At 68.3% G+C, this 67696-nt stretch overlaps 4 protein-coding genes across 5 annotated transcripts in view; 2 read left to right on the top strand and 2 right to left on the bottom strand.

Annotated features, from left to right (window-relative positions):
* MEGF6 (multiple EGF like domains 6) overlaps window positions 1-29696 on the bottom strand; it is a gene marked incomplete at its 3' end in the record, with an annotated part of 54964 nt that extends 25268 nt beyond the window's left edge. The window contains 4 exon segments of the mRNA XM_036441590.2: window positions 14102-14206; window positions 21868-21977; window positions 28225-28359; window positions 29555-29696. Coding sequence (XP_036297483.1) covers window positions 14102-14206; window positions 21868-21977; window positions 28225-28359; window positions 29555-29664 — 460 coding nt within the window.
* A 5504-nt stretch (window positions 29697-35200) lies between these two features.
* TPRG1L (tumor protein p63 regulated 1 like) lies at window positions 35201-37655 on the top strand. Its single transcript, XM_036441595.1, is given in 7 exon segments — window positions 35201-35252; window positions 35255-35356; window positions 35359-35396; window positions 35480-35571; window positions 35676-35852; window positions 36416-36569; window positions 37186-37655. Coding segments are annotated over 7 exon segments (795 nt in total). The 5' UTR covers window positions 35201-35215; the 3' UTR covers window positions 37381-37655.
* WRAP73 (WD repeat containing, antisense to TP73) lies at window positions 37306-49383 on the bottom strand. Of its 2 annotated transcripts, XM_036441591.2 has the most exons (12): window positions 49242-49383; window positions 45558-45710; window positions 44925-45041; window positions 44222-44294; window positions 42844-42947; window positions 42159-42245; window positions 41849-41983; window positions 41688-41765; window positions 40775-40859; window positions 39799-39924; window positions 39146-39337; window positions 37306-38973 (listed from the first exon to the last, which is right to left on the bottom strand). In XM_036441591.2, the coding sequence occupies exons 1-12, from the start codon at window positions 49308-49310 to the stop codon at window positions 38831-38833; spliced, it is 1362 nt and encodes a 453-aa protein (XP_036297484.1). In that variant the 5' UTR covers window positions 49311-49383; the 3' UTR covers window positions 37306-38830. The 2 variants fall into 2 exon arrangements, with proteins under 2 accessions (XP_036297484.1, XP_036297487.1); XM_036441594.2 differs by lacking the exons at window positions 44925-45041; window positions 45558-45710.
* A 15764-nt stretch (window positions 49384-65147) lies between these two features.
* Window positions 65148-66440, top strand: LOC123652518 (tumor protein p73-like; the record flags this gene model as incomplete). Its single annotated transcript, XM_045582916.1, has 2 exons — window positions 65148-65209; window positions 66220-66440. Coding segments are annotated over exons 1-2 (283 nt in total), but the record flags the coding sequence as incomplete, so codon positions are not given.
* Between the last annotated feature and the right edge of the window lie 1256 nt (window positions 66441-67696).

Genomic DNA, 67696 nt, shown 5'->3' with positions numbered 1-67696 from the left:
ACCCAGCCCTGGCTCCTGCCCCCCTTCACCCAGCCCTGCTCCTGCGCCCCCTCACCCAGCCCTGCTCCTGCACCCTCCCCTCACCCAGCTCTGGCTCCTGCACCCTCCCCTCACCCAGCCCTGCTCCTGCGCCCCCTCCCCTCACCCAGCCCTGCTCCTGTCCCCCCTCCCCTCACCCAGCCCTGCTCCTGTCCCCCTTCCCCTCACCCAGCCCCGCTCCTGCACCCCCAGAAGCACAGGCTCCCAGGTCCTGGGTGAACAAGGGGTCAGAGGCCTCCCTGTGCAGCCCCACACCCGCCTAGACCCGCCCAGCAGGCCGTCCCCTGCCCCGACCTCCGGCAGACTGGACAGACGGCGCCCAGCTGGCCCCCGGCTGGCCAGTGCTCATGGCGGGAAGGGAGCGCTGGGAGGGGCGGCAGCCACTGTCTGACCCTGAGCGGAAGCAGATGCCCGATCCGCCGCCCGAGCCCACGGCCAGGCAGGGCCAGGCAGGCGAAGGGGTGAGCAGATATCCCACCTCAGCCCCCCACTCTCTCCTCCTTTCTCCCCTCTCCCCTCAAGAACTTCCTGTCTGTTCTCGGTTGTGCTGACAGCCTACCAGCCATGGCACGGCTGGGCACGGAGCTGGATACGGGGCTGGGCATCACCCAGGACCCCTCGGAGGAGCCTAAGGGTAAGCTGTGGCCGTGGGGCAGGGCGTGGCCGGGCGGGCCCGCCTCAGCCGCCCCAGAGGAGGGCGCCGGCCCTCGTGGCCCCCGTGGCCGACGGCACATTCATCCACGTCTGCGGAGGAGCCGTGAGCGCGCGGGATCTCCCAGCCACGGCCACGCCAGGGCCTCGGACCCCTCGCCATTGACCCCCCTGGCCCAGAGGAGGCAGGCAAGCCCCACCCTCCAGGCAGGCCCCCGAGGGGGACACCCACCTGTAAACTGGCACCTGCCAGTCCCTCCGGCACCCGGACGAGCGGCCACTCCACCGCACGCACGTGCCATGTGACGGGCACAGGAGGGGCCGTGCTGACCAGGCACCGCCACGGGCGCAGCCACGGGAGGGCACTGTCCTGGCCACTCCGGAGCAGCCCTGCCTGGCGCCCCGGGCCCACGCCCAGGCCCTGAGGCTTCGCGGTGGCCGGACAGGCTGTCCTCCGCAGGAGGGACCCCGGGAGACCCAGGCAGTCAGGGGGCAGGGGCGGCCGGGGCCCACGGGAACGGCTGAGGCGGAATCCCCTCGGGACCGCTGGAATGCTAACTTCAGCCCGGCAGCCACGGCCAACAGCGGGGTTTTCTGGGAATTCCTAGCGAGTCACAAGGCCAGCGGAGGCAGCCCGTCCAGGGTCAGCGCCCAGGGCTTCCTGCGCGGCCAGACTGGGGGCAGCACAGAGGCCAGGCCCGGGGCGAGGCACCCAGAAGCTGTCTGCCGTTCCAGCCGCTCAGGGAGCAGCCAGGGGGGCAGGCCGCCAGGGGGCGGGCCCCGGCCCACGGGACCTCCCAGCTGCCTGGCGTGGAGGCTGCCACACGGCTCAGCGCCTCCCCCTGGGCCCCGGGCCCCGGGCACCAGGCAGAGATGGTCACACGCCGGCTGGGCTGGGCCCGGGGTCCGTCTGCCACTGTTGGTCCGTGCCATCCTCCCTGGGCACCAGCCCACCCGTCTGAGCAAACACCCACTGCAGCCTCCGGAGAGGGGCGGGTGGTGGGAGCACCAGCCCTGAGCCCCCTCCCCAGGCCGCCTGTCCTGCGCCCCCCGCGGGGCGATGTAAGTAGAGGCGGGGGAGGGGCACACCGGGCTCGGCCGGGTCCCACCTGCCCGTGGGGGCGGGGAAGGCTCACTGGGGAACGGGGGCTGGACACGCAGGAAGGTCGCCAAGGTCACCTGTGGGCAGGGGGTGCCAGGCCTTGCTCACCCGGCCGTGGGGAGGGTGACCCCCTCCCGCATGCCCCCCAGGCTGTGGGCCACCTGCCAGGAGCCCGGGTGTCAAGGCCCTGCCTGTGCCGGGCCGACGTGGCTCCCTGGGTGAGCATCAACCTATGAACCGTTCAGTTCCGGACGGGGCACATGGCCGGTTGCGGGCTGGATCCCAGTGTGGGGCGTGCAAGAGGCAGCCGATCGACGATTCTCGCTCATCACTGATGTTTCTCTCTCCCTTCCTCTCTGAAGTCGATAAAAAGAAATAACAACAACAACAACAATAATAATAATAAGTAAGCAAAGGCCCTGCCTGTGAGGAGCCGAGGCCACTGCAGCCGGGGTCGCTCAGGCAGGCGGGCGCCCACATGGCACCCACGGGTGACAGAGGGCTCCCTGGGGCTGTGCGGGCTCCGCAGGCAGTCGAGGTCCTGAGCGGCCGGGACAGGGCGTCTGTCCGCGTTGGGGCTGCATGCGGCTCCGAGCTGCCAGGGGCTCCCCCAGGGGTCTCCCCGGAGAGGCGCCTTCCGGAACCCCCTCCCCGCTGTGCTGGGCTGCAGGCCAGCAGGCCCAGTCCGGGAAGAGGGTTCCGGAAGGCGGCGCCGAGGTGGGGAGCCCCTTCCCAGGACAGAAGGGGGGGCTGTCTATCTCCCCAAGAACGTTCCACCCCCAGGCCAGCCACTCCCCTCCCTCGGGGGGCGGGACCCCGGCCGGGGCGAGCTGGCTCTGCAGGCTCCGTGCCCCCGCCTCCCGCCCGGACGGGTCAGGGCCTGCACTGCCACCGCCGCCCGCCTGCCTCACCCCTTCCCACAGGCCCTGCATCGTAGGCAGGGGTTCCAGCCCTGACAGGCACGACGGGCCCTGGTGGGGGCCCTGAGCCAGCCTGGGGGCGGGCACCCAGGGGTCAGACAGGAAACGAGAGACACCAGCGGCGCAGGAGGGTGCCTGGGGACCAGCTGCACGGGTGGGACATGCGGGGGGCAGGGGGGCCCCGGGCTCCTGGCCGGGTCAGGCCGAGGGGCAGAAGGGCCTGGGCTCCTGCCAGGGGCCAGAAATGCCCTGGAGCCGGGCGAGGGCGGGTCCTGGCACAGCCGGAGGGGCTGGGGGGGGAGTAGGGAGGGATGGGGGCCCCGTTTAGACAGCACCACAGGCCCTGCACCGACAGCAGACACCTGTCCCCTCGGCTCTGAGTGCGAACTCAGCGTCCGGTGTCCCTGGGCCAAACGCGGGCTGCTCCATCCTGAGCTCCCGGGCCTCCCGCCTCCTCCCTGCAGGGCCCCGGGCTGCGGACATCGCCAGCCCCGCCCTCACTCTGCTCCCTCAGGCAAGGCAGCGCCCGAAAAGCAGTGGGGGGGCTCCCACAGGCTGGGGTCCCAGCTGCTGGGCAAGCATGGCCTTTGTCAACGCCTCTGGCCTCAGTTTCCCATCTGAGGCAGTGAGGCAGGCAGCCCCGAGGACGGAGGGCCATTTGGGGCAGAATGACAGCCGGAAGCAGCCCAGCCCAGGGCCCAGCCCCCGCCCACTCTCCCTCCGGGCTGTGGGGCCGTCAGGGACACGCTGGGCCCCTCGGGGCGCACAGAGCACCCCCCCCCACCCAGCTCTCCTTCACGGCACTGCCAGGCGGCACCGGCCCCGGCTTGTCCCGGAACCTCAGGCTCCCGGGGCCCCGCCACCGGGGGAGGCAGGAGGCAGCCAGCCCAGCCGGCCCGGGGAGCAGCCTTCAGGAGGGGCCTGCACCGCCCCGACCCCAAGCTGCCCCTCCCGCCCCCAGGAACCCACCGCGACCACCTGCTCTGCCCCCGCTCTGGCCCCAGGCGACAGGGACCCGGGTCCCCGAGCGGCCGGAGCAGGTGAGCTCGCCCACCCCACCCGGCGCTGCAGGGTTCCCGCGGGCCGAGGGGACATCCCCTGGGTCCCTGCTCGGCCCCATGCCCAGCGGTTCCCGGACAGGCCGTGGGGCGGGCGTGGGGCCGGGAGCCCTCGGGAACCGGAGCTGGTGTGAAGCCAGCGGCCGGGCCCAGACGGAGCTCCTCGGCCTCGGTCCGAAGAGGCCATCCTGAGCTCCTGAGGCAGGAAACGGCACACGCCTGTGAGGAGGTTGCCATGGCAACTGGCAGGCCCGGGACCGCGCCATGGACGGCGTTAGATGTGCAGTTGCCTCCTCCAGCGCCAGAGCCGGCAGGGGCGGCGGGAGCCGTGAGGAAGGGCACTGCGGCCTCCACAGGTTCACCCACCGGCTCCCGGCAGCTCCTGACGGCGGGCAGGAGGGGAGCCGAGTGAGGGTGGGGGGCCTCCGAGCACAGCGGGGTCCCCCTCCTGCCCGAAGTCAGGCGCGATGTGGCCAGATGTGGCCACAGCTCGGAACCCTGCAGGGAGCGGCGGGAGGCCCTGGAGCTCAGGATGGAGCGCCCCCTTGGTTTGGCCGGGGGACACTGCAGTCCCGCTGGGCGGGGGGTGAGGCTGCACCCCTCTCCCCGTCCCCCACATTCAGTTGCTGTGGCCGCAGCGTGCCGGCCCCGGGCACTCACATCCTGACCCCGGCCGGGCGCTGTCCCTCCAGGGCCTGTGGGTCCAGGGTGCAGAGCGGCGGAGCCGGAGGGAGAGGGTCCCGGGGGCGTGGGCGGGCCAGGGGTCCCCACAGGCCTCCCGAGGGGGCGGGAGAGGAGAAGTCCGAGAGAAACGAAGAGACTTGGGGCCGGGCCAAGGTCAGCGGGGCCGCCGAGCCGGCTCTGGGCATGAGGACGGGGCCACGAGCAGAGGCCTGTGTGGCCTCCAGACCCCGAAGGACCGGAGCTCCCAGGTCCTGCCGGGGGAGGGGGCGGGGGGCGGGGGCTCAGCCTCGTGAGACCTGAGGGGACCCGGACCGCCAGCACCCGGGGCCACCACGCTCACGGTGCTGTCAGGGCAGCAGGAGACAGAGAAGGCAGCTCGGGGTAAGTATGGCCTCTGAGACGGGAAAGAACACGCCTCTTCAGGGAGTTCATCCCTGGCCTCGTGCCCCTGGCCTCCGGGCCGGAGGGGCCGTGGCTGGGAGGGCAGCCACTGAGGGGCGGGGCTGGCAGGCCAGGGCACCGGTGGTTCTCCGTCCTGCAGCTCAGAGCCCGCCCCGCAGCCAGCACACTCCGGCTGCCCTGGGACCCACCCCTCACCCCGCAGAGGGAGCTGGAGGGCCCCTCCTCTCTCACCCCCCAGCAGGCACTGCAGCGTGCCCACAGGTGCCAGCCCCCATGCCAGGGCCCAGGGGTCAGGCAGGGAGGGGAAGCCAATGGGGTGAGGGAGCCCAGGAGAGGTGGGCGGCCCGGGAGGAAGCCAGCAGGGGCATCAGGGAGGCCTCCCGGGTGTCCAGCAGCCGAGTCCGCTCAGACGGGCCCAGAGGCCGCTCCGCTCCACGTGATTGGGGGAGGCGGGGGAGGGGCGGACAGCCCAGGGGGTTGTGCAGGTTGTAGGCTGTGCTCTCCGCCCCTCTGAAGGCCAGGCCTGGGCCGGGTACCGCGGACAGCTGGCCATCAGAAGGAGCCCGTGGCCCTAACCGGTGTGGCTCAGTGGGAGAGCGTTGGCCTGCAGACTGAAAGGTCCCAGGTTCGATTCCAGTCAAGGGCATGTACCTAGGCTGTAGGCACATCCGGTGGGAGGAGTGCAAGAGGCAGCTGATTGTTTCTCTCCCATTGTTGTTTCTGACTATCTCTCTCCCTTCCTCTCTGTAAAAAAATCAATAAGACATATTAAAAAAAAAAAAAAAAAAGGAAGAAGAAGAAGGAGGAGGAGGAGGAGGGGGAGGAGGAGGAGGAGGAGTGGGGGGAGGAGGAGGGGGAGGGAGGAGGAGGAGGAGGAGGAGGAGGAGGAGAGGGAGGGGGAGGAGGAGGAGGAGGAGGAGGAGGAGGAGGGGGAGGGGGAGGAGGAGGAGGAGGAGGAGGAGGAGGAGAAGGAGCCCGTGGACCCTCCGCTCACAAAGGAGGCTTTGCAGCGACACCCGGCGGGTACGGCTCAGAACGCTCAGGGTTTCCCTTGGGGCTGGGTGAGCGAGCTTTCCCCATTGGACCTCTGTCCACCCTGCCCCACGGCCACCGCCCACTCTCAGGCTGTCTGAAGGGCACATCTTTCTGGTCCGTCCAACATCCAACCGGAGCGCACCCAGCTGTGCTGGTGCAATATCGCCCCCTGGTGGCTGCTCCAGACACTGACCCAGCAGAGAAGGGAGCCAGGGAGCACGTGCACTAAGGAGGCTGGAAGGTCCCCCATCGGTGGTTTCCGGGGCAACCATGGAAACCAGAGTGGGTGGCCTAGAAACCCTTGGGCAGGCATCACTCGCACTGGATTCCCCAGGTCCCCGGTGCACCCACGGGTCCACAGGGCAGGGGTCAGTTCTGGGTCCCCTGAGCCCCAGGCACAGGCACAGACGTGGCCCAGGGTCGAGTGAATGTCACGTTTTCAGGAAGCACCTGCCGAACGGCCCTTGGCTGTGGCAGGCGGTGGGGGGAAGGGGTCCGGGAAGGAGCAGCCCCCAGCAGGGCACGGCCTTCAGGCGGGAGGTGGTCCGGCCCCGGGCCAGAGGCTGGCAGGGCTGTGCCCGGGGCCAGGGCAGAAGGAGCCAGGCCTTGAGCAGAGGGTGCCGCCCGCACTGCCAAAGCCCAGGCAGGAGGCCAGGCACCACCGAGGTCAGGCCGTCGAGGTGAGGGCCCCAAGGGGCCCGAGCAGAACCCAGCGGCAGGGGCATGCAAGTGTTCCTGAAGGCGGAGCACCCAGGGCCAGGCCAGGGGAGCCCCTCACGTCCGCCCAGGCCCACGCCCAGCGCCGCGCGGTGGTGACAGACCGTCAGGGCTGAAGCCGAGGAGGCTGAGGGCTCGCGGGCCGTCACAGACACCTGCCCGCCGCCGGTGACTGAGGCCCCGGAGAGATGGAGACGCTGGGGACCTGCCCAGGCCACCGCCGTGGGGCCGGCCCCATGACTGCCAGCGGCCCGGAGAGTGGACGGCCCGAGGACAGCGGGGAGGGACACACGGGCCAGGGCGCCTCTCGCAGCCGCCGCGCCCCCCTGCCCGCGCCCGGAGTTCTGTTTACGCTGAACCTTATCAGGTCTGTTTATACAAATCAGCTCCAAAAATGTGGAAGTGGGGCTTTTCCATGTGTTTCCCAGAAAAGAGACAAAACGTAAAAGGGCCAGAAGGAGCCAAGAACATTCCTCGGTTCCCCAACGTCCAGGTCTCCGCTCCCCCTCCGAGGCCTCGCTCCGGGACGGCTCGGCTCTGGCTCAGCAGCCGGCTGCAGCGGGGGCCGGCGCCCCACGCCGGGGGGAAGCTTGGGAAAGGCTCCTACCCTCAGCCCACGTCTTCTGTGTGCGCGCGTGGGCATGCATGCTTACGTGTGCACATGTGGATCGGCATCTGTACACTAAGTATGTGTGTATATGTGTGTACTCGTATGTGTCGTGTGTGCACGTGTGTTGTGTGCATATATTGTGTGTGTGTGCAAATGTGTGTGCATTGTGTGCATGAGCATGAGTTGCAAGAGCACCCTGTGCACGTGTGCACCAGTGCATGTGCCTGTGTGTGTTGTGCATGCGTGAGCATGTGTGCCTGCGCACACAGATGTGTCCGTGTGTGCGTGCATGCGTGCGTGCACATCTCTGTGTCCTAGATGACAGCTCTTGGCTGAGCTCCAGCGCCTGGATCGAGGCCCTGCTGCCCCCAGCCCCCGGGGTAGAGCGGGCTGGACACGCCTGCCCTCCGGCCAGCTGAGCCCCCGCACACCGGCCCCATCCCGCACACCGGCCCGGCCCGCACACCGGCCCCATCCCGCACACCGGCCCCATCCCGCACACCGGCCCCATCCCGCACACCGGCCCGGCCCGCACACCGGCCCCATCCCGCACACCGGCCCCATCCCGCACACCGGCCCCATCCCACACACCGGCCCCATCCCGCACACCGGCCCGGCCCGGACAGCAGCCAGGGCAGCAGCCCCGGGGCTGGCTCCTGAGCGGGCAAGGCCGCAGGCGGGCGAGCAGCTTGCCCCGCCCAAGACTCGCCCTGGGTCATCGGCTCATCTTCCTGCGAGCCCCCAGGCCTACCCCCCGGCCCACAGGGCGCTTTCTGAGGCCTCCCGGGCCCGCACAGCAGAGGGCATGTGTGGGCACGCACGCACCCCGCCCCTCCCCGGGGCCTGTGCCGCCCGCCGAACCTCCATCACTCAGAGCCACTGGGGGCAGGTCCGCGCAGGCCCGGAGCTGTGGCCTGGGGACAGGTTAGGAGGCTGTCCAGGCGCAGAGCCCCCCACAGAGCGGCTGCCCGGCCCGGCCCGGCCCGGCCCGGCCCGCAGCGCGGGCAGTGATGGACGTGAGTGAGTGAGGAGGGAGTGAGTGAACCAGTACCGTGCACTGGTTCCACAACCCCCCCTCCCCATTGCCCTGGGACCCCGTCAGGTTCTCGTCCTCTGCTTCCCACTGTGTCCCTCAGGCCTCAGCCGGGACACCAGGTGCTGCCGGCGGGACTGGCGTCAGGAGCCGGTCAGGACGTGCAGGAGCCGGCCACTCTGTTCCGGGCGGTCACCAGTGACACGAAATCCCAGGCAGCCCCCTACGCCTGCTCTGGCCTCTCCCTGCCACCAGGGGGAGCCAGTGGGCCGTCCTGACCTTGCAGGCAGGGGAGGAGGCGGGGCCGTGCTGGGGCAGGAGCCCGCCCAGGAGGGTCTGCGAGGCCTAGCCTGCCTGTGCTGCGCTCCCAGAGTGCGGGGCTGGGGAAAGTTCTGGAAGGGCGGGCAGGGCGTGGGGGCGGGAGCACCGCCAGCTGGCTCTGCACTGAGAGGCGGAGGGAGGCAGGTGAACTGGGGGCCAGCAGGTGTGTGAGTGAGCCGCCACGTCATTCATTTGTTCATTCATTCGTTCGTCCACTCACTCATTCCAACAGCAGAACCCGGGGTCCCGCAGCACAGGGGGAGGGGCCTGGGCACAGCGCCCTCTCTCCTGAGCCCTGTGACCCGGGCTGCCTGGGGAGCCTCCCCACCCTCCCATGGAACCCCCGTCGGAAGCTCCCTGCGTCCTGCCCCAAACCGAGGAGTGACGTCCCCCCACTCCCCCGCTGCTCCGGCCCCACAGTCACAGCCTGGCCGCCCCCGCCCCGCCCCGCCCGCCCTGTTATCAGCGGGCCTGGCTCCGTGATGCTGCCCAGGCCCCCTGGCCGCCTGGCCTGGGCAGGGCGGCTGCTCTGGAATGCAGCCTGGAGGCCGGGACCAGGCTCCCCCTCAGGACCCTCATTAATCTCCCTGGGAGGGAGGCGGGCGGGGAGGGAGACGGGCGGAGAGGGAGACGGGCGGAGAGGGAGATGGGTGTGGCCGGGACCCTGAGAGCGGCCAGCATCACGTCCCCCGGACTCTGCCCGCCAGCCAGGCTCCGGGCGGCCAGCGCCCACCTCCCCCAGGCTGTGGGCACAGCAGCGGGGGAGGCGGGAGGGCCGCCCTGCAGGGTCACCCCAGGGCGCCCCACAGCCTGCCCTGGTGCTGCACTAAGGGCCGGGTGGGTGTGTGCCAGGCACAGGGGTCCGGGCTGGGGGCAGGTTCTGGAGGGGGGGCGGGTCTGACAGGCAGCGCCCACTCTGGCGGGAGCAGGGAGGCTTGCTCTTCACACACGCTTTCTCGGGGGCCGGGAGGGTCTCCCCAGCACAGGGATACCCCGTCCACGCTGCCCGCCAGCCCCCCGCTGCCCTCCCTCTCATGGAAGGCCGGGGGCCGGCCGCCTGGTGAGGATGTCCCGGCCGGGCTCACCACCAGCGCCATAAGCATGGGGCCTCCGGGGTGACTTTGCCCTCTGCCCCCGGCGGGGAAGGCCGGGAGGGAGGCGAGGACAGCGCAGCGCCCCCTCCCCTCGCTGGGCCCGGTCTTTCCGCTGAGAGCAGAGCCGCTGCCTGGCTCCACTCCGCCCGGCTGCCCGGGAAGGTCTGGCCGAGGCCGACAGACCCTCAGTGACCATCCCCCCGGCCGGAGGCGGCCTGGGACCCCCACAGGGACCCTGGGCAGCACGGGCCCCCAGGCACCACCAAGCTCCCCAACCCCACGCAGCGTCCCCGGCACCCAGCCTGCCCGGCCGCGCTGCCCGCCAACTGCGCCATCACTGACCCCGGCACCCAGCCTGGGGGCGGGGAGAGGAGGCCCCCAGCCAGCGGGGCCTTTTCACCCAGGCTGGGAAGGGGCGTGGAGCAGGCGGGCAGGACAGGTGGCCCAGGGGCAGGGTCACAGGTCACAGGATCCTTTCACACACAGAGGGCGGGGCCTCTAGCCAGGGGAGCCCTGGAGAGGATGAGGCCGTGACCTCTGACCCTGAGCCTCTATCCTGCCTGGACAGCAGGCCCCAGAGGGCGGGGGCCATGGGAGACGCCCAGCCGGGGCCGTGGGGGGAGGCAGGGGAGCCTCAGCCCTGCACGCCTGGCGGCCTGGCGTCTGCCGCCTCCCGCCCAGATCGTCCCCGAATCCAGGCGGGAAGGCCCACGCCCCCTCTGCGCACAGCAGCCGGGGCACAGCCCCCGGAGGACAGAGCGCCTTTGTGGGGGCGGGGGGGGGGGGGGGACCTGGCAATTAACGTTCACCGGCCACACCAGGCCCCGCCAGCCGCGCTCCGAGCCGGGAGAGCAGCTGGGCTCTGGTGTGGGCTGTCCCCCCACTTCGCCGCCCCAGTGGGGAGCAGACCGTCTGCAGCCCGCCCCGCCCCGGGACCCAGGCCCAGCGGCCTCCTGCCCTCCCTCCCGCCCCAGCGCCTGGCCCTCCCTCCCGCCCCAGCGCCTGGCGGGCGGGGCGGCCAGGCTGAGGGGCAGAGGGGCACCTGCCCATAGGGGTGCCTGTCACAGCCGCCCTCTCCCCCTCTCACCCCGGCGGTCTGCACCCGGGAGACGGGGTCTGTCCTCAAAGGCGGGTGCGGGCAGCCGATGGGGCGTGTGCAAAGCCCCCCGCTGCTCTGCCCTCTCGGGCGGGGAGCGAGCAGAAGGGGGCGAGGGGCCTGGTGAGTGCCCCCCCGGGAGCGGACAGCCAGGCCCGGGCGGGTGTGCCCAGGGCGGGCGCCCAGACCAGCAGCAGCGCCCAAGGGCAGCCTCAGGGCCGGTCAGAAACGGGCGCCCTGAGCCCAAGCCGGGGCTCCGCCCGCCTGGCACCTCCTGCTCGTGGCTCCACGCCCAGTGTCTCCCCATCATCCGCCCACACCCCACCTCCACCCTGCACCCTGCACCCCACCTCCATCCGCACCCACCTCCACCCTTCACCCTGCACCCCCACTTCCATCACACCCCCACCTCCACCCGCACCCCACCTCCACCCTTCACCCCCACCTCCACCCGCACCCCACCTCCATCCGCACCCACCTCCACCCTTCACCCTGCACCCCACCTCCATCTGCACCCACCTCCACCCTTCACCCTGCACCCCCACTTCCATCACACCCCCACCTCCACCCGCACCCCACCTCCACCCGCATCCCACCTCCATCCGCACCCACCTCCATCCTTCACCCTGCACCCCACCTCCATCCGCACCCCCACCTCCACCCGCACCCCCACCTCCACCCACACCCCCACCTCCACCCGCACCCCCACCTCCACCCGCACCCCCACCTCCACCCGCACCCCCACCTCCATCCACACCCACCTCCACCCTCACCCTGCACCCCACCTCCATCCGCACCCCCACCTCCACCCTTCACCCCCACCCCCACCTCCACCCGCACCCACCTCCACCCTTCACCCCACCTCCACCCTTCACCCCACCTCCACCTCCAAGCCGCCCACACAGGCCTCTGGTGCTCTCAGGCAGAAAGCCCTGGGCTGGGAGGTGGGAAGTGGGAGGGGGAGGGGGGAGGGGGATGGGGGGAGGGGGAGGGGGGAGGGGAGAGGAGGGAGAGGGAAGGGTTAGGGCGGGAGGGAGGGGGGAAGTGGGAGTGGAGCAGAGCGGGAGGCAGCCCTCTGGAGGGGAGCCTGGGGGGGGCCAGGGCTCTTTGGGGCTCCCTCCCCCTCTGCTCACCATCCACTAGCAGATCCCCCCCCCCCCCCCCGCTTTTGTTCAAGTGAGAGAATTTGGGGAACCAGGGAAAAACGTGGTTTTTATTTTCAAAACTGGAACCAATTATCGCCGGGGTTAGTTAACATGCCCGGCGCGCGGAGACCGGCCCGGACAGAGGGGCCAGGGGGCTGGACGGAGACCGGCCTGGACAGAGGGGCCAAGGGGCTGGACGGAGACCGGCCTGGACAGAGGGGCCAGGCCGCCAGGGGGCTGGACGGAGACCGGCCTGGACAGAGGGGCCAGGGGGCTGGACGGAGACCGGCCTGGACAGAGGGGCCAGGGGGCTGGACGGAGACCGGCCGGGACAGAGGGGCCAGGGGGCTGGACGGAGACCGGCCTGGACAGAGGGGCCAGGGGGCTGGACGGAGACCGGCCCGGACAGAGGGGCCAGGGGGCTGGACGGAGACCGGCCCGGACAGAGGGGCCAGGGGGCTGGACGGAGACCGGCCCGGACGGAGGGGCCAGGGGGCTGGACGGAGACCGGCCCGGACGGAGGGGCCAGGGGGCTGGACGGAGACCGGCCTGGACAGAGGGGCCAGGCCGCCAGGGGGCTGGACAGAGACCGGCCCGGACAGAGGGGCCAGGCCGCCAGGGGCTGGACGGAGACCGGCCCGGACGGAGGGGCCAGGCCGCCAGGGGGCTGGACGGAGACCGGCCCGGACGGAGGGGCCAGGCCGCCAGGGGGCTGAGGGGAGGAAGGGGTGGCTGACCCCACACGGTGCCCACACTCCCCCGCCCCTCACACCACAGCTAGGCCCGTGGCTCAGAGCGGCTCCGGGCCAGGCCGGCGGGAGGGGACGGTGGGGCCGGGCCCTCGGGTGTCGCTGCCACTTCCTCAGAGGACGTGACCGAGGACAGGCCGCTCCAGAGCCACCCCTCTGCGCCCGTGCACCCCCCCACACACACACACACAGGCACACACGCGCGCACACACGCGCACACACGCGCGCACACACGCACACACACAGGCACACACACGCGCGCACACACGCAGGCACACACACACACGCACACACGCACACACGCAGGCACACACACGCGCGCACACACGCACACACGCGCGCACACACACAGGCACACACACGCAGGCACACACACACACACACGCACACACACACAGGCACACACACGTGCACACACGCGCGCGCACACACACACACACACACGCACAGACCCACAGCCCAGCTGCAGCCCGGTCCGGCCCCAGGGCTGTGCTTCCGACGGAACCCCCTCTGGCAGCCGGAAAGAGCCGGAAGGTCCTCGGAGCACCGCTGGCCCCCGCCCCCTAAGGACAGCCCGCGAGGAGGCGTGGCCATCCCGCCGGCCCAGCCCGCTCCGGGTGGTCACCGTGGGCAGCCCAGACAGGCGAGCGGGGACTCAACCTCCGGGAGTCCATCCCCTCCTCACCCCACCCCACCCACCGGACACGGAGCCCAGCTCAGAACAGAAGCTCCGGAGCCATCGGAGCGGCCAGCCGGCCCCTGTCCAGCTCGGCCGGGCGCTGGGCGGGCACCGCTCATGAACACGCAGGACCAGCCCCGTGCAGGCCCCCCCTCCTGCCGGCTCCCGCCCCCACAACTTCCTGGTCCCCGGCTGCCCGCTGGGCGCCCGCAGTGTGGACGCTCCGCTCAGGATGCGGCCGCCGTCCACCCGCCGTCCACCCGGAAGGAGCCCGGGCTCCCAGAGGCCAGTTCAAAGCCCCGGAACCCGGGAGTGTGGGCGTGGGGCGGGGGGCCTGAGAGCCAGCTCCCGCCCGTCACTCCTGCCAGCCCCGGGCCAGCCCCCAGCACCGCGGCCACGGGCGCTCACAGGAGCTCCTGGCAGTTCCTCCGCGGGTGCGCCCGGACGGAAACGCCGGCCCCCACGCTTCTCTACGCCCGTCCGACCGGAGCGCCCGCTGGCATCTCCCCAAACTCGGTTTCCTGGGCGTACACCGAGGACACGGAGCTCGGAGACCCTGGGCCGAGCCGTCCTGACCGCCCGGGGACCCCACGGTCCCTGCCCGTCCCTGCGCTGCTGTCCCACCCACAGAGGGCACAGGGGCCCTAAGTGATGGGCGCAGAGGCGTCTGAGTCACTGGGGGGCCTTGGAGAACGACAGTCACCGGGCTCTGGCCCACACAGGCCCGCCCTCGGCCGGAGCCCAGAGCCGGTGGAGGTGCACTCACCGAACTGGCAGCGGGCGCCCTGGAAGCCGGGGGCACAGCGGCACCGCGCGGCGGAGCCGGGCACGCAGCTGCCGCCGTGAAGGCAGAGGCCGGCGCCGCACTCGGCTGCGGAGAGAGAGGAGGCCGTGAGCCCGCCTGCAGGACCCGTCCCAGCCCCACCACAAAGTCACCCATGGGAGAGGGCTCAGGCGTGGAAGGGACCCAGGCCTCCCCACCGCAGCCAGGACCACACCCGAGGGCTGAGCCCCCAAACCGGGAGGTCACTGGACCCAGCTCTGCTGCCCTGGCTCACACACTGCCCCCCCATGGCCGCATGTGGTCAAGGTCCAGTGGACCCGCTGGTGGCTTCCCCCCCACAGCGACCCCCGACGGACCAAAGCACTTAGGGGTCAGCAGCTCGTTTCACGGCCCCTCACGCGAAAGGGTGAGAGCAGCCACCCGTCCCACCACCTTCCTCACCTCCACGTTCCTCAGAGACACTCAGATGTGGAGTAAATGCTGCTGAATGAGTGAACCAGTGGATAAGCGAATGAGTGAGTGAATGAATGAGTGAATGAATAAATGAATGAGTGACTGAATGAGTGAATGAATGAATAAATGAACAGTGATGAATGAATAAATGAGTTAATGAATGAGTGAATGGATGATGGGTGAATGAGTGAACAAATGAGTGGGCGAATGAGTGAATGAAAGTAAAGAAATGAATGAATGAGGAAATGAATGAATGAATGAGTGAATTAGTGAGTGATCAAGTGAATGAATGAGTGAATAGATAAGCGGGTGAATAAATGAGTGATTGAATGAATGAATGAATGAGTGAATGAATGAGGGAGGGAATGATGAGGGAATGGATGAGTGAATGAGTGAATGGATGAGTGAATGAGTGAATGAATGAGGGAGGGAATGATAAGTGAATGGATGAATGAATGAGTGAATGGATGAGTGGATGAGTGAATGAATGAGGGAGAGAATGATGAGTGAATGAGTGAGTGAATGAGGGAGTGAATGAATGAGTGAATGAATGAGGGAAGGAATAAGTAAATGGATGAGTGAATGAGTGAATGAATAAGGGAGGGAATGATGAGTGAATGGATGAGTGAATGAGTGAATGAATGAGGGAGGGAATGATGAGTGAATGGATGAGTGAATGAGTGAGTGAATGAGGGAGGGAATGAATGAATGACGGAATGAATGAGGGAGGGAATGAATGAGTGAATGGATGAGTGAAATGAATGAGGAAGGGAATGATGAGTGAATGGATGAGTGAATGGATGAGTGAATGAGTGAATGAGGGAGGGAATGATGAGTGAATGGGTGAATGGATGAGTGAATGAATGAGGGAGGGAATGATGAGTGAATGGATGAATGAATGGATGAGTGAATGGGTGAATGGATGAGTGAATGAATGAGGGCGGGAATGATGAGTGAATGAGTGAATGAATGAGGGAATGAATGAGGGAGGGAATGATGAGTGAATGGATGAGTGAATGAGTGAATGGATGAGTGAGTGAATGGATAAGTGAGTGAATGGATGAGTGAATGGATGAGTGAATGAGTGAGGGAGGGAATGATGAGTGAATGGATGAGTGAATGAGTGAATGGATGAGTGAATGAGTGAATGGATGAGTGAATGAATGAGGGAGGGAATGATGAGTGAATGAGTGAATGAATGAGGGAGGGAATGATGAGTGAATGGATGAGTGAATGAGTGAATGAATGAGGGAGGCAATGAAAGAACTGAGGGCGGGCAAGGCTGCGGGAGAGTCAGTGTCTAGAGCTCGGGGGCAGGAGCCGGATGCAGACTGGGATGCGGGGGCAGCAGGCCCACGCGGAGCGAAAGGAGAGCAGAGAGCACCGAGCTGAGCCCCGACCGGAAGGTGCGGCTGGGCCCGGCTGCGGGCGGCCACTCGCCCGTTCCCACGGGGCGGGGCGGGGCGGGGGACGGTCCCGAACGGAAAAGGGAAAGTGAGCGCGGAGGCAGGAAGGCAGAGGGCGGCCAGGAGGCCACGGGGCAGGGAGAACAGGCTGCTGGCGCTGAGGCCACAGGCGCGGTGGATGGGCTGGCCCAGGGGCCCGGCGGGCGGTGGCCGAGACCGCACCAAGCACCTATGGCCTCACCCTCCCTCCCTCCGCCGGGACCTCTTCCCCAGGCAGCGCCAGGCCCCCGCCGCCCAGTCACAGGCCGCCGGGCTGGGGGCAGGGGCAGCCCTCCGCGGGCCCCACGGAGCAGCTCTGCGCCCCGTCCCTCGTCTCTCTCCGGAGTTTCCCGCCGCCCGCCTGCCCTCCACAGGACGAGGCCCCGGGAACAGGGGTGCTGGTCTCTGCTCACCGGCGCCCTCCACCCTGGCCGGCGCCTGCACAGAAGCCATGGACTCTGCCAGGCATCACCTGGCCGCGCTTCCCAGCTGTGCTGGGGACACTGTCCTATTGTCTCACTCACTCCTTCCTTTTCAGAGAATTCCGGGAACACACCACCCTCTGTCTCCCAACTGTGCTCATTAGCACAACAAAGGCTCTGAGAAGTCCTGCAGGGACTGCTTACCCTGTGGGAGTGCTTCCTGGACGCTGGCCCCTCCTTCCCCAGGCCCTCGCATGCACCCCTGGAGCTGGCTCTGGCAGCCCTCCTCCCCGGCACCCCTCCTCCCCGGTCCCCCTCCTCCCCGGCACCCCCCCCATCCCCGGCACCCCCCATCCCAGCACCCCTCCATCCCAGCACCTCTCCTCCCCAGCACCCCTCCATCCCAGCACCCCCCCATCCCCGGCACCCCTCCATCCCAGCACCCCCCCATCCCCGGCACCCCTCCTCCTCGGCACCCCTCCTCCTCGGCACCCCTCCTCCTCGGCACCCCCCCCCCATCCCAGCACCCCCCCATCCCAGCACCCCTCCATCCCAGCACCCCCCCATCCCAGCACCCTCCATCCCCGCACCCCCCCATCCCCGGCACCCCCCCATCCCCGGCACCCCCCCATCCCCGCACCCCCCCATCCCCGGCACCCCCTCCATCCCCGCACCCCTCCATCCCCGCACCCCCCCATCCCCGGCACCCCTCCATCCCCGCACCCTTCCATCCCCGCACCCCTCCATCCCAGCACCCCCCCATCCCAGCACCCCCCCATCCCAGCACCCTTCCATCCCCGCACCCTTCCATCCCCGCACCCCCCCATCCCCGCACCCCCCCATCCCCGCACCCCTCCATCCCCGCACCCTTCCATCCCCGCACCCCTCCATCCCGGCACCCCTCCTCCCCGGCACCCCTCCATCCCGCTGCCTCCCTCCGCAGCCTCCCGCCCAGGCTGAGCCAGCTGCACGGAGTCAGGGCTGTGTCCACCCCAGGGTCTGCGTGCGGGGCCTGGGGGTACAGCTGCTCCCCTTGTTCTTGGAGGAGGGGGAGCTGGGACCCAGGGCTGCTCTGGCTGAAACACCCGGAGGGGCCAGGCAAAATCTGTTGTCCAGCCTCGTCAGTGGCTCAGGGGTTGAGCACTGACCTATGAGCCAGAAGGTCAGGGTTCGATTCCCGGTCAGGGCTCAGGCCCGGGTTACAGCCCGATCCCCCAGTGTGGGCGTGCAGGAGGCAGCCGATCGGCGATTCTCTCTCCTTGTTGATGTCTCTCTCCCTCCCGCTCCCTTCCCTCTGACATCAGTAAAAGGATGTTTTTAAAAACCTGTTAGCCAGCTGGGACAGCGGTGGCGATCAGATCGCTGAGCAGGGACACGTGAACCCAACAGCAGAGGGCCGGTGCCCCCGGGCGTGTGCGCGAGGCCACTGTGCCGGGAGGCCGGCCGCACACCACGGCCGCCCGGGAGCACCTTTCCTTCCAGTCACCCCCGGTCACCGTGCTGCCCAGGGCCTCTCCGAGGAGCCTCAACACCATGACGAGCTTCCTGCTATTTTCTCTCCTCGGGCCCCAGGCCTTCTCCCCCGCCGGCCCGGCACCGTCGGCCTGGCACCGGCACCGGCACCGCTGACCTAGCACCAGCACCGCTGGCACCAGCACCGCCGGCACCAGCACCGCCGGCCCGGCACCAGCACGCACACGCCTGCGCCTCCAGGCCCCGGGAAGCGGGAAGCCACGTGGCAGGTGCAGGGGACGGGCAGCAGGTGTCAGCTACTCCTGGGCCACCCGCCTGCACCAGCCTGACCACACAGAGAGCCTGGCCTGGGACAGAGAGAAGGGTCTGGAAGGGCTGGAGGGATGAGGAAGAGACGAGGGGAGGGCAGAGGGTAAGAACTGGGAAGGTGGAAGCAGAGCCGGCTGACCCAGCCCCCCACCACCCCACTGCTGCCCACGTGGGCCCTTCACCAGCCTGGGGAGCCCAGGGAACCCTGAGCCCTGATGCCCGTCGGCATGGCAGCCAGGAGGGGCCAAGCAGCACCAGATGCCCACCGGGCAGCGCAGGCTCCGCACCTGCTCACTCGGCCAGCGAGGGTGTCTGAGCCTGAGCCACAGGCAGAGGCTGGCTCACGGCGGGAAGCACTCCCGGCAGAGGGGCAGCTCCAGACACCGCCAGCGGCCAGCACTGACCGTCCCCTCCCTCCCGCCCCCATGTCCCCCTGCCTGCTCCACACCCGCTCCCGCCCTCACCTCCACCGCACAGGTGCCCCCGTGGCCTGGCTCCAAGTCCCAGCCCCGGTGTCGGCCGGCAGCCTGCCTCCCCGTGACGCGGGCACCCCGACAGGCACTGCCAGCGGCCCCTGTGCACCCAGTGCTCACAGCGCAGCGGACACTGACGAGGGGACGAGGCAGGGAGGGAAGGAGGAGCCAGCGCCCTCGGAGCCGAGTTGTGTCCGACTGGACAGCAAAGAACCAGCCGCAGCCCTGCAGCCTGTCAGCCCTGCAGCCTCGGACCGCGCCCCTCCAGGACCCCCCGCGGTGCTGCTGGACCCCAGACGGGACCGGGGCGCACCCACCCAGGGCGAGACCCGGCGCCTGCCAGCCCGCCCCGGGCCTGACACGAAGACACTCGGGCTTTTCCCGGAGACAGACAGACAGACAGAGCCCAACGCCCAGACAAGAAAATCCCCCTAAACACGGGGATTTTAAAACTACCAGCCCAGGACACCAAGCTCCAAGTCCCGGATACACGTGGGGACCCCGTCCGTGGGCACCCGTCCTGTGGGCACCCGTCCCGTGGGCACCCCGTCCGTGGGCACCCTGTCCCGTGGGCACCCCGTCCGTGGGCACTCTGTCCGTGGGCACCCGTCCCGTGGGCACCCTGTCCCGTGGGCACCCCGTCCGTGGGCCCACTGTCCCACCCTGTCCGTGGGCACTCTGTCCGTGGGCACCCGTCCCGTGGGCACCCTGTCCGTGGGCACCCCGTCCGTGGGCACCCCGTCCGTGGGCACTCTGTCCTGTGAGGACCCCGTCCGTGGGCACCCTGTCCCGTGGGCACCCTGTCCGTGGGCACTCTGTCCCGTGGGCACCCCGTCCGTGGGCACCCCGTCCGTGGGCACCCTGTCCCGTGGGCACTCTGTCCGTGGGCACCCTGTCCCGTGGGCACCCTGTCCCGTGGGCACTCTGTCCCGTGGGCACCCTGTCCGTGGGCACCCTGTCCGTGGGCACCCTGTCCCGTGGGCACCCTGTCCGTGGGCACCCGTCCGTGGGCACTCTGTCCTGTGAGGACCCCGTCCGTGGGCACCCGTCCGTGGGCACCCTGTCCGGTGGGCACTCTGTCCCGTGGGCACCCGTCCGTGGGCACCCCGTCTGTGGGCACCCCGTCCGTGGGCACCCCGTCCGTGGGCACCCCGTCCGTGGGCACCCTGTCCGTGGGCACTCTGTCCTGTGAGGACCCCGTCCGTGGGCACCCTGTCCCGTGGGCACCCTGTCCGTGGGCACCCGTCCGTGGGCACTCTGTCCTGTGAGGACCCCGTCCGTGGGCACTCTGTCCTGTGAGGACCCCGTCCGTGGGCACCCGTCCGTGGGCACCCTGTCCGGTGGGCACTCTGTCCCGTGGGCACCCGTCCGTGGGCACCCCGTCTGTGGGCACCCCGTCCGTGGGCACCCCGTCCGTGGGCACCCTGTCCGTGGGCACTCTGTCCTGTGAGGACCCCGTCCGTGGGCACCCTGTCCCATGGGCACCCTGTCCGTGGGCACCCTGTCCCGTGGGCACCCTGTCCCATGGGCACCCCGTCCGTGGGCACCCTGTCCGTGGGCACCCTGTCCCGTGGGCACCCGTCCCGTAGGGCACCCTGTCCCATGTCTCCTGGCAGATGTGGCAACCTGGACCTCCAAGGCCAGGTCTGGTGACTGAGACCATTTCCCCACCCCCCACCCTCTGCCAGCCCAGCTCTCCCCTCTGGAGGCCAGGCTGGCCTGGGGGGGGTGCCAGCCCTGGCCCCACCCCGGGATGAGGAACCTCAGGTTCTGCCATCCTCAGGGGGTTCAGTCCCCACCTGCCAAAACCCACATCCCCACTCCTACACCCACACCTCTGTGCCCCATCCTGAGTCCCCACCCTGCACCCCACCCCTGCAGGCCGGCCGCCCGGCTGCACCTCCCACCCAACCCGGACGGCCACTGCAAGGGCCGGGAGAAACCAGACACAGCCGGCTGCTGGGCACGCCAGGACCTGCCTGGTCCCAACCCCGCCAGGAGCCCGCCGCCTCCGCGCCTTGTCCCCCCCGGGGGACGGCCAGCCCCCCACTCCACAGCCCCGTCACTGTGTCTGAGGCCGAGGAGCCCCCAGCGGAGCCGAGCGGGCCCGGCTCTGATGTCTGCCGGCGCCCACTCAACGGCCCCCTTTGTTCCCCACCGCCAGGCCGGCCCACAGCAGCCCCCGCGCTGCTCAGACCGGACGGACGGGGTGGCTGGGGCGGGCGCCCCCAGGGCAGCTGGCCAGCGTCCACCCGCCCTCCGCCCCTCACTCCCTTCCGGAGAGTCATTCATTTCCTCTCCTGAGAAAACACCCTCCTCCCCCCTCCTCCCCCCGCCCTGCAGGTCACCTCAGGTCCCTCTCCCCGGCTTCTGCGAGGAGGACGGCGGCGACACGGCCCCTGACGCCCGGTCCGTCCCGGCCACCCCGCGAGGCCCTGGACGTGGGGGCCGGCCCAGGCCCTCACAGCACGGGGTGTGTGTCAGTGTCAGGGTCACCAGGCGTCAGGCTGCCTCTCCGGGGGGGGGGGGGGGGGGCGCTGGTGAGGCCAGGCAGCCTCCTGCGCGCGCCTCGGCCGTGAGCCCCACCCTTCCACGAAGCAGGGGGGTCCCAGCCGCCCACTGGGCCCGACGCCCCGATTCCAGTCCAGCCGCACCCCTCAGAGCCTCCAGCTCGCGCCTGCCTGCGCCTGGCACCACGCTCCCCGCCGCTGCATCCACCAGGAGTGGGGGCGCCGACTCCACTGGGCAGACAGGGCTGAGGCCAGGGCACCGTGCCCCCCGAGTCCAGGGCCCCGACCCCCGAGTCCAGGGCCCCGTGCCCCCCGAGTCCAGGGCCCTGTGCCCAGCCCGGCCTTCTGGAGGCAGGATGTGGGCTCGGCGGTAGACACTGACCCCGGACCAGGCTCAGAGAGCCCCTCCAGATGGTGCCAGCCCCAGCCGCCAGCTGCCTCCCGCCGGCCACATGGGCGCAGGGCGGTCCCAGCTCCTCCTGTGTGATCGCCAGGTCAAGAGGCACTGGCAGGAGGCACTGGCTTGGACGCGGCTGGGCAGCCCACCAGGTGCAGAAAACAGGGCGCTGCACCCCAGGCAGCTGAGGGGGCGGCGGGCAGTGCCAGGAGAGGGGCCTTCGGAGGCAGGTCTGCTTCCACAGGGGGCACGAGAGGGGCACTCACCGGAGAGGCAGCCCTGGTCGCCGGGCTGCTGGCTCCACCCCGGGCAGCATCTGAGCACGGGCTGGGCCTCCATGGCGTACACCTGCCTGTAGGCCGCGTAGTAGACGGTTCTAGAAGAGACGGGAGGAGGGCCACGCTGGTGCATCTCATCCACTGCGTCCGGCTGTCACCACCCCTCCCCCACCCCGCGCATGTGTGCGTGTGTGCGTGTGTGCGCGCACACACACACACACTGCACACACACACACACACACACAGGCACACCTCTCTCTCTCTCTCTCTCTCTCTCTCTCTCGCACACCACACACACACACATACACACATACACACGTGCACACGCACACACACACACACACGCACACACACACTTCACACACACACATACACACACACAGGCACACATCTCTCTCTCTCTCTCTCTCTCGCACACCACACACACACATACACACATACACACGTGCACACGCGCACACACACACACACACGCACTGCACACACACACACAGGCACACCTCTCTCTCTCTCTCTCTCTCTCTCTCGCACACCACACACACACATACACACATACACACACACACACACACACACACACACGCACTGCAGTCTCTCAATTGGCCAGCTCACGCGGGAGCTGGTGGGAGGCCTGGGTCCGAGGCGGCCGGGGTGCACGCCACAGCACTGGGCCCAGATGGCCTGCGCCCCTCCCCCGGGCAGCCCAGCTCCAGCTGGTGCCAGGCACCTGCGGGGGGGGGGGCATCGGGCCCCACTCGGAAGGTCTGGGAGGGCTGGGGGGTCAGCTCAGGAGCAAGACCCGCTTCCACAATGGCCCCAGGCAGGGGGGTGCCAGTTCTGGCGGGCCGTGCCTGGCAGTGCCCGTCCGGCCCCTGGCTCACCACGGAGCCCACAGCCCGCGCTGGGCCCACAGGGAGGCCCTCGGCACTGGAGGAGGGTGTGCTGAGCGGGACGGCTGCCAGGAGCTCCCACGTAACAGAGGACCGAGTGCACTCGGTGCACGGCCCGGGGGGAGGGGTGCAGAGGGCTTACGGGGGGGGGGGGGGGGCGGCCTGGAGGCAGGAGTGGCCTCGGTCCCCGGCTGGTTCCTCCTCAGATGTGGGGTGCGGCCCTCACGGAGGTTGGGAGCTGGGGGGCTCCAGGCTGGGCCCCGGGAACCCAGCCAGCCCGGCAGCCTGCCCGCCCGGCCTCGCCCTGTCTCTGCCATCCACGGCCCGGGGGCAGGCATCTTGGTGGAACAGCCAGTGGGCACCCACCCCCAGCCAGGGACACCCCCTGGGCCACAGCCTGGAGCAGAGGCCGGGGGGAGGCGGAGGGGGCCTGGCCCACACAGCACCCCACCCAGCTGCACCCGCACCCCGGGGTTCTATCCCAGCTCCTCAGCTGGGCCTCGGGCGTTGGGAGGGTCTCTGCCCACCCACAAAGCCCATTCCTGCTTCTCCAGAGGGTGGGCACCCGGGCACCACCCTGGCTCCCCCTCCCCCAAACCTCCCCCTCACTGCTGACCGCAAGACAGAGGCTCCCTGCCCCTGCCCACCCCGCCCGTCTCTTCCTGCTGTGCTGGCTGAGCCGTACCCCCAGAGTCCAGGGCCCCCGCCCCAGAACTTGGGATGTGACCTCATCTGGAGACAGGCCTTGGCAGGGCCACCGAGTCCAGACGAAGCCACACTGGCCCCAGGTGGTCCTGGGTCCCACAGCCAGGGTCCTTACGGAAGAGGGAGCGGACTCAGACAGGGGGCCCCGGAGCGGGGCCGATGGAGGTAGCCGCCAGCCCAGGCCCTCGGCTGACAGCCCTGCCGTAGGGCGACACCCGTCCAGCCTCCAGAGGGACCCCCACCCAGTCAGGGGGCTTCCAGCTGCAGGCCTGAGTGCGCCCGTGGTCTCAGCGCCCGCCTGTCACCACCTGTTACGGCAGCGGCAGCGGTGGCCACTCAGTGCCCAGCACTCAGGTCCCCTGCGGGGAGGGCCCGGCTCTGTGTGGCCTGGGCACGCGGGTGTGGGGGCAGGAGGGACAGGAGGGGGGCAGGGAGGACCGGACAGGGAGGTACCGAGAGGAGGGGACTGGCCGGCAGCCTGAGCCTTCGGGCAGCGCCCCTCCCGGCTCCCACCATGGTCACCGCGGGGAGGAAGGTGACCAGCCAGAAGCCACCGGGGTCAAGAGCCCTTGAGCTGGGAGCGGCCGGAGGGCTGGGCTGCGGTACACAAAGGCCGCTCCGCTCCGGGTGCTCCGGGTGCTGGGCTCGGACCTCTGTCCTCGGCAGCCTGGGAGCCTGGGAGCCGGTGGCCCCGGGGGCCTGGACCCCACAAACAATCAGGCTGCTTCCAGGAAGCCAGCTGGGCGCTGCCGGCGGCGGGGGTTGGGGGGACGGGGGGGTCTGCCTGTCCGCCTGGAGGGCAGGAACCCCTGTGCGGGCGGGGACCCCGCAGCGGGACGGTTTGGGCTTCTGTCGTAAATATTTATCCTCTCCTGGGCTACGTGCAGGGCCGCGCGCCTCCGGGAAGCCCCGCTGAGCCGGCCATCGGCCACTCCACCCTCCCGAGTCCCCTGCAGACAGGCCTCACCTGCAGCCCAGGCCCCGAGAGCGGACCCCTCACTCCACCAGGGAGCCAGCCCACGGGGCCCTGTCACAGGAGGAGGGGGCCGCCAGGCTGGAGCCCAGCCTCCCCTCCAGCCACCGGACCCCCGGCCGCAGCACGGGTACCCCTGTAGGGCCTGTGGGAGGCCTGCCTGTGGGCTCTGTGTCCCGAGCACCCCCTTTCCCCTCCCTCCCTCCTTCCTTCCTCTCTCCCTTCTTTCCTTCCTTCCTTCCTGCACCCCACTGAGGGGCAGCCCTTTCCCAGCCTGGTGCTCCTGCCGGGCGGCTGTGCGGCTGAGGCCGTGGGGCTGAGGCCGTGGGGCTGAGGCCGTGGGGCTGAGGCCCGTGGGGCTGAGGCCGTGGGGCTGAGGCCCGTGGGGCTGAGGCTCGTGGGGCTGAGGCCCGTGGGGCTGAGGCCGTGGGGCTGAGGCCGTGGGGCTGAGGCCCGTGGGGCTGAGGCCGTGGGGCTGAGGCCCGTGGGGCTGAGGCCGTGGGGCTGAGGCCGTGGGGCTGAGGCCCGTGGGGCTGAGGCTCCTGGGGCTGAGGCCGTGGGGATGAGGCCCGTCGGGGAAGCGCTCTGAGGCGCTGGAGGTGGGTGGAGGCGGCGGCCCGGACGCTGGTCTGGACCGATGGGGTGAGGGGGGCAGGGGGCTCAGGGGCTTCCCAGGGACCTCCCGAGAATGCAGGGGATAAAGGGGGAGATGAGGCGGGCAGGGGGTGAGCCAGCAGCACGGCCTCCCCGGGCGGCCACCGCCTCGGCCGCCGGAGGGACGTCGGGACGAGGCAGTGCGGGGCCTCCGGTGGGCAGCGATCTCAGCTCGGGAGCCCCGGGGGGACCTGACACGGGCACACAGGAGCCCCAGGGGGAGGCGGCTGGGCCCCCAGAACTGGGCGCTGGTTAGAGGAAGCCCTACAGGACCCTGGCGGGGGCGGGGGCGGGGGCAGGGGGGGCACAGCGGCGGGACTCTGCCATCTGGAGCGGGTGCCAGGGCAGCCCTGTGTGGAGCCGGCCACCGATGGCTGCCCCACCATGGCTGCTCCCTGGGGGCCCCGGGTGGGACTGCCACGTGGCGGAGACCAGAGGAGCCGGCTCTGCCCGGGCCTCCTGAGCCGTCCCAGGAAACCCCGGCTCGGAACAAGACCCCCTCCCGGTCACACGGACATGAGGACACCCGGCAGCTCCCAGTACCGGGGGGCCTTCCCCGGGGCCCCGGAGGCCCGGCTCCCGCTGCCAGCGCCCAGGCCGGGCCCAGAGGAATGGTGCGGCCCACTGCACCACCTGCACACACACTGCACCGCCTGCACACACACTGCACCGCCTGCACACACACTGCACCGCCTGCACACACACTGCACCGCCTGCACACACACTGCACCGCCTGCACACACACTGCACCGCCTGCACACACACTGCACCGCCTGCACACACACTGCACCACCTGCACACACACTGCACCACCTGCACACACACTGCACCGCCTGCACACACTGCACCGCCTGCACACATACTGCACCACCTGCACACACACTGCACCACCTGCACACACACTGCACCGCCTGCTCACACTGCACCGCCTGCTCACACTGCACTGACTGCACACACACTGCACCGCCTGCTCACACACTGCACCGCCTGCACACACACTGCACCGCCTGCACACACACTGCACCGCCTGCACACACACTGCACCACCTGCTCACACTGCACTGACTGCACACACACTGCACCGCCTGCTCACACACTGCACCGCCTGCACACACACTGCACCGCCTGCACACACACCGCACCGCCTGCACACACACTGCACCGCCTGCACACACACTGCACCGCCTGCTCACACACTGCACCGCCTGTACACACACTGCACCACCTGCACACACACTGCACCGCCTGCACACACACTGCACCGCCTGCACACACTGCACCACCTGCACACACACTGCACCACCTGCTCACACACTGCACCACCTGCACACACACTGCACCACCTGCACACACACTGCACCGCCTGCACACACACTGCACCGTCTGCACACACACTGCACCGCCTGCACACACACTGCACCGCCTGAACACACACTGCACCGCCTGCACACACACTGCACCGCCTGCTCACACTGCACTGCCTGCACACACACTGCACCGCCTGCACACACACTGCACCGCCTGCTCACACTGCACCACCTGCACACACATTGCATCGCCTGCACACACACTGCACCACCTGCACACACACTGCACCACCTGCTCACACTGCACCACCTGCTCACACACTGCACCACCTGCTCACACTGCACCGCTTGCACACACACTGCACCGCCTGCACACACACTGCACCACCTGCACACATACTGTGCCGCCTACACATGCACTGTGCTATTGCACACACACTGTACCACTGCACACACACTGCACCGCCTGCACACAGTGCCGCCTGCACATGCACTGTACCACTGCACACACACTGTACCACCTGCACACACACTGTGCCGTCTGCACACGCACTGCGCCACACGCACACGCACTGCGCCACACGCACACGCACGGGGGCAGATCTGGGGACAGGTGAGGGCCCGGGGCTCCACGGGCATGTCCCTCATGGGGGGGGCACACCTCATGCTATAGGGTAGGGGTGTCGAACTCAATCAGAGAAGGGGCCAAAATCTAAAATCCAGCCTAAATCCCGGGCCGAATGGTTTACTGAACAGTCATAAACTGTCATTGTGATGGAAACGCAGTGGAGTGCAGTGATGACAGCGCGGTGCGGGCCACATTGCATAGCCTGGCGGGACGGATTTGGCCCGCGGGCCTTGTGTTTGACACATGTGCTGTAGGGTGTCCATCCGCACCCCTGCCTCCAACTGCGGGCGACTGCAGCCGTGTCCCCCCAGCCCCAGCCACCACAGACTGTCCCCAGCCCATCCAGGTTCCGGGAGGGAGGGGCCAGCCGCCTGCACCGAGAACTGATGGCAGCTTCGTGGACCCCTCGCTCTCCTCTGGACTCACAGCAGGTGGACATTTAAACGAGGCTGTGGGCAGGGGCCCCAGAGCCCCTGGCACAGCAGCTTCATGGAAGACTCCCCCACACCGTGCAGGAGACTCCCCCAAACCTCCGAGAGGCTGGGTACCACACCAATCAACGCATTCAATACCACCTCCCCCACTGCCCAGCAGCGCCAGCTCCGGCTGGGAGCGGCCCAACCGGAGCCCCTCTTCCCCGCCCCCCTTCTCTCTCTCCCCCTGCAATGGGGGCCCAGCGGGATGGAGGGAAGAGGAGGGAGAGGGAGCCCCCTCTTCCCCGCCCCCCTTCTCTCTCTCCCCCTGCAATGGGGGCCCAGCGGGATGGAGGGAAGAGGAGGGAGAGGGAGCCCCCTCTTCCCCGCCCCCCTTCTCTCTCTCCCCCTGCAATGGGGGCCCAGCGGGATGGAGGGAAGAGGAGGGAGAGGCGTGCGCAAAGCCGCTCCCCACATTTGGTTTTGAAATAAAATCTTGAGCAACAGAAGGTTTCACACCGGCCCGGGCGCGAGGCCAGGGTCAGTCCAGCGGGAACGCACAGGCTGGGCCGGGTGCCCACCTCCCCCACGGGTCCCCCCTCCTACCAGGTCCCCATCCCCACCGCCCAGAGGAAGCTGTGCTCCGGCCCCAGCCCTGGGGGTGGAGGGTGGGGTGGGGGCCTTGGCCTCAGGCAGACGAGGGGCGGGGGGCACAGGTGGCCCCGGCGCCAGGACCACGCCCGCCCGGCCACCCCGCTCCCACGGGACCACGTACCTGCGCTCGTGGCTCAGGCACCAGGCCTGCCGCCCGCAGCCCGGCTTCCACACGGGCACCGCGCGGCTGAAGGCCCGCACGCAGGGCTGGCGGCGGCCCACCAGGGTCAGCTCCTGCTCCGCACACACGTGGGGCCTGGGACAGAGGACGGGGGTCAGTGGCTCTAAGCCCCCGGGCCTCGTTACCCCGCACCGGGGCCCCAAACCAGCATCTGCCCCGTCCAGGAGGAGGAGACAGGCCCCCCGCGATCCCTGCCTGCTGCAGACTCCAGGCCCCGGGGAGCAGGTGGCCACGGCACATCCAGGCTCAGGACAGGGGCCCAGGAGGGAGCTGGCTCTCACACGGGCCCTGGGCGAGGGCCCCCTGGGCTCCCCCCCACACGCCGACTCCCCGGGGTCACGGAGACAGGGCTGTCCGGCAGAGGTCACCTGCACGGGGCCTGGGCTGCTTACATTTCTGGCCCGAAGGCCCCCGACCCAGAGGCTATGCCCTTTGCAGGCCTTAGGGACCTCCCTTCCCTGGAGCACACGGCCCAGGGCGGGGGTCCCGGCCGTGGACTCTGCCTGCCCTCCGCCTGCCGGCGTGGCCCGGGTCCTGGTGGCCCGGGGTCCTGGTGGCCCGGGGTCCTGGTGGCCCGTGGGTCCTGGTGACCAGGTGCCCCACTCCTGGGGAGGAGCTGGACCGGAGCCCTGCCCCAGGCCTGGGCCGCCTGCCCCTCCGGAGCCCCCGCAGCCTTCCCGCCGGCAGGCCCGCCCCCGGGAGCCAGCGCTGGGCTGGGGGCAGCCAGCGGCCCCCGCCCGTCCCCCCTCCGGCTTGGCCCCGCGCCCCCGGCGCCAGCGCGGGCTGGGAGTCGTCTTTCAGCCGGTCCGGCCCGACCCCCGCTTCCTGCCCATCCGGCCTGGACGCCGCGGGCGCACGTGTCTGGCACAGAAGCTGAGTCCGCGGCCCGTCTGGGGCCCCGCGACCCCGCACCCCCTGCGCCCCGCCGGCCCCCTCCCCCGTCCGCCGTCCCCGTCCCCCCAGCCCCCTCCCCAGCCCCCTCCCCGTCCCCTCATCCCCCTCCCCTCCCGGGCCGGCGCGGGAAGGAAGTGGACGGGCCGCTTCCTCTCGACCCCTCCGAGCGGCTCCGGACGGACCGCCTGGGCGGGACCCAGGCCCCTCACCTCGGGCGTCCGCCTGGCCGTCAGCCCCGGCGCGGAGGAAGCGGAGCGGGAAGGCGGGGACCGGGGGAGGGCCCCCCGCTCCCCCCGCGCCCCCCGCCCCGGACCCCGGCTCACCCCCTCCCCACCGAGCCCCCCGCCCAGCCCCGGACAAAGCCGCCCCCACTCACAGGCCGGGCCGCAGGCGGGGCAGGGCGCCCCCGGGCACCACGGCGAGCAGCAGCGCCAGCGCCTGGGCCACCGCGCGCCCGGCCGCCCGCGCCTCCGGGGGAGCGGGCATCGCGCCGGCCCCGCTCACAGGCCGCCCGGGCCCGCCCTCCGAGCCGCCGCCCGGTGCGCCATGCCCAGGTGCCCGCCGGTCCGCTGGGTCCCGAGCCCGAGCGCTGCAGGTGCCCGTCCGCTTCCCGCCGCCGGGCCCGAGCCTGCGCCTGGGTCTCCCCGCGCAATGCGCCCGAGCCGCCGGCCCCGCGCGCTGCGAGCCCGCCCGCCCCAGCCCCGCCCCCGCCGGACCCCAGACCCGGCCCCGCCCCCAGCGCGCGCCGGACACGCCCCCGGCCGCCCCAGCCCCGCCTCCCGCCCGCCCCCGCTCCCCGCCGGACCCCAGACCAGGCCCCGCCCCCAGTGCGCCCCGGACACGCCCCCGGCCGCCCCAGCCCCGCCTCCCGCCCGCCCCCGACCCGCCCTCGCTCCCCGCCCGCCGGACCCCAGACCCGGCCCCGCCCCATCGTCCCCCGCCCCCGCCCGGTCCATACCCCGGCCATGCCCCCCCCCCCCCCCCCCCCCCCCCCCCGGCCCCGGCCCGCCCCTGGCCGGACCCTAGACCCGGCCCCGCCCACAGCCGGTCCTCAGACCCTTCCAGGCAGGCCTGCCCCGCCCCGGTGCGCCCGGGCCCCTGGAGCTCCCCGCGCTCCTCCGTTCAGAGCCCCGGTGGGGGCTCCCCTCTCCCGGGCAGAGGCTGCTTTCCGCGGACCCGGACCCAGACTCCGTCCTCGGGGCAGCCCTCAGCCCCCTTCCCTCTTAGGTGCCAGGGGAAGCGGCCTTGGCTCGTCCTGCCTGATGCTCCCTGCCCGTCACCCCGGCACCCATCCCCTCCGTGTTCCGTGTCCTGGGTGGTGAGCGCCCTGCTCCCAGGAGCTGCAGGCGGACTCTGTCCTGGTTAATTCTCACCCGAGGACATTTTTCCGCTGATGTTTAGAGAGAGGGAGAGGGAGAGAGAAACATCCACGTGGGAGACGCATGGACAGGTTGTGTCCAGCGCGCACCCTGACCCGGTCCGGGGAACCTGCAACCAAGGTCCTTGCCCTTGTCCGGAATCCAACCAGGACCCGTCAGTCCCCTGGCCAACGCTCTATCCACTGAGCCAAACAAGCTAGAGCTCTTTATAAAAATACTTTTTTTATTGATTTCAGAGGGGAAGTGAGGAGAAAGAAATAGAAACATCGAGGACGAGAGAGAATCTTGATTGGCTGCTGCCTGCACGCCCCCAGCTGGGGATTCTCCTGACCTGAGCCCTGACCAGGGATCGAACCGTGACATCCGGGTTCATAGGTTCATAGGTCATAGGTCGTCCTCAACCCCTGAGCACCGGCTGCCGAGCCAGGATGCTTTAAACCGTTTGGGTTTGGAAATCACATGCTCCAGGGGGAGGGCAGGCGCCCCACGGGCCCTAGGGCAGGCCAGTCCCCTCGGAAGGTCCCCAAAGGGACATGCAGGCTGGTGGGCCCAAATGGGTGGCCAGGAGCTGGGCGCCCCATTGGTCACATGCCATCGTGTGGAGCCCGAGCCACCCCCTCTGCACGCCCCCTCCACCCAGCCCGCACGGAGCGGGCATGGGCAGCCCTGCCCACCGGGAGGGCTCTCCTCCTCCTCCAGGTGTCCACGTGGCCTGCAGGCTCCGGAGCCCCACCCTCCTACAGACTGGGGCCCCTGGCTGGGCGGGGCTAGGAGGGGGACCCCAGCTGTCCAGAGGCAGTGGAGGTGCCCCCCATATCTGAGCCCTCCTTGCTGCAGGGGACGTCAGGGAGCTGCTGTCACCTGCAGCGTGGTCAGCACCCTGAGGTCAGGAGGGGACAACGCCCCCAAATCGCCGGCTTTAAGCTGCAGATCCGGGGACTGAGCACGGGTCTGGCTCTGGGGACCTTCCCGTCACCCCTACTGCGCTGCCTCTAAATCTAAGAGACCCCCTGACGCCGGGGGGAGACTGCCTCCGTCCCTCAGGCTGCCAACAGAACGCCACGCCGACAGCGGTTGGCAGGTGGGTCTGACCTGGTGAGGGCTCACCCAGGCTCTCAGACGGCAACCTTCTTGCTGTGCTCACCTGGCAGGAGAGACAGACAGAGAGATGGACACAGACAGACGGCGCCTGGGTCTCTTCCTCCTCTCACCTGGCCCCAGCCCTGGAGGGTGAGGGCCCCGCCCTGATGACCTCATTTAACCTCAGCCACCTCCTTAGAGGCCCCAAACCCGAACTCAGTCACGTTGGGACTCTGGGCTTCAGCACATGGGTTTGGGGGGACACAGCTCCATCCACAGGTGTCACTGTCCCTGACACCCCAGATGCAGGTTAGCACTCTGCTCGCTGGTGCTCCCGTGCGACCTCGTGACCCCCCTGCTGGGTCCGGCTCCGAGGCCCCGGGCTGGGATCCCAGCGGCAGGGGCGGCCATGGCGGGCTCCAGACGCTCCCCGTCCTGAGCTCAGCCACCGCATCTTCCAAGAACCCGCCTGGAGGCGGCTTTTCCCCATGCGCCTGTCCCACGTGGGACCCACCCGCTGGGAGCTCCGTGGTTCGTGCCACCCGCTGGGCGCCGCCCTGGCAGCTCTTCAACCGGAGAGGACTGCGTGGCCAGCGTGGTTCTGGCTGAGACACCGGGGAGGGGGCCTCTGGATGCAGGCCTGTCACTGTCCACCCCCTGGTTCCCGGAGGCGGGAGAGGCTGCCCGCCATGCAGCTCCTCCGGGAGGCGAGCTCGGCCCACAGACCCTGCACACCGAGTGACCTTCCGTCAAAGGGAGCCACCGCCTGCACCCGGGCACCCGGGCATCCGAGCTCCCCAGCACCCGGCGCCCAGCAGCCCTGAGGTCTCACCTCGGGCTCCTGTTGGACCCCAACGTGCCCACGACCCGCTTCCACCAGAGACGGATGCCAGAGGTGCCCCCGCCCCATCCTGTGAAATACTGACACCTGGGAGCTGAGTGCGCACCCCTCCCGCTGAGCCGCCCTCGGGATGGTCCGGCTTCACCCCGCACTGAGGGTCCCCCGCACTGAGGGTCACCCGCACTGAGGGTCCCCCGCACTGAGGGTCACCCCGCACTGAGGGTCACCCCGCACTGAGGGTCCCCCGCACTGAGGGTCCCCCCACACTGAGGGTCACCCCGCACTGAGGGTCACCCCGCACTGAGGGTCACCCCGCACTGAGGGTCCCCCGCACTGAGGGTCCCCCCACACTGAGGGTCACCCCGCACTGAGGGTCCCCCGCACTGAGGGTCCCCCGCACTGAGGGTCCCCCGCACTGAGGGTCACCCGCACTGAGGGTCACCCCACACTGAGGGTCACCTCGCACTGCCCCGGTTCCGCTCGCGTGGACGACGCTGCCACCTGCCGGCTGGAGTGGGAACAGCCTCTCCAAAGCCCCGGGAAAGAAGCACCAAGAAGGACCCGCGCTGCGGTGGATGTGGGGTGCGGCCCATTTTGTGGGGATCGTTCTGAGCGCTGAGAGGTGCGGGTTGGGCCCCGTGGCAGGGCGTGAGCCTGTTTTCTCGGGTCAGAGGCGGTCACACTGCTGCCCTGTGTTGGGAGCAGAGACCCTATTTGCAGCACTTAGAGGGTTATGGTTAGGGTTAGGGTTAAGGACAGGGGCAGGGTCCAGGTTAGGGTCAGGTCAGGGTCAAGGACAAGGTTAGCATCAGAGTCAGGGTCCAGGTTAGGGTCAGGGTCAGGGTCAGGAACAGCTGACACCGAGATGGCTCTGCACGTGGACCAGAGTGCAGAGTGCACCACAGGCTGAACTCACTGAACCCTCCCAGCGCCCGTGTCGGCAGAAACCAGCATGAACCCGGAGCACCAGGAAAGCAGACGGAGGCTCGGAGAGCGTGTGTCCGAGTCCGTGGACAGGCGTGGGGCCGCTGATGCCACCCCGGCCAGCAGGCTTCCGCGCTCACGTGCTCAGGCCGTCACTGGGGCGTCCCTGGTTCTGCTCCGAGCCCCGTGGTGCAGGGAGGCTCGGGAGAGGGCGAGCGGGCACCTCCAGCCCCACCGGCTCCGGAGCCCCATCCCGGCCGCCCCACGCGGACTGGCATGGCAGGGCCAGCCAGAGGCCGCGCCAGTTCCCGGGCCGCCGAGGTCCCCACGCGGCTCGGCCGGTCGGAGGGCTGGACCCACACTGTTACCTAAAAGATGAAATAGAGAGGGCCGGAGACCGGGATGCCAGGACACAGGCTTTGTTGAAGAGAGGGGTACCACTGCCGGCTGCTTCCAGAGAGAGAGCGGAAGAGAGCGAGGGCCGGGGTACAAGCACATTTTAAGGGGAGGATAGGGGACGGGGCTTAGGGCACTCAGCACACGCTGATTGGTGGTTTCATGGAAGGCCTATGATTAGGGACCTAGGGACTTAGGAATGGAGGGCTCAGGGTGTTTGGCAGGTGCTGATGGGTGGTTCAGTGCTCAGGGTGTCTGGCTGCAGGTGGGGTTTACGTCCGTCCATCAATTGGAGGAAGGGAGGACCTATCATTACCTACATTCCTGCACTTGCACCGCACTCTGTAAGGGCTTTTTATTAGGAGGCAAAGTACCCTAAACAGTCAGTACCACTTCAGTGCGCGGGCTCCCAATGCTGCCATCCAGGCAGGGAAGCGTGTGCCGTCCAGGACCTGCGGGGGGGGGGGGGGGGAGGGAGGGCGGAGGCTGGAGGGGAGAGGGAGGCTGGAGGAGCGGAGGCTGGAGGAGCAGAGACCGGGAGGGAGGGCCTTGAACGGTGCACCCACCCCGTGGGCCCCCGGGGCTGCACAGACTTCGGGGCTTCGCTAACCAGCAGAGCCTGCCAGGCGCTGGGCGGTCACCGGGACCCTCGCCCGTCTGACACAGCGGCGCCCACACACCGGGGGCCGTGCGTGTGAAGGAGGGAGGCCCAGTGCGCGCTGCGCGGAGGGCTCCGGCCGTTTCCTGAGGAGGGGGCGGTGCGGGGAGGTGATCACAGGGCGGGGCGGCGGGCGGAGCAGCCCTGCTGGACACTGTCCTCGGGGCTGCAGGACGGACGCCCGCGGGGCAGCGGGGAGAGGGCCACGGGCGCGCGCACAGCACTGGGGGGGGGGGGGGCGGCCAGAGGAGAGCGCCCCCTGGCGGAAGAGCAGTGGCCATTCCAGTGTCTCCCCCCGCCCCCACCCGCCTGGAGTGAACCCCGTCCGCCAGGTTGCGTGTCCTCGGCCGTCAGGGCGGCCTCAGGCCGGAGGTCGGGCCGGTCCTGGGACCTGCCGCACGGGGCGTCGGTTTACTGCCGAGGGGCGTTGGCTTCCCGGCGCCCCGCCCCGTCTCCTTGGCAACTGGCCCTGACCCCGCCCCTTCCCCAACACTCGTAAACAGGAAGTTGGTGTGCGCTTCCTGCGCGAAGGGCGGGAGCGATTGTGAGCAGCGGCGGGCCGAGCCAATCGCGGAAGGCGGATGGCGAAGAGCCAATCGCGGGGACCGGAGGGGGCGGAGCCCGAGGCGGGGCTTGAGAGGCGGAGCCAATTGCGGCGGCCCAGGGGGCGGGGCGGGACAGGACGGGTAGGCTGGGTGGAGGCCGGACGGGCGGCGGCGTCCGGATCCGGCCCGGGTCGGGTGCGCGGCGGCCGCGGCGATGTTGCAGCTGCGGGACTCGGTGGACTCGGCGGGCACGAGCCCACGGCGGTGCTGGCGACCGGCGAGGAGGGCGGCGCGGGCGGGGGGCGGCCGGACCCGCCGCTGCGGCAGACGCTGTGGCCGCTCAGCGTCCACGACCCACGCGCCGCGCCCGCGTCAAGGAGTACTTCGTGTTCCGGGTGAGGCGGGGCCCGGGCGGCCGGGCGGGAGCGGCAGCGGCAGCGGCGGGCAGAGGCTGACCCCCGCCCTGTGCCTGCCGCAGCCCGGCACCATCGAGCAGGCGGTGGACGAGATCCGCGTGGTGGTCCGGCCGGTGGAGGACGGCGACATCCAGGGGGTGTGGCTGCTGACGGAGTAAGCGGGGCGCCGGGCGGGGCGGGGGGCGCGGGGCGCGGGGCGGTGGGGGGGTGACGGGGTGACAGCCGGTGGGGGGTGACGGCCGGCGGGTGCCCCCACAGGGTGGACCACTGGAACAACGAGAAGGAGCGGCTGGTGCTCGTCACCGACCAGTCGCTGCTCATCTGCAAGTACGACTTCATCGCGCTGCAGTGCCTGCAGGTGGTGCGCATCGCCCTCCGCGCTGTGGACACCATCTCCTGCGGGCAGTTCCAGTTCCCCCCGAAGTCGCTCAACAAGTGAGTGTCCGCGGGGCCCAGCCCCAGGGCCTTCTGGGCCGCCGCGGCCCTAAAGGAATTCTGGCACCAAAACGGCTGCTGGGCTGGGGGGTCAGGCAGCGTTTTCCTCAAGGAGCTCTGCTGCCCGCGCTCTGCCGGCTCCCAGAGGAGCTGATCCTCGCGCTGGAGCGGTTTCCGAAAACCTGAGCCACCAGGCAGGAGTCTGGGCCACTGGGTGACCCTCGATGGTAGCGCTCCGAGGGAGGTCTGCAGGGCGGAGCTCAGGAAGGGAGCTGCGGGCGCTAGCCAGGTGCCTGGTCGGCTGAAGGACCTACATTAGGTGTCCCTCGCAGTCAGCCCCTCTGTATGGGCCCGTGGCCCGCCACACCTTAGTCATTACTGCCCCCTCATTCTGTTTCTCAGAAAGCACGGACTATTGAGTGAATGTGAGCGCAGACACGAGAGTCCAGTGACCGGCCAGCGGGTGTGAAACGGCTCCTCTGGAGGCTGCTCACTCCCGAGACCGAGGCCTTCTTCAGCCACAAATGAGCCGCTAATGAGGCCGGACCGTTCTCCCCCCGCAGGCGAGAAGGCCAGGGCATCCGGATTCAGTGGGACAAGCAGAGCCGCGCCTCCTTCATACACAGGTGGAACCCCTGGTCCACCAGCATGCCCTACGCCACGTTCGTGGAGCATCCGATGGCCGGTGCGGACGAGAAGACGGCCTCTCTGTGCCAAGTAAGAGCCTGTGGCCGCAGCGCCCGGCAGGGTGTGTGTGTGTGAGTGAGTGAGTGAGTGAGTGGCGGGGGTCTAGGCCTGCCCTGCCCGTTGTGGCAGCTGCATGTGGCTGCTGAGCTTAGAGTGGGTAGCAAGACAAGAAACATGCTCCTCATTTTCAGTAATGTCGGCTGACTTAGGGCTTTGTGTCCCATGTGACTGGCAGCCACTGGCCACGCCCACTTCATAAGGTCTCGGAAGGGGGCCCAGAGGGCTTTGGGCAGGGCAGCTGACCCGCCTGTGGCCGCGCCAGGCAGGCTGCCTGCTCATCACCGGGGGCCTGGCCAGTGGTGAGGGCAGCGCCGCGCCCGGGCAGGGTGCCTGCTCATCACCGGAGGCCTGGCCAGTGGTGAGGGCAGCGCCGTGCCCGGGCAGGGTGCCCACCAGCGTGGCGTGAGGGTCGGTGGCTCCTGTGGCTAAGCCGCTCAGGCCTGTGGAGAGCGAGGCTCCGGCTGGCAGTCGCCCAGCAGTGAGCACAGCTGTGACCGAGGCTTCCAGAGCCCACGGAGCCATGGTAGGGGCTGGGCTGGCGGCTTCCTTTCACGGCTCACTCTCGTCAGCTGTTCTCTTTTTCCAGTTGGAGAGCTTCAAGTCCCTGCTGATCCAAGCTGTCAAGAAAGCCCAGAAGGAGAGTCCCCAGCCGGGACAGGCCACCAGCGTGCTGGTCCTGGAGCAGCCACTCCTCATCGAGACCTACGTGGGGCTCATGTCCTTCATCAACAACGAGGCAAAGCTGGGCTATTCCATGACCAGGGGCAAGATCGGATTCTAGGCTGCGGCGCCTCGGAGAGCCGGTGGCCGGATCGGCGCGGCCGGGGGCCAGCTCGGCCTGCGGGCCAGGTCCTCCCTATACGGGTCTGAGTGGGGTTACGACACAGTCACGTGACTTGTATCCTTGAGGTGGGTGTGGTCACGTGGTCACACACTGGATAGGCTGGACTGCACGCAGCTGTCCCTGCTGGCTGCTGCCACCTCCGGGAGCCTCCTTGGGCCTCCCCATCCCCGCCCCCACTGCCCCTGCCTGCCAATAAACGTCCTGTGGTTGCACGAGCGTCCGCTGGCCGAGCTGGGCAGCGTCACCGGGGGCACCTCACCCCAGTGCCTGCGTCACAAGTCAGTTACACTGTGTCCAGCCTGGTGCGCGGGCACGTGACCGCGCTTTAAAGCGAAAGACAGAGCAGCCCGCAGCCCGCCTCTCCCAGGCGGACAGCTGGCGTGGTGTCTGGTGGGGCTGACTGCACCCCTGGCCCGACGCTGCCGTCCCTGCAGGCCGCTCCCGATGAGACGCCCGAGCAGCCTGCCCACGGGGACAGCTGCTGCACTCTGCGTTTGTCACGTTTGTGTCTGAAAAGGGAAGCGCTTCCTTTGCTTTTAAAGAACGCGCTTCAGTGAGGAACCGTGTTCTCACGCAGCAGCTCCCAGATATAGGCTTCGCCAGGGTCTCCCGGCCTCGCACCCAGGGAGCCCGCCGCCCCGCGCAGGCCCTACGCCGCTGGGACTGGACACCTGATGTGCTTGTACTGCACGGGCTGGCCGTCCCTCCTCACTCCCAGCCCTGGGCGGGTGGACGGACCCAGACACAGCGCCTCGCTGGGCAGGCTGCCCGCACAGCCGGCCCCAAGCCTCTGGTTCAGGTAGTAAAGGCATTTAGAACCGACTGGGTGCGTTCCTTTTCTGAAGTTATTGAGACAGGTGCAGCAACCGAGCCGGTCCCCCTCTCGTGGGTGCATTCCGAGGCCCAAACTGCTGTCCCCGGGGGAGTGGCCCTGGCTGGCAGGGTGACGGGCGCTCGGGGCCCCTCCCCCCACCAGCTGCCCGTGCGGTGGTTCAGGGCCATGGCCAGGGCGGAAACTCCCCCAAGACCCACTCAGCAGGTGGGGCTGACCTTCACCGCCCGCCTTGTGGCTCACCCTCCAGGGCCCCAGGCTCCTTCCTGGAGCCAGCACCGTCTCTCCCGGGAGGACGGCTGCTGGGGGCTCAGTGCTTCTCCTGACACGGAACCTAGAACTCTCCGTGACCAAGCCCTCCAAGAAAGCCAGCCAGCCTTTATGAAATAGCAAACATTTAAATTACAAAACTACAGCTTTACACCATACGTATTTACAGGAACGCCTCGCTTTACACCGTACATATTTACAGGAACCACGGGGCCCGAGACCTGCCCCAAGCTCGCTCCCCACACGGCACCGCGTCTGCTCCCCTTCCCACAGCCGCCACTCGTCCTACGTGTGGGCGCCCAGCTGCCCGATGGCGCCGTCAGCCTCGTCCTCCGTCTCCAGGAAGCACAGGCAGAAGTGGTCCTTGCTGAGCAGGGCCAGCGAGGCCCCCGTGACGTGCCAGCACAGAGAGAGGACCTGGAAGTCCCCTGGAGGGGACGTGGCCGAGGGTTAGGGCAGGAGGCCAGGTCCCCGGGGAGCAGCCCGCAGCCTGTGGGGGCGGGGATGGGGCAGGGACCCAGCTGGAGCCCAAAACAAACCGCCTCAACCTGGCAGGGCCTCCCTCCAGAGCCCAGAGCCTCGGGCCCCGAGTCCGCTCACCTTCCCCGGGCACCTGCACAGACACGCAGCCCGCCGGCGACCACAGGTACACCTTGCTGCCTCCCGAGCAGATGGCCAGCCGGGGCCGCTGCGGGTCCCACTGGAAGGAGCGCACGGGGCCCAGCTGCTCCAGCACCACGAACAGCCGCAGCTTCTGCATGTCCCACACCCACACGGCGTTCGGGACGTTGTCTGAGGGAAGACAGGTCCACATCAAACGGCGCCGCCCCCCGCCTGCTTCCGCCCGCCAGCCTGGACGTGGGCCCTGGTCTCCACACTGCACACCAGCCCCGGGGTGGGGGGATGAGGGGCGCGTCATGCTCCCAGGTCCGAGGGCCTCCCGTCTCTCCCTCAGGCTGACCGGCTGCACGGGCATGTGTTGGCTTAACAGCCCTTAGAGGAAGAGGCGGGGCTGTCGCGGGGCCTGGGTCCCTGTCCACCAGGACGGAGCGCGTGCAGGGAGGCACTGGGCAGGTGCAGAGGCGCTTGGCAGGGCGGTGCAGCCTGCCCCAGCCCCTGGGGAGAGCCCGCCTTTCGGCAGCACGTGGGAGGACGCCGCGGGCGGGCCTGTCAGCTGACACTCCTTTCAAACGGCTGGTGCCCGGCCCCGTGGGCAGTGAGCGGGCGCAGCCCAGCGTGGGCGCAGCGCTCACCGTTCCTCGTGGCCAGGAAGTAGCTGTCGGGACTGAAGGCCAGCAGGCCGACGCCGATCTTGGGGTTTGCTCGGTCGGCAGCGGGCTTCAGCGTCTGCAGGGACACCGGCACCGCGGCGATCTCATCTAGAACACGAGACCCCTCAGCACGGCACGCGTACACGTCTCGCCGCAGGGTCCGCGATCCTGCCCGCCCGGGCGGGGCCTCGGACCCCGCTGCTCGGTTTAAACAGGAAGAGGTTACGTGACCTTGAAAGCATCAGGCAAAGCATGGGGGACAGAAGGGCCGGGGCACTGGCTGTGAGGCCCTGGGGGCACCGGCCCAGCACGGGCCTGCCCTTTCCTGCTCCTCCCAGGCCCCCCCACCGTCTCCCCCAGACCGTGCCTCAGCCTGCGCCCCGCTGTAGACTTCTCAGAGGAGAAAGGGCGTGTGGGACAATGTTCAGGGAAGTGACAACATGGGGTGCTACATTAGGCTCATGTCAATTCAGGGTCACCCGCTGTGACAAATGCCCCCATGGGGGTGCTGAGTGTGTGGATGGGGCACACCTGTACCTCCCCTAAAAGCTGCTAAAAAGATCGTCGAGGGGAAAGAGGAGGACAAGACCAGAAGCGTGAGATGCTGATGGGGCGTGGGCAGCGCGCTGTGTGCCTGGTGACCGTCAGTGCCCAGGGCTGCGTTCTGGGCTCCCCTCAAAGTGGGCCTGATGCCAGGTCACCGAGGAGACCCAGGCCCGCAGCCAGGATGCACGCCAGCCCGCCAGCCTTTCCCGCGGCCACTCCTGACCTCGGCTGCCCAGGGAGTTCCACTCTCAATGGAACAAGGCCCTCTGCCCTCAAAGCGGACTCCAGGGCTGACGTCTGCCAACAGAATCCACGCCCCCGGGAAGGACCCCGCTGCTCGGGAGGCGCCGGGCAGGAGGGGCCTCTGACGAGTGCGGGGCAGGGAGCCCCTTCCACAAACAAGGAGGCTCACACTTGCTCTCGGCGGCCCTGAAGGACGGGCAGGCGGGCCGGCCCAGCGCCCCCCGCGGGCTCTTCTCCGCTTCCTTGTACACCACCTGCAAGACAGGGACGGCAGTGCTGCTGCTGCTGCTCCCTCGGGGTCTGTGTGGGCCCTGAAAGCCCCCCAGGCACGAAGGTCTGGCCCTGGCTGGTGTGGCTCAGTGGATAGAGCATCAGACTGTGGACTAAAAGGTCCCAGGTTCAATTCCAGCCACGGGCACATGCCTGGGTTGTAGACTCGACACCCAGTAGGGGGTGTGCAGGAAGCAGCCGATCAATGGTTCCTTCTCATCATTAATGTTTCTGTCTCTCTCCCTTCCTCTCTAAAATCAATAAAATATATATTTAAAAAATTACATTAAAAAAAAAAAAACCACGAAGGTCTGATGGGGGACAGCTCCACATCCCCTCAGCCTGTTAGCAAGCGTGAGCACCTCCCGGCATGAAGGCTCGGAGCTCCCCAGACCGGCTGTGTCCCCACTGCCTCCCCTCCCCCCGGCACCGTCCCACCTCAGTGTCTGGGCACTGCCCGCCCGCTGCCTGGCACACTGCTCCCCATCCTGCACCACGTCCCGCTCTGCCCCGTCCCTCAGTGGCAGCGTCCCACCCACCCTGGGAGCCACCAGCTCCCCAGCCCTCGCCCTCCACCGGCGGGGCTCGGCGGCTCTGTGTGGCGGGCAGGAGGCCGGACAGGCAGGCGCAGATCAGAGATGAGCCATCTGGGGGGAACGCAGGGCCAGGCACCGCCTGGCGCCAGCCAGCGCGCAGGCAGGAAAACGCCCGGCAGCGAGTCCGTGGCCATCCCGCCCTCTGGCGATGATGGAGCTCCTGCATCGCGGCCTCACCGCCCCCAGCGCCGCCCCATGGAGACGGGCACGGCTTACCACGCGCGGGTCACTGATGGCCGCGGGGTGCGCGAACTCGGTGAGCATCTTCCAGGTCACGTGGTTGAGGATGCGCACCTGAGGGAGGGCCACGTGAGACCACGGCGTGGGGACACCCGCCCCCGGGCCGTCCTGGGCTCCCACAGGGGCGCCCTGCCCACCTTCCCGTCGTAGCTCCCGACGGCCAGGAACTGGCTGCTGGGGCTCCAGGCCACCGACTTGACGCCCAACGACCACTCGTACGCACAGTATGCGGCCAGCTGCCGGCCGTCCAGGGAGTAGAGCAGGACCTTGTACTGCAGGCGAGAGGGGCGCCCGTTAGCTGAGCGCCCAGAGCCGGCGGGCACACCTGGGCAGGTGGGGGCGAGGGCGGGGGGAGCGGTAACCAGACAGCGGTGAGGCTGCGGGCGGGACCGGCTGTCAGCACCGCAGCAGAGGAAGCTTCGGACGGACATGCGAAGCCCCTCCTACCTCCAGGCAGGTGTCCCACACCGCCAGGACGCAGCCGTTGGGGGCCCACTCGATGCCGGCGAGGTCCTGGGTGTCCGTGTCGAAGTGCTGCCATGGAAGGGGAGAAGCAGGTCACGTGGGAACCGACGGTCGGACGGACGTGTGCCTGTTGTGCAGCCGATGCTGCTTGCGCGCCCAGTGGGTGCTTTCCTGAGACAGCGCCGGGCGGAGGCTGCCACCGTCCTTCCCGGCTGTCATGTGCCTGAGTGTCCGAAGGTTCAGGGGCGCGGCCTGGCCGCCCGACAGCACTGCCGCTTCTGGTGCGGCTCCACCTGTGCACCCCTCTCCCCGCTGGAGGCCTCCCTGAGCTCTGAGGGCGTTCCAGAGGGTTCTGTGCTAGCCTGCCTGTCTCCCGCCTGCAGCAGGGAGCACCGCTGAGCCCCGGGCCCAGGGGAGGCCGAGTCAGGCTCAGCCCACACCCCGCCTGACGGGACACGTGCCATGGGACTGCAGGAAGGGGAAGGGCTCCCGTTGGCCGGCAATCTGCTCAGCGCCCGGCCGCACCAGCCCCACCACGGCTCCCGGGCGCTTCACCCACGGGCCTCGGTGGCGTCGCAGGCAGCACGCACCCTCGGAGCCGGGAGTCCTGTCTCCCAGGACCCCGCTGGGCGGGAGCCGGAGGACAGGGTCTGGACAGAGTGCTCACCCGCAGCAGCTGCCAGTCGCTGCAGACGAAGATGCTGACGTAGTCCTTGCAGTCCCGCCTCTCTGCCAGGGCCAGGTAGCGGCCGTCCCGGGAGAAGGAGATTCCTGCCCGGAGAGGAGAGGGCTGGCTGGACCCAGGGGCCAGACACGGTGGCATGCCGGTGGTTTCAAGGAAGAGGCACAGCCTGGGCAGACCCGCCAGCACGGGGCCCGGGGAGACGCGGCAGCCTGCCCGCTGACCCGCAGCCCCGGGCAGACACGCCAGCGCGGGGCCCCGGGAGACAGGGACACGCCAGCGCGGGGCCCCGGGAGACACGAACACGCCAGCGCGGGGCCCGGGGAGACGCGGCAGCCTGCCCGCTGACCCGCAGCCCCGGGCAGACACGCCAGCGCGGGGCCCGGGGAGACGCAGCAGCCTGCCCGCTGACCAGCAGCCCCGGGCAGACACGCCAGCGCGGGGCCCGGGGAGACGCGGACACGCCAGCGCGGGGCCCGGGGAGACGAGGCAGCCTGCCCGCTGACCAGCAGCCCGGGACTGTCCTGGCTTCCGGACAGACCGCGGGGCTCTCAGCCATGGCGTCAGCCTGTCCCTCCTGAACCCGGTCCTTTGGAGGAAGGAGCTTCGAGCTAAGACTCTGGAACCGAGGCAGGCATTTCCCTGGGACGGTGCCGACAGTGCCCAGGTCCCCTTCCCGTGGCCTGAGCGGGAGGGTCGTCTCTGCCGGGAAATGCTCACACGGCCGGGGAGACACCTACTTCCAAACCGGAAGTAAATGACCAATGGACAACGGCCCTGCGTTCCAACACGAGCTCCCAACCGCCGAGGCCACAGAGCGGGGGCCCATCGTTACGAGACGCCCCCCCCCCACCCCCGATCACGTGGCAGACACGTCACTGTCGCTGCGCTGAGCGGGACGCCCACCCACATCTCAGCGCCAGGTGTCTGCCCCACCCGCTCCCCGATGGCCAGTGGCCACCCCGACTCAGCCCTCCTCTGGGATGTCCAGCTGGGGCAGGTCACATGTCCCTGGACAGAGACCACAGAGCCAGCAGGAGACCGGGGTTCCGGGGTCAGAGCCCGCAGTGTGAAGTGGGCCCTCCCCCCAGGCGGGGCGGGAGGCCACGGACCACCGTGCCTGCCGCCTCCCAGGCTCCTCGCCCTGGGGCGCTGGAAGGGGCCTCTCTCTGGAGGCCGGGAAACATTATTCACAGACGGACACTCGGAGGGGGACAGGCTTCAGAGCCACCTGCGGGGAGACAGCGTGATCGCCGGTGGGCCCAGGAGACAGAGCGGCTGGGGCGGACACCGACCAGGCGGCCTTCAGCCCGAGGTGGACATTTCCCGCGATGGAGAGCCGGCCCCGCACTCCGCCACTCACCCTGCTGGCAGGCCTTCGGGTACTTGATGTACGAGACGGACTTGGTGCACAGGGACCAGACCGTGATCCGCAGCTGCGGGGGGAGGGGGAGGCGGGGGGAGAGACACGTCACGTTACAGAACGAGCCTCTGAGCCCAGGGGGCAGCACCTCTCACGTGTCTCCTGCCTCACCCGCCTGCCTCGCCCGCCTGCCCACCTGTCTGGGTGATGCGGCTGTAACTGGCTATAAAGTTATTTTTTAACTGGAGATAAAATTATTTTATTGCTACTTCCTAACTGATTTTGTTACTGTTAATGAATCATAATGTAAATATCTGTATTTTCCGATGGTCTTAGGTGACCCTGTCCACACCCACAGGTTGAGAACCGCTGCTGTGGAGCCTGAGACCATCGGAAAACAGATATTTACATTACACTTCGTAACTAGCAAAATCACAGTTGGGAAGCAGCGACAGAATTAATGTTCTGGTTGGGGGTCACCACCACGAGGAGCTGTATGAGGGGCCGCGGCATCAGGGAGGTGGAGAGCCACTGCCCCAGGGGCTGGCCGCGCTCTGACGACTGAATAAATACCCCCAAGGCCCAGCTCCCCGGAGCGCCCAGGGCTCAGGCGCGCAGGAGGCGCGCTCGGGGCTGCGGGGACTGCGGGGGGCGGGGACGGGGACGGGGACAGGGGTGGAGGGGAGGGGGGGGGGTCACTCACGTGGAACTCCGTGGTGTTGAGGATGTGGCGCCCGTCGGGGCTCCAGCAGGAGGCCACCAGCCCCGCGGAGCCCTCGTCGATCCGGCAGTGCCACTCGGGCTGCTCCAGCGACCACACCTGGTCCAGGAGACACGCGGTCGCAAACCCACCAGGCGGCACTGAGCCTAAGGCCACTGCAGAGTCAAGACACGGGACGCTGTCCCACCCTCTCCACGCTGGGCGGCCGGGGCACCCCAATCCCCACCCTTGGAGGGAGGTGGCTGGTGGACGCCTCCCTGGCTGAGCTCGGAAACAAAACCATCTCAGTGCCTCCCAAGCCCGCTCCCGCGGCTGGCCTGGTCCCCTCCGCTGGTCCCAGGTCCGGGGGGAGTATTTCCCCGCAGGAGGGCGGGGCGGGCGGCGAGGCCAATGGGAAAAACAGCCAACGAAGGGGACATCTGCAACCCTCCCAACAACAAAGGCGAATCTTCACGAAAAGAGCACTCAGGGTTTCCATTTTGGAAGGACCTGAGCTCGGAGAGACGGCCCAATTCCCGATTCGCAGGGAGCGGCTCCGAGGCCTTTCTCTCAGGCCGGAAGGGGGGGGGGGGTGTTGGGGTGTCGCATGGCTCCCCAGGCCTAGCGGCCGCCTACCTGCACCAGCCCCCGCTTGTACATGGCACACAGGATGAAGAGGGAGTCGGCCGACCACTCCAGGTGCTGCACCTGGTCCAGGCAGGTGAACAGCTGGAGGACCTGCAGGCTGCGCACCTCGCGCACCACCAGGCGGTACTGCGCGCAGGAGGCCTGGCAGGAGAGGGGGTGTCATCCGTGCCCCAGGCTCCGCACAGGGCCCGCCCACATGGGGAGCCCTGCGCCTCTCTCCTCTCTGACTCGCTTTCTATCTAGACGGTTCCATGCTTACCCCCAAGTATACGGCCCATTCTGAAACTGTCAATGAAAAGATGAGTTGAAATACACAAACCAGATGTTAAAAGGGTTATATTTCAGCATAAAGTAACATTTTAACACTCTCTACTGAAGTAATTATCTGCTCCTTTCCTATTTTTTTATAATATACATATTTTTTATTGGTTTCAGAGAGGAAGGGGGGGGGGAGACAGAAACATCAATGATGACAGAGAATCACCGAACAGCTGCCTCCTGCACGCTCCACGTGGGGACCGAGCCCACACCCAGGCACGCGCCCTGACCGGAATAAACCCTGGGACCCCTTCAGTCCACAGGCCAGTGCTCTACCCACTGAACCACACCGATTGGGGCTTGCCTGCTCCTTTCTTACCGGCACCACAGAACTACACGTGAGGAGGAAACGCACCAGAGAAGGCTCTGCGTGAGCTGCACCTCGCCTGCCGGTCACCTGCAGACCATCTGTAGGCCCGGGCTCACGGCTGCGGGTGGCAGTGACCACAGGAATGCCAGCTCCCCCTGCCCTGAGCCTCAGTCTGAGCCGCACCAGCAGAAAGTCAATGTACGTGCTGTGGTTCCCACAGACCTCAGGGCGCTTCCCAAGTGCTCAGTACTCTGCCAATGCCGCGAGCCAAAGGCACTGAACCCCGTCTGCCCCAGGTCCCGGCACATGCTCCCGGGACCCTTGTAACTTCCTGGGTGACAGGGGCCTCTTCTGTTCTACCAGGGGCCTCGGGGGAGGGGCCTCCTGGAGGGCCCTGCGTGAGGCTGGTCACAGGAGTTTGGAATTTCAGCCCCACACCCCATCCCTTGGGAGGGAGAAGGGCTGCAAATGGAGAGAACGGCAGACCAGACCTCCGGGAGAGCTTCGGGGGGACACACATCACGTGGGGAGGGTGGCGCCCGGCCCACAGGGACAGACTCCTGCACCGGGCCCGCCCCCCCGCCCCCCTGCCTTGCCCTGTGCCTTCCTCGGCGGGCTGGCACCACCCCCACCACAGCCTTCAGGAGCTGGAAAGGAAGTCAGCGTGCCCCCAGTCCTGTGCGCGGCAGCGAGTGAATCGAACCCGAGGAAGGGGTGGTGGGAAGCTCCCTGCGGCCGGATCGGACAGAAGCTGTGGGCACCCGCCGCCCAGGCCCCGCGGCTGAGGAGCAGTCTCGTGGGACTGAGCCCTGCCCTTGGGATCTGCTCCAGGGAGACGGGCAGACTGAGGTCCTGGCAGGCCGGCCGGCTGGTGGCACAGAACTGCTCGGCGGGGAAAGCCACACGTCTGGGGACCAGAAATGACGCGGTGTAGTCGTCGTGGCGATGGTAAGGAGGGCACTTACCCCTGGCCCTGCCTAGGAAATGCGCGTGTCCACGCTGCTTCCTGACAGGCTCGTGTCCGGGTCAGCAGCCACAGCTGAGCAAGTAACTGCTTAGAGCACACGGAGCTGACTGCAGACTGCATGGCAGTGTGAAGGCCAGGAACCCGTTTCTAACGGTTAGTTACTTCAGTTCTTTTAAAAAATATATTTTTACTGATTTTTTACAGAGGAAGGGAGAGAAATAGTCAGAAACATCAATGAGAGAGAGAGTCATCGATCAGCTGCCTCCTGCACACCCCCCACTGGAGACATGCCCGCAACCAAGGTACATGCCCTTGACCAGAATCGAACCCGGGACCCCTCAGTCCGCAGGCCGATGATCTATCCACTGAGCCAAACCGGTTTCGGCTAGTTACTTCATTTTTGCAGGTAAAAATGAAGGTCAAATCAGATAACTCATCTGTGTTTTATGAGCATCCGTTAGGGAAAAACAGCCACGCAGTTTCCTGTAGGAAAGGGAGAAGGAGGGAAAGGGAGGAGGGTTGTCGCTGCGGATTAGAACAGAATGTGTCACAGGGTCCCCCTTCCACCCGCAGCTTTGGATACTGTGCCCAATGACTCCCCCAGGAGGTGGAGCATTTGTACCAAATCTTGGAAAAATAGTATCAATTCTGTTGCAAGATATTAAATATGGAAAAAAAAAGATATTAAATATGGCATCATGGCCAAGACTGGTTTGGCTCAATGGATAGAGCATCGGCTTGGGGACTGAAGGGTCCCGGGTTCGATTCCAGTCAAGGGCATGTACCTTGGTTGCGGGCATATCCCCAGTAGGGGGTGCGCAAGAGGCAGCTTATCGATGACTCTCTCTCTCATCGATGTTTCTAACTCTCTATCTCTCTCCCTTCCTCTCTGTACAAAATCAATAAAATATATTTTCAAAAATAAATAAATAAATAAATAAATATGGCAACATGGACCTCACCTTCTCCAGTATTTAAGAGAGAGGATTTTTTTTTTTTTAAAGATGTTTTGATTTTTTACAGAGAGGAAGGGCACACTCTTTCTCTTAAAGGCTTTCCAATGACAAATACCTCCCAACCCCCACCTGAAACACCTGCCTCTCCCCCAATCCTGAGGTCACACACTGGCCTCCTGGCATCTCTGAAAACCTGAGCTGCTGGGGCACGTGGCCGGGCAGTTGTGAGGAGGACGTTCTGGTGAAAGGGGAGTGGGGAAGGCACCTGCCCTGTTGGTTGGAATCCCCACTTAGGGGCGACTGAGGGGGCGTCGAAGGCGGTGCCCGATTCTTCCTTGGCTTTCCAAACAAGTCTGAGCCCGGGCCGACCCGGGTGTTGCTGGAATCCTTACGCTTAACCCCGGGCTGCACTTGCCCAGAGGACAGTGTAAACAGCGTGTCCCCCCAGGACTGCTCACCCTGCTGATCGCATCTAAAGACAGAAATCCCGATGGAGGCCTCAGGGAGCGGGCAATGGAGGCCGCTCCGGCCGCGAGAGCCAGGGGCCCCTGGCCCTCTCCCCACAGGCACACTGTGTCTGAGGGATCTGTCCCCGGGGCTGCTGGTCATGCACGGCACAGCTCAGGGACCCGGGCACCCCTCTGCACCCCGGGAATGATCGGCTCCCGCCCGGCAGTGCAGGCAGCTCTGTCACCTGGACACCAGTGCTAGTTGGTGGCACCACTGACTGGGCAGATGGTGAGACCACAAAGGGGGCTGGGAAGGCTGTCCCCTTGCAGAAGGCAGAACTGTGTCTGCTTTTCTGTGGCAAAACCACCACTAGCCGCTGTCTGCCGTGTCCTCCGTGTGCGAAGAAAGCAAGGCTGCCCTCTGCCGGGGCAGGTGGGCGCCCAGGCGCGGGAGGCGGGCACCGGTCCGGGCCCCCGGCCCAGAGCCAACGCCAGGTTACCTGTCTGCGGCACGTGACCAGGCCCTGCGCCCAGCTCACCTGCCCGGGTCCCCGGCCCGCATCCCGCCCCTGCCGCCCCCAGCTGCTGCACCCCGGGCCCCGCATCCCGCCTCCGCTCCCCTATGCGGTCCCCACGGAGGGCCCGACCTCGGCCCTGCCCGCGGCCGCTCACCAGGTACTTGCCGTCCGGGGAGAACTTGCAGAGCTGGCTGGTCAGCTTGAACACCTCGGAGAAGTTCATGGCGAAGCCGCCCGCCGCGCCGGAGCCCGCTGCACAGCCCTCGGAGCCCGCCGCAACCGCCGGACCGCGCCCGGAAGTGACGGAGAGCGGGAAGCGCGCCACAGCCTATCGGGGCCCGGGCACCCGCGGAGCATTGTGGGGCTTGTAGTTCGCTCTCCCGGCGCCTCCCCGCCTTCTCGCGAAGCGGGATTTGCGAGGTGCCTCCCTCCAGCAAGGGCTGCCGAATAAAACACAGGACACGCACTCACATTTGAATTCCAGATAAAGAATGAGTCGTTTTTAGTGAAATAAGTTCTATTTTATACTATTTTAAAATATACTGCAGGGGACATATACTAAAAAATTACCCGCTTATCTGAAATCTACATTTCACGGGCGTCTTATGTTCTGAGTATTTAGATTTACATCTGTTTTTATTCTTACACATGTATTGTATGCCAATATATAATAGTGTCTGTGCGTATGTTTTGTACATGGTGCATGCACTTTCGTTTTGTTTTTTTTTAATATATATATTTTATTGATTTTCCACAGAAAGGAAGGAAGAGGGACAGAGAGCCAGAAACGTCGATGAGAGAGACATCGATCAGCTGCCTCCTGCACACCCCCCATTGGGGATGTGCCCACAGCCAATGTACATGCCCCTGACCGGAATCGAACCTGGGACCCCCCAGTCCGCAGACCGACGCTCTATCCACTGAGCCAAACCGGTTTCGGCTCGTTTTTGTTTTGTTTGTTTTTTGCTAAATCAGGCTCCCCGCCTGCAGCGAGCCTCCCCCTCGCCGCGAGCCCCCCCCACTCGCGGTCCGATGCCCTCCAGATCCGGGGTGAACGAATTGGACGCCCACTCCGCGCGGAGAGCGAGGGGACGCGCCCGCCCTCCGCACCACGGAGCGCGCACCCGCGTGGGCGCCGGCTGCGCGGTCTCTGCTGCCCACCCTGCGCGCGGGGGCCGTGTCCTCGCGCCCCTTTGGACCGCCGGGACCTCAGTGAGGCCCGCAGGAACCTCAGCGCCCGCCGGATCCTGCGCCCAGACCCCGGCCTGACCTGGTTCTGATAGCCGAGACCGCCCGCGTTCTCCCGGTCCCTCCAGTCCCTCCCTGCGGGCGCCCTCCACACCCCCCAATTCCCCAAAGGAGCGGTAGGGGATGCGTGCACCCGCCTGCTCACGGGGCCGGCCTAGCTTGTCTCCCCGGCCGTCACCCTGGGCAAGTCCTCGTGTGCCCGCCGCCGCGCCAGCAGCCGGTGAGTGAGGCGCAGACCCGCGCGGCGGGCACCCGGCCTGGGAGCCCGGCTGGCGCGCGGCTCCACGGGCGACACTGGCGCGAGGGTCCGCGCAGCCTCGGCGCGGAGAGCGGGACCGGGCGCCCGAGCCCAGCGGGCAGCGCACGGCAGGTGCGGGCCGCCGTGGCCGCTCCGAAAGCGCCCACGTGCGGCCGCGGCCCCGGGCAGCCGTGGCCCCGGCGCCCTGAGCGCGGAGAGCAGATCCCTGCGCGGGACGCGCGCGTTGTCGTGGACACGCGGGCGCCCCTGTGCCAGCGCCGCAAGGACACGGCGCCCCGGCGGAGGCGGAGGCCGAGAGGGAGCCGGCGCGGGGCGGCCTGGAGCGTTTGTGTCTCCAGTTCCCCGCAGGTTCTGGACCACACCTCCCCCCGAGGGCGCGGGCCTGGGCGGGGAGCCCTGCCCCGAGGGTCCCGGCGGGTTCGCAAGGCCGCGCGGCCGGCGTGGCCCTGACCTCCGTTCGTTGGGCGGTGTTTGGGGGGGGGGCTCCCCTCCTTGGCCGAGGACCCCGCTGGAGCCACCAGAGGAGAGCGGCTGCACCCGGTCCCCCGCCCCGCACCACGTGCCGGGCGGACACAGCCAGGAGGACACTCCGGGGACGGGGTGGTGGCCCCTCCGACAGGCGCTTCCCTGGCGGTGGGTTCCTGGCGCCCGGAGCACGGAGGAGCCAGCGCTGCAGGGTGGAGAGGGGAGGCCGGGGGCCGGGGAGAGGTCGGGGTGTAGGGGAGAGGCCGGGGCCCGGGGAGAGGCCGGGGTGGAGATGCGGGGGGACGGGAGGGGGGGGGGGACGGGGAGAGGCCGGGGTGGAGAGGAGAGGCCGGGGGCCGGGGAGACCGCGTCCGGGGAGGGAGGCAGCGGGACCCCGAGTTGGCATCCCCGCTCCCCTCGCGGCTCCCGCGTCCCTGCCCGCGCCCCAGCCGCCGGAGTCTCCCCGCAGGCGGACCCGCTCCCGGCCCTCCAACAGCCTGGGCCCGGCTCCGCGGGGGTGACACGCGCCAGCAGCGGCGGGAAGGCGGCGGGAAGGCGGCGGGAAGAGGCGAGGCGGGGCGGGGCGCACCGGGTCCCCTGCTCGGCCGGGCCAGCTGGGGGGGCGGAGCGCGCGGCACAGCCAGGCCCGGCCGTCCCGCCGCCCCGCGCTCCTCCCGCCCCGGCCCCCGAAGGCGCCCCCGCCCGCGGCCCCCATATAACCGCCTCGACGGCCGCCGCGCCTGCTCCCGCCCGAAGCGCGCCCGGTGCCCGGGAAGGAGGGACGCGGCGCGGGGCCGGGCGGCTCGGTCCGATGCTGGGGGCCCCGCCGGCACCAGGTAGGCAGCGCGGGGCAGCTAGTCGGCGGGGACGAGCGGGGTCGGCGGGGGTTCAGCTCTCCGAGCAGGAGCGGAGAGTGGGCAGAGAGACCCGCACACACGGGAGAAGGGGCGGCGTGGGGTCTCCCTCGGGGTCTCGACTCAGAGACAGGAGCCGCCGGCATCCAGGCGGGGGGAGAGGCGGGGGAGGCCCCCAGCGGTGTGGGGAGTGGGGGGGCCTCTTAGGGGCAGGAGCTGGGGTGCCCGGATGGCCTCCCTCCTACGAGCCCCTCCTCACCTGGGCTTCCAAGCCCTCCTGCTAACCCTCCCCCAGCTTCCAGGGAGGTTGGGAATGTGTTCCTGGAGAGGCCCGAACTCCTGCCTGCCCCTCACTCTGCACCCCTCACTCTGCACCCCCCTCTCTGCACCCCTCACTCTGCACCCCTCACTCTGCACCCCCCTCTCTGCACCCCCCTCTCTGCACCCCTCACTCTGCACCCCTCACTCTGCACCCTCACTCTGCACCCCCTCTCTGCACCCCTCACTCTGCACCCCTCACTCTGCACCCCCCTCTCTGCACCCCCCACTCTGCAACCCCTCACTCTGCACCCCTCACTCTGCACCCCCCTCTCTGCACCCCTCACTCTGCACCCCTCACTCTGCACCCCCCTCTCTGCACCCCCCTCTCTGCACCCCCCTCTCTGCACCCCTCACTCTGCACCCCTCACTCTGCACCCCCCTCTCTGCACCCCCCTCTCTGCACCCCTCACTCTGCACCCCCCTCTCTGCACCCCTCACTCTGCACCCTCCTCTCTGCACCCCTCACTCTGCACCCCCCTCTCTGCACCCCCCTCTCTGCACCCCTCACTCTGCACCCCTCACTCTGCACCCCTCACTCTGCACCCCCCTCTCTGCACCCCTCACTCTGCACCCCTCACTCTGCACCCCCCTCTCTGCACCCCTCACTCTGCACCCCTCACTCTGCACCCCCCTCTCTGCACCCCTCACTCTGCACCCCTCACTCTGCACCCCCCTCTCTGCACCCCTCACTCTGCACCCCCCTCTCTGCACCCCTCACTCTGCACCCCCCTCTTGCACCCCTCACTCTGCACCCCTCACTCTGCACCCCTCACTCTGCACCCCCCTCTCTGCACCCCTCACTCTGCACCCCTCACTCTGCACCCCTCACTCTGCACCCCTCACTCTGCACCCCCCTCTCTGCACCCCTCACTCTGCACCCCCCTCTCTGCACCCCTCACTCTGCACCCCTCACTCTGCACCCCCTCTCTGCACCCCCCTCTCTGCACCCCCCTCTCTGCACCCCTCACTCTGTGCTGATGTGGATGCAGGCCTTAGCCGCCAACCCCAGGCGCTCTCAGCGGGAACGGTGATGGCTAAGCTGCATCCGCGCCTGTTACTAAGGAGATGGTTCCGAAGGCTCTGGCTGGCCTGGGGGGCCCGGCTGGGGTGCCGCCTGTTGCTGAGTCTGTGAGAGGACAGGCGGGCCTGGCAGGAGACAGACGCCCCGGTTCCCGCCTCCCTTCGCTCCCGGCACCCCGGGCCCCACAGCCATGGTCCCGCAGCCTTTAAACCCCGGGGGTGGGAGGGGAGCTATTATCGCGCCCACCCTGCCGTCTGTCTGGTCCCTGAGCGGAGCCGCACGCCGTGTGCGCTTGTGCACACACACAGACGGGGGGTGCAGACCGCTGTCAGCCAGCGCGGGGCGGGAACCGGGTGGATCATCGTCTGACCAGAGGCCGCTGGGTCCCAGGGGACTGTGGCTGCCGGTGAGGCACCTGCTGTGTGGAGGCCTCAGCCGGCTGGCAGCGTGGCGGGCGGGTTTGCTGTCACGGCGTGTGGAGCTTTACGATTGGCTTGGGGGAGGGTGGGTCTGGTAAGCGGAAACAAAGCCTGTCGCCCCCCCCCCGCCCCCCCCCCCCCCCCCCCCCCCGTGTGTACAGCAGCCCAGCCGCCCGTCTGCTGGTCTGTTCCGGGCAGCGTAGGAACGCACCGCACCTCACCGCCCGAGAACAAAGGGCAGCCTGTTGGCAGCACTGCACGCGGAGTGTGCGTGCAAGTGCAAAACGAAAGCCGGGGAGCGGAGCCGTAACGGGGGCCTCCAGAGGCGGCTCATCGTAGGCCTGGCGCCCTGGCCGGGTGGCTCAGTGGGTGGAGCGTCAATCTCGGTCCATGTTGGGGGTGGGGTGTAGGGAGGGTGCCTCAGGTTAGCATTTATTCATAGAGGATGCCCCACCCACATCCAAGAACGGACTTATAACATCGAACACGTGCAGGCAGCTCAGCTAAAACAGAGACAGAAAGGAGAGACCCAGGACTTGGGGGAGAGACAAACACCCCGGAACCTGGCGGGTACAGGCCCTGCTGCAGCCACGTTCACGGGAGATGGCCACCCCCCCGGGGGACCGGTTCCTGGGGGTGCAGGAAGCCGTGCTCCTCTGGGTGGGAGGCAGCTTCCACTCACCGTTCACCGGGTCCCAGGGCGTGGGCCACCCAGGCAGCTCCCCGGCAGGTGGGGGTGCGAGGGACTTGGGTTTCAACAGACCAGAAGCTTTCATCCACGTGCCTGCTGCTGGCAGCCCCGTGCAGGGGCGGACGCGCCTCCATTCTCCGGCCCAGGCAGGAACGCCAGTCAGTGTGGTGCCACGTGTCCTTTCCTTTCTCTTTTAAAAAATATATTTTATTGATTTTTTACAGAGAGGAAGGGAGAGGGAGAAAGAGTTAGAAACATCAATGAGAGAGAGAAACATCAATCAGCTGCCTCCTGCACACCCCCTACTGGGGATGTGCCCTCAACCAAGGTATATGCTCCTCACTGGAATGGAACCCGGGACCCTTCAGTCCGCAGGCTGACGACGCTCTATCCACTGAGCCACACCGGTTAGGGCCAGCATGTTGTTTTCTGTGCCTTGGCCCCTGTTGCAGAAAGGAAACAAGACGCAGAGATAGTGGCTCCCTTGCCCCGGGCTCCCCAGTCGCCCTGAGGGTGCCTCTGTCTGCGGGAGGCAAACTTATTGCCCCGCCCCGTTTGACCCCCTCCGTGTCCTGCCCAGAATACACGCCTGCAGCCTGCAGCCAGCAGCATCCGTGGGTGTCACCGAAACGCACAGCGCCTTCTTGTAGTTTGCCTTCTCAGTTACCGGGTCGCCGGGAACTCCTTTCCCGGCGTGTGACGCCGAGGAGCGTGGGCTGGGTCACAGAGAGGGCCCTGTGCTCAGAGCTTCCAGGTCAGGCCAGCTCCGCCGGAAGTCAGCTCCGAGGCAGGCCCAGCATCAGGAGCCTCCGCCAGCCCTCCCTGTCCACCCTCCGGCCAGCGTACCACTGCAGAGCAGACGTTTGCTCGTCAAAAAGGAATTCTTTTGCCTTGGCCTGTGTTGCTCAGTGGTTAGAGGAGCGGCCAGAGCACTGAAGGGTGGAGGGTTCGATTCCCAGTCTAGGTTGGGTACTGGGTTACAGGTTCAATCCCAGGCCCTCAGTCAGGGCACGTGGGGGAGGCAACCCACTGATGTGTCTCTTTCACCTTGATGTTTCCCTGCCTCTCCCCCTCCTTCCCTTCTCTTTAAAAATCAATGGGAAAATGTCCTCGGGTGAGGATGAATAATGACAACAGAAAAAGCGTTTTCTTTTCCTGGGTACACGCCCCCAAATCAGAGACCCCAGAGAAAAGCAACCAAACGACTGTTTATGGACCGCCTCGGGCGGCTGACACCAGCCAGGGGCGCTGTGAGGGTGCAGCTGAGCCTCGGAGCAGAGGCCTGAGTGCACCCACACTTCGGGCTGGAGGCCGGGGCTCCCACGGGTGACCAGCGCCCAAGTTTGCACACTGCGGGAGCACAGCCCGGACTCCGAGCTGCTGGGCCCCCTCTGCCCCCCGAGTTCCGGTGCAGGGCTAGTGACAGAGGAGTTCATGGGTGCCTCTTCTTCTCCTCCTCCCCCTCCACCCCCTCCTCCTCCCCCTCCTCCTCCTCCTCCTCCCCCTCCTCCTTCTCCTCCTCCTCCTCCTCCTCCTCCTCCTCCTCCTCCTTCTTCGTCATCCTCCCTAGAGGTGTTTCCCATTGATTTTAGAGAGAGGGGAAGAGACAGGGGGAAATGGAGAGAAACATCAATGTGAGAGAAGCATATCGACTGGTTGCCTCCTGCACACGCCCGACCAGGGCCAGGCCAGGGAGGACCCTGCAACCCAAATATGTGCCCTTTACGAGATTCGAACCCAGGACTCTTTGGTTCTATATGCCGATGCTCTATCCACTGAGCCACACCAGCTAGGGCCATGGGTCCCTCTTCTGATGGACTTGGTGTAGACCTGTGTGCCTGGGAGCTCACTCCCCCTCACAGGAAGGCACAGACCATGTGACTGTGCCGAGAAGCACGGAGGACACAACAAGGTCAAGTGCAGGGTCCGGCAGCCGCCCCTGCCCACTATCCCTGGGGCGGAGTGCGCAGCTGGCGGGGGGGAGCTCTGGCGGGTGGGCCAGGTCCTGACTCCATGGCCAAGTCCCCATCTCTTCCCCTGGGGGGGGCACAGCTCCTCCTCCTGGGAGTAGCCATTGGGGTCACACCTGAGAACCCCGAGGGCAGACCCACAAAGGCTGGTCCAGCCCCTTTCCCACCGGCAGGACCCAGGGCGTGGGCATCGCCAATGCCCCGGTGCAGGGCAGCCTGAGCCCGCTCTCCTGCCACCCTGCTCCGTGTGGCTGCGCTGGGGAAGGACCTGTCCCTGGCGGCCAGCCCGGTGCCAGCTGGTGAATCGCCCAGAGACCAGAATGGGAGGTGCAGGGAGGAGGCTGGGCGCTAATTGCTCACCTGCTGCCAGGCCCTAGGAGGCTGTGGGGGGGCAGGTATCAGGGAGCCTCTGGCTAATTGAATGGTGGCTGCTCCTGGGCGAGGGGAGGGGCACCTGAGCTGGCCCACCCCACCTGCACCCTCCTCCTCCCACATCCTCCCTCCTCTTCCCTCCTCCTTCCACCTGCTCCCTCCTCCTTCCACCTCCTCCCTTCTCCCACCTCCTCCCTCCTCCTCCCTCCTCCTTCCACCTCCTCTCTCCTCCTCCCACCTCCTCCCTCCTCCTCCCACCTCCTTCCACCTCCTCCCACCTGCTCCCTCTTCCTCCCACCTCCTTCCATCTCCTTCCACCTCCTCCCTCCTCCTCCCACCTCCTCCCTCCCCCTCCCACCTCCTCCCTCCTCCTCCCTCCTCCTTCCACCTTCTCCCACCTGCTCCCTCCTCCTCCCACCTGCTCCCTCCTCCTCCCACCTCCTTCCATCTCCTCCCACCTCCTTCCATCTCCTCCCACCTCCTCCCTCCTCCTCCCTCCTCCCCCCTCCTCCCTCCTCCCCCCTCCTCCCTCCTCCCTCCACCTGCTCCCTCCTCCTTCCACCTGCTCCCTCCTCTCACCTCCTTCCACCTCCTCCCTCCTCCTGGGCCTTCGGAGGGGATGCCCGGCCACGTTCTCTCTCAGGCTGAAACACACGGGAAATGCCTGGGGTTCTCTTTTGCCGCCTCCTGGCCTCAGGCCCCCCCCCCCGCCCTGCAGTGATGGGGGACGGCTTGAAGGGTCTCGGGGGCCACAGAGAGGCCCTGGCTGCCCTCGGGGCTCCAGGAGGGACCCTGTGTGAGGTCTGCTGTCCTGCTTCCTGGCTGCCTGTCCCTGTGCTCTCAGTCACTGACTGGGTCACCTGCAAGTTCAACAGCTGGAGGGGGGGCACTGTCAGCGGTAACGGGGAGGAGGCCGCCTGGGGCTTCAACAAGCTGTGGCTTTGGCTGTGGCCGTGGCCGTGATGGGATGACAGCCGCCCCTCTCCCTCTTCCTCTCCTCTGCTTCCCGCCTCGGAACCAGCCAGGCCTGCGGACATCTCCTGTGGGTTTTCCCGCGGGAGGAGGGCGTGCTCCGACCTGCTCCGGCTCGTTCTGCCGAGCTGCCGGTTAATTACGGCGGTAACGAGGGGGCTCCGGTGGGGAGCGCGTCCTGGAGCTGTGAGTGCGGGAGCCGGCCGCGTGGCCGCTAATTGGATTAACGCGGAGCGTGAATCAGCCCAGGCTGCACACGGAGCCCGAGGTCGGCGCCGTCCCCGGAGCTCGGCCTCATCAACACCCCCCCCCCCCCCCCCCACCCCCGTGTGAGGGCGGTTTTCATCCTCATCTGAGGATGTTTTTCCATCAGTTTTCAGAGTGGGAGAGAGGGAAGGAGAGAGAAACATGGGTGTGAGAGAAGCACATCTATGGGCTGCCTCCTACACAAGCCGGACCAGTGCCCTTGACTGGAATCCAACCAGGAACCCTTTGGTCCGCAGGCCCGCCTCTACCCACTGAGCCACACCAGCCAGGGCCGTGAGAGATTTGAGAGGAGGAGCCGGGCTTCTCAGGAAATTAGCAGGAAGCCGCGTACGCAAAGCGCCTCTGAGCTGGACGGCTGGGCTGGGGTCCCCGAGGCCCCGTTCCGTGTGGTTGAAACTTCCATGGCGTTTACCGTGGACAAACCCGCTCTCCTGGGCTTGCTGACAGTGGGGCTCCTGGGGGAGGGAGCGGGGCCCGGGGGTGATGGGGATGACACCTGCTTTGCTGTCTGAACCTTCTGACATTTGTGCTGGTCAGTGCCACCCCATCGAAGGAAGTCTTAGGGATGTTTCTCTCTCCCTGCTTTCCCTCCTCTCTAAAAACCCACGGAAAATGCTCTCGGTGAGGATTAACACAAAGGACAGTAGCTAGTCCCAGAACCCTGCACTTTATGACACGCCCCCCGGGGCCTGATGGAAACACTCTGACAGCGCTCCCCCCCCCCACCCGCGGGCCTTCGCGTGAAACGGGCCACCATGAAGAGCCTCCGAAGGAGAGCACTCGCCTCTCTGAGCTTTTCGGGGTTTCGGGTTTCAGAAAAGGGAGGCGGAGCTGAGTGGGAGGTGGCCGCAGGGTCCTCCCCCGGCCGTCCTGGGGGCCCGGGGCCATCAGCCTCGCCCTCAGTGCCCTGGCACCCGGCAGCGAGTGGGGGCAGGGCTCCCCAGAGAGCAAGGCTACTCGAAGGCTGGAGCAGGAGGTCGCCCAGAGCTCCCTTTGCTGGGGACCAGGGGCGGGGCCTTGGGAAACCGCGGGGGCTGAGGTCCATCCCAGCAGGCACTGGAAGTGGCCGGTGTGAGGCCAGGCCAGGGCCTGGGACCCAGGTCGCCTGGCGGTGCCCAGAGTGTGTCCGGCGGGCGGAAGCAGCTGCGCCGTTTCGCAGCTGCGGGTGCCGGGGAAGTTGCCCAGTGCCGGGCCTCGGCGATCTCACCTGTGAAATGGGAGGAGTGCTTCTCACCGGGCAGATGGCCGCACAACGGGTGCGCGGGAGCCGCTAAAAACGGTGCCGACACAGAGTAAGCAGGCGGAGGGGAGGGCGTGAACGATTCGCTGTGTCCCTGAAGCTATGTCTGGGGTTCACTCACAGGCACACTTTCAGGGACTCGTCCTGGTTATTGGGGGGCTGCTGGTAAAGGCCGAGGAGTGGGGGGAACAGAGGCCGGGGTGGCAGTGAGAGGTGCGACGGCTTCCCCTGCCCCCGCCCTCGGCTGAGCCAGAAAGACCTCTGACCTCCAAGCGGCGCCCTGAGCTGCTGGCAAGCATGGGGCCCTCCGGAGCCCCCCCAGCCTCTCGGTGCGCCTCGTCCCCAGGCCCACGGCGGCGCCCCTCCATCTGCACCCCAGCGGGAAGCAGGGCTGCTGCTGAGAGGCCCCGGGGTGGTCAGGGACCCGCACAGATCCTGGCACCCCCATGTGCTCATGGACACGTGTGTGCCCATGCAAGCCTGTGTGTGCGTGCGTGTGCATGCCTGTGTGGGCTTGTGCACATGTGTGCACATGGAACGAAGACAGGTGCATGCCCGCAGTGTCCTGGGGGCGTGGCGGTGAGCGCTGACCAGGCGAGGCCCCGAGGCCAGGAGCCCTGCTCCGAGTGGCGGACGGGACCCTCTGTGGGGGGTGCCCGGGCTGCGGGCAGTCGGAGCTGGGGCTGGAGAGAGGTGCGTGGCACCTTCTCTCTACTCCTCCGTGTGCGGGAGCTTCTGGAGTGAGGAGCAGAAAAAGGCATGCAAACCAGAGAGGGGGCCACAGCTCCCCCCGCTGCCCGGCCTCCACTCGGCTCCCGCCGGCAGGGGCGCCACGCGGAGGGCATGGCGTCCGCGCCCCGCACAGCCGGCGCCGGCCCCAGGGCTCCGGGCCACGCTCCGCCCCGCCTGCCCCAGACGCCAGGCCACACGACTCCAATGTCATCACCTAGGCTACGGGACGCTGCACCACGGCCTGCCCAGCCACCAGCAAGCAGCGGCGCGCCTGCGGCCCCTGCAGACCCTCCGGCCAGCCCGTCAAGGTAGGCGTGGGTGCGCCGCCCGGCCGGCCCCCTCCAGGCTCAGGCTGAGGTCTGTCACCACCCCCCTGGGGCCACCCAGGGTGCGGAGCCCTCCCCACATGGCTGCACCCGGTGCCCCATGGAGGCCGCCCTGGGCCGGCGGCAGAGGGGCAGTCCCCGATGGGGCTTTGATGACGGGGACCAGCCCCTTCTTGGTGGCTGTTTGGGGAGCCACCTGCCCCCACGGGGGCTGACGGGCACCAGGCACGGTCCTGGGCAGGGTGCCACGTGGGCGGGCAGAGCTGGCCCTCGGGCCCTCTGGGAGCTCTCGCTACTTCCTGTCCAGCGGGGACCGAAGGGTGCCCAGGCTGACAGGCCCCGGGGTGTGCCGGCTGGGGGACTGCTCCTGCTGACGGGGCGGGACTCCCGTGGTGGGGCATGTGCTGTGAGGGACGCGGGGGGTGCGTGTGCGTGTCTGTGCGCATGTGTGAGAGGGACGGCGGGAAGCTGCCTGTCCGGCCCCCGGCCCTGCGGGAGCCGCGGGAGGGCCGGAGGGAGCCGGTGGTGGGGAAGTGACTGAGCTCAGGCGTGCAGGTGGCCCAGCCGCCACGGGGCCGCCCCGCCTCACGCCGCCAACGAGCCCGGGGACCCCGCTGGGTGCTTCGGCCCAGATCAGTGGTCGGCAAACTGCGGCTCGAGAGCCACATGCGGCTCTTTGGCCCCTTGAGCGTGGCTCTTCCGCAAAAGACCACGGCCTGGGCGAGTCTATGTTGAAGAAGTGGCGTTAGAAGAAGTTTCAGTTTAAACAATGTGGCTCTCCGAAGAGATGTCCATCGTTGTGCTGTTGATATCTGGCTCTGCTGACTAATGCGTTTGCTGACTGCCAGCCTAGATCAGCGCTGTGTGATCGGGTGCCTTCCCCATCCCACAGACCGGAGGCCAGAGGCCCCGCCAAGCACACAGCTGCCGGGGGCTCCAGGCGCCCCAGCCTGTGGCTGGCTGGAGGCCTTAACTCAGCCAACGGGCGCCAACTTGCAAGGGGTCCTCATCCCTCTGCCCCCACATCCCCGTCCATCCTCTCGGTCCACGTTCCCGTCACTCGCATCCGCCAAGGCCGCCCCCTCGGCTCACAGGCCCACGATGTGCCCCTGGGGGGCCTCCAGAAAACCCCTCTGGTCCCTCTGGGAGCCGAGCCCCCAGCTGGCCCCCGTGGCCCACGGAGCAGAGCCCGAGCTTGGCGGGTCCGGGCCCCTCTAACCCTCTACCCCCTCTCAGCCCCTCACCCCACCCCCTACGCTTCCTGCCGCCCTCAGCTGCGGGCTGTCGGAGCTTCTGTGAGCACAGCAGGCCTCCTCCCTGGGTGACATGGAGGGCTGATATCAATACGTGAGCCCGGCCGGCATGGCGCAGTGGTGAGCGTCCACCTATGAACATGGAGGTCACGGTTCAATTCTGGTCAAGGGCGCAGGCCTGGGGGCGTGCAGGAGGCAGCCTATCCATGATTCTCTCTCATCATGGATGTTTCTCTTCCTCTCCCTTCCTCTCTGAAATCAATAAAAATATATTTAAAAAGATAAATTCGCACTGGCTCCCGTGGCTATGTGGCTGGGTGCAGGAGGAGGGGCAGGCAGAGGGGGCGCCACCCTGGCCCCCTGTCCGAGGAGGAGGCCCCTGGCCTTTCATTCGGGAACCCAGGCCCAGCCGTGCCCCAAGGGCAAGGGCCACGGCTTCTGGGGGCAGCCGGGCACCCAGGTTCTCAGCACCCAGGGCCCAGGGCCGGCTCGGGGCGCCCTGGCGCAATTAGGGAAGATGGCGTTGCACTGCCCCCCCCCTCCAGTCGCCCGGCCGGGGCTTCTGGGTGCTGGGCCTCCTGCAGGCCCTCGAGGCAGGGCCACAGGGCGGGGAGGGGGCCCAGGACGGCGCGGCCCCTGTGATGGCCCGGCTCCCTCTACTGCAGGTTCCGGTCAGGTTCCGGCTCGGGCTGGGCAGCTCTGCCTGAGCTGGGGACCCCGGCTGCGCCCCGCTGCTGGCTCAACGCCAGACAACGCCGAGCGGCCGGCGGTGTGGCGCCACAGGGTGGATTGTTTGGGGGTTGGGGCCGTGGTAGAGTTTTGGGGGGGTCTTTCCTCTGATGGACTGAAAGGAGCTGCCCTCCCTGAAACCTGGGGTCCTGACGGCCAGAGGGAGGGTGTGCGCAGGGTCCTAGGGGGTGCGGGCAGCGGAGCCCCTGCCCCTGAGGTCAGAGGGGCGATGGGCAGAGCGGGTCGAGGCGCCGTCCCCATGGGTGGTGTCTCTTTGGGGCCCTGGGCAGGGACAGGCAGATGGGGACCGGAAGCAGGAAGCCATGGATCCTGCCCCCCGGCCCCCAGGCCACACAGCGGAAGGTGGTGGTGGTGGAGCCAGCGGGCGTCCTGACTCACAGAGGACAGTGCTCCCTCCAGAGGCAGGGCCTGGCGGGGCCTGGAGGAGGGGGTGGGAGGGGGTGAGCACCCCTCAGGGGAGGCGCTGAGCTGTGGCTCTGGGAGCTGGGGCCCAGGCTGCGCGCTGCGGGCTGCGCCCAGGACAGCCCTGAGTCACAGAGAGGTGCTGGGGATCCCTTGGGGCGAAGGGGGTGGGAGAGGCAGAAGCGCCCTGTGTGCGGGTGGGGCAGGGGCAGGGGCAGGGGCAGGGCTGGGCCTGGGAGCAGAGGAGGCAGAGGGGTGACCCCAGCGAGGGAGCCAGGTGCTCAGACCTTAGGACCTGCTTCCAGACTGAGGCTGCCCCTGCGGGGAAAGGAGAGGAGGGGAAGGGGAGAGGGGATGGAGGGGAGGGAGGAGGAGGAGAGGGAGGGGAGGGAAAGGGGAGGAAAGGGGAGGAAAAGGGAGGGGAGGGGAAGGAAAGGGGAGGGGAGGGGAAGGGAGGGAAAGGAGGGAAGGGGAGGGGAGGGGGAGAGACCGGAGAGGGAGAGAGAAATAGAGATAGAGAGAGAGGGGGGGGGGAGCCGAAGGGAGGGAGAGAGAGAGAGAGAGAGGAACATCCGTGATGAGAGAGAAGCATGGCTCGGCTGCCTCCTGCACACCCTCTACGAGAGTTCAAGCCCACAACCTGAGCCTGTGCCCTGACCGGGATACTCGACCCCTGAGCCACGCCGGCCGGGCCCCAGGCTCCGGCTTTTCCAAGTTAAAGCGAGTTCACTGAGCGGAGGTCACAGGAGAGAGCACCCTCTGCGGGGCCCCATCAGGGCCATGCGGCACCGCCTCGGTCCGTTCCAGAACGTCGTCCTCAGCCCACAGGAGGCCCCACCCACAAGCAGCCCCTCCCCATCTCCCTGTCCCAGCCCCCGGCAGCCTCCGGCCCTCCGCGCCCACGCTGTGCCCGTCCTGGGCGGCAGCGGCCGGGGAGGCTGGGCCACACGGCAGGGCGTCTGGCTCCTCCCTGAGCCGCATCGACCGCGTGGGTGCGGGCGCTCGTTCCCCTGGGTGGCCGAGGAGGAGCCCCCACCCACCTGGTGACCCCTGGTTGCAGGTGTGGGGGCTGGGCTGTCTGAGCCGGGGGACAGGGTTGGGGGGGTGCGGGCCCACCCGCTGGGATGCTCCCTAAGCTGCTCCACTTGGGCTGGAGGGTCCAAGGCCAGACGCAGGGCCGGACCAGATGCCGGCCAGTCCCGTCTCCGCGGGCACACTCTGCCCACCCCGGAGGCTGTGCACCCCAAAGGGCCGGCCTGGGGAATGGGCGCTGCTGCCCAGCCTCCTAAGGCCCCCTCTGACCGCCCTGTGGCCCGCGCCCTGCCCCCCTCTCGGCCCCCTGGACCCAGGTCAGCTCAGTCCCCACGGGGCGACCTGCCGGCCGGAGGGGTGCCAGGCTGGCAGCTCCTGGTCCAAACCCTGTGGGTGGGGAGCCGAAGGGCTGTTGGCGTGGGGGTAGACACCGCTGAGCTCATCCCCAACTCCGAGCAGACCACGTGGCCCTCCTGCCCGGCGTGGCCTGGCGTGGCATGGGCTCCCGGGTCACGTCTCCGCTCTGGGCCTCCGGAGAGCGGCAAGGCCGGCGGCACTTCCTCGGCTGCTGTCCCCGGGCGGCCGCCCTCACCGAGCCCCGCGCTGGTCCCTGGTCCCTCCCCGGGCCCCGCCTGGTCCCTGGCGGGCTCAGGGCGCGTGGCCCTGCTCCGGGGGCTGGCCGCCGGCACGTGGCACCCTGGGGCCCTGCACAGCCTCCCGCCGGGACCGGCCGCGTGGGGACAAAGTGACAGAGCGGGGCTCGGCTCCTGTCCCAGAGGCTCAGGCAGGTCCGGGCCTGCCCGCTGGGGTGGCCAGGCTGTGGCTGCGGCACCAGGACCCAAGATCCACCGCAGCCGGGGAAGTGGGTCCTGCCCCCCCGCCTTGCCCCGCCCCACGGGGCCGAGGCCCCAGCAGAGCCGGCCTGGCCTGCCGCCTCCTCCGGGCGCGGTGGCTCCGGAGAGGCCCTGGTCAGGCACAGGCCCCACCGCCCAGCGCCTCTGGGAAGGGGACCCCCGGGTGGGACCCGCTCTGGCGGCCGTGGCCCGGCGGGATTTTGGGGTCCCGGCTGGTTCCTGTTGGGGTCTCAGGTGGACCTGCCTCTGAGGTGAAAGGTGAAAGGTCGCCAGCAGGGCTAGGCCGGCTCCTCTGGGCCCTGCAATGCTGTCCTTAGAGGCGACCTCTGTCGGAGCCGGGCCCACAGCCTGGGTGTCCGGGAGCCCCCAAGCCTGGCTCTGGGCCCTGGGCTCAGCCGGAGGCAGTAACCTGAGCGGTGTCTCCCGCCCCCGCCCCTGAGGAGACGGCGGAGGTCCGAGCCCCCGCCCGAAGGGCTGCGCCGTCCAGGGCCCCCTGCCCAGCCCCCCCGGGGTGAAGTCTGCAAGGCAGGCGCCTGCCTCCGGCCTGGAAAGGGGGAGGGGAGCACACAGGGGCCGCCCCAGCTCACTGCCCTCTCTGCCCGCAGAGGGAAGATGTCCGGGCCCCCAGCCCGCGGAGACGAGGGGACCACCTTCCAGCACCTGTGGAGCTCCCTGTGAGTGTTTCCGCCCCGCCCCCGCCCCCGGCCGGCCGGGCTGGGGTGCTGCCGGGCCTGCTCCTGGGCACCCAGCTCCAGAGTCCGGGCGCTTCCTTCTGAGCAGCCTTACAGGGTCCGGGCCAGGGGAGGCCCAGGGACAGAGCCCCCGGTGACCATGCCTCCTTGGTGTTCCCACGCCCTGGAAGGGCAGCTGGGCAGGGGAGGAGGCAGGAGGGGGAGTGGGGAGGCGGAAGGAGGGGGGAGGCTGGAGGGAGGAGGAGGGGAGGAGATGGGAGGGGAGGGGATGAGGTGGGAGGCGGGAGGGGGGGGGGGAGGGGAGAGGAGGAAGGAGGGGAGGCAGGAGGGAGGGGGACGGAGGCGAGAGGAGGGGAGGAGGTGGGAGGGGGGAGGAGAGGAGGGGGAGGGGAGGAGGGGGGAGGGAGGGGGAGGGGAAGAGGTGGGAGGTGGGAGGGGGGGAGGGGAGAGGAGGAAGGAGGGGAGGCAGGAGGAAGGGGGACGGAGGCGAGAGGAGGGGAGGAGGCAGGAGGGGGAGTGGGGAGGCGGAAGGAGGGGAGAGGCTGGAGGGAGGAGGAGGGGAGGAGATGGGAGGTGGGAGGGGAGGAGGTGGGCAGGCGGGAGGGCGAGGGGGAGGGGAGAGGAGGAAGGAGGGGAGGGCAGGAGGGAGGGGGACGAAGGCGGGAGGAGGGGAGGAGGTGGGAGGGGGGAGGAGAGGAGGGGGAGGAGGAGAGGTAGGAGGGGGAGGGGGAGGGGAGGAGGAGAGGAGGGGGGAGGGGGGAGGGCAGGAGGCAGGAGGGGGGAGGAGGCAGGAGGGGGGAGGATGCAGGAGGGGGAGGGGGAGGGGAGGAGGCGGGAGGGGGAGGGGAAAGGGAGGGGAGGTCTCAGGCAGACCCCTGGAGGCAGGGACACCCCGGGGCAGAAAAATGAGGCTCGCACCCCCGCCAAGCCTGGGCTGCTCCCGCGCAGGCCTGGGCTGTCGGGCTGAGGGCTGCTTCCTCTCCTCTCCCCAGGGAGCCGGACAGCACCTACTTTGACCTGCCCCCCGCAAGCCAGGGCCGCAGCGAGGGGGCGTGTGGCGCGGAGGCCAGCATGGACTTCCAGCTGCCGGGCATGGCTGCCCCATCCGTCATGGTGAGCGCTGCCGTCTCAGAGGAGGGGGCGGCAGTGAGTGTGGACTGTCCTGTCCTCGGAGCCTGCGGCAAAGGGAACAGGCTCCCTGCGTTCTCCGGGGGTTTGTCAGGACATTTCACTGACCAAACAGGACGTGGTCAGCTCACACAGCCTCCAGGGGCAGACATGGGCTCAGGAATGGCTGGATCCAGGTGCAGGTGTGGGCTCAGGCATGGCTGGACCCAGGTGCAGGTGTGTGCTCAGGCATGGCTGGACCCAGGTGCAGGTGTGTGCTCAGGTATGGCTGGGTCCAGGTGCAGGTGTGTGCTCAGGCATGGCTGGATCCAGGTGCAGGTGTGGGCTCAGACATGGCTAGATCCAGGTGCAGGTGTGGGCTCAGATACGGCTGGATCCAGGTGCAGGTGTGGGCTCAGATACGGCTGGATCCAGGTGCAGGTGTGGGCTCAGGTACGGCTGGATCCAGGTGCAGGTGTGGGCTCAGGTATGGCTAGATCCAGGTGCAGGTGTGGGCTCAGGTACAGCTGGATCCAGGTGCAGTTGTGGGCTCAGGCATGGCTGGATCCAGGTGCAGGTGTGGGCTCAGGTATGGCTGAATCCAGGTGCAAGCCCTACCAGCACCGCTGTCTCCATGGGGAGGACCCCTCTTGGCCCTGAGTCCCGCAGGCTTGCCTCTCATTGGTCTGCTCGTGGTCTTGTGCCCGCCCTAAGCCATCCCGCTGCCTCTGCTCGGCCTGGGTCCCTGGAACGGGTCAGGATGGGTGATGTGCGTGGGCTCCACCCACACGGGACTGAGCTGTGGGAGGTGGGGAGGGCGTGGCTGGGCTGCAGGGGCCACGGGGCCACGCCGCCGGCTGCAGTGAGGGAGGTCCCGCCAGCCGGAGTCCCGGCAGCAGGAGGGCGGGGCGGCAGCCGCAGGGTGGTGGCGTGCCTCCGCCGCCTCTCCGGCCCCCGTTGCCAGGAGGGTGGCAGGCAGTGAGGCCCGGCCCGGGAGGCCCAGGGCACCTGCTGTCCTAAGAGTCCCTGAGGCGGTTTCCTGCTGACAGCCCCTCTGGGCGCGGGTCCGCTCCGTCCTGCCCACAGGCTGGCTGCCCGGGCTCCTCGGGGGGCCCGCGGGGGCACTGTGCTCAGAGCGTGAGGGGAGCGCCTGCCCCGGGCCCAGGCTGCCCTGGCGGCTGGCCTCCCCCACCAGCCGAGCGTGTCTCTGGCCCAGGGCCTGGGCCCAGGAGCGGGCAGAGCTGGGAAGTCCGGAGGCCGGGAGGGCCCTGGGCCTGGCCCCTCCCTGCAGCCCCCTCTCCAGAAGCGGGGACCCCTCCCTGCGGCACCCCCACCTGTGGCACTGGGCACTGGGTGAAGGAG

The sequence above is a fragment of the Pipistrellus kuhlii genome, unplaced genomic scaffold (assembly GCF_014108245.1).
Source record: "Pipistrellus kuhlii isolate mPipKuh1 unplaced genomic scaffold, mPipKuh1.p scaffold_m20_p_174, whole genome shotgun sequence".
NCBI lineage: Eukaryota > Metazoa > Chordata > Mammalia > Chiroptera > Vespertilionidae > Pipistrellus > Pipistrellus kuhlii.
This window is presented reverse-complemented; position numbering and strand designations above follow the sequence as displayed.

Bases quoted from the DNA above. Each gene is read 5' to 3' on its own strand.
- WRAP73 (XM_036441591.2), bottom strand. From the start codon at position 49,310: ATGAACTTCTCCGAGGTGTTCAAGCTGACCAGCCAGCTCTGCAAGTTC. The intron at 42,948-44,221 runs GTGAGTGGCGGA...CTCTCCGGGCAG, and splicing joins CCCGAAGGCCTGCCAGCAGG to GAATCTCCTTCTCCCGGGAC. The intron at 39,338-39,798 runs GTGAGCGCTGCG...GTCTTCCCTCAG, and splicing joins CTTCCTGGCCACGAGGAACG to ACAACGTCCCGAACGCCGTG.